Source organism: Bufo bufo, chromosome 6, assembly GCF_905171765.1.
Source record: "Bufo bufo chromosome 6, aBufBuf1.1, whole genome shotgun sequence".
Lineage (NCBI taxonomy): Eukaryota > Metazoa > Chordata > Amphibia > Anura > Bufonidae > Bufo > Bufo bufo.
This window is the reverse complement of record NC_053394.1, coordinates 394,477,965-394,550,053: the sequence shown is the minus strand read 5'-3', so window position 1 is coordinate 394,550,053 and position 72,089 is coordinate 394,477,965. Positions and strand designations below refer to the sequence as shown.

Genomic DNA, 72,089 nt, shown 5'->3' with positions numbered 1-72,089 from the left:
AGATATTTCCTTCACCCAGCATGAGTATATGTAAAAAGACACGCCAAAACACATTGCCCAACTTCTCCTGAATACGGCGATACCACATGTGTGACACTTTTTTGCAGCCTAGGTGGGCAAAGGGGCCCACATTCCAAAGAGCACCTTTCGGATTTCACAGGTCATTTACCTACTTACCACACATTAGGGCCCCTAGAATGCCAGGGCAGTATAACTACCCCACAAGTGACCCCATTTTGGAAAGAAGACACCCCAAGGTATTCGCTGATGGGCATAGTGAGTTCATGGAAGTTTTTATTTTTTGTCACAAGTTAGTGGAATATGAGACTTTGTAAGAAAAAAATAAAAATAAAAAAAATCATCATATTCCGCTAACTTGCGACAAAAAATAAAAAATTCTAGGAACTCGCCATGCCCATCAGCGAATACATTGGGGTGTCTTTTTTCCAAAATGGGGTCATTTGTGGGGTGTTTGTACTGTCTGGGCATTGTAGAACCTCAGGAAACATGACAGGTGCTCAGAAAGTCAGAGCTGCTTCAAAAAGCGGAAATTCACATTTTTGTACAATAGTTTGTAAACGCTATAACTTTTACCCAAACCATTTTTTTTTTACCCAAACATTTTTTTTTTATCAAAGACATGTAGAAAAATAAATTTAGAGAAAAATTTATATATGGATGTCGTTTTTTTTTGCAAAATTTTACAACTGAAAGTGAAAAATGTCATTTTTTTGCAAAAAAAACGTTAAATTTCGATTAATAACAAAAAAAGTAAAAATGTCAGCAGCAATGAAATACCACCAAATGGAAGCTCTATTAGTGAGAAGAAAAGGAGGTAAAATTCATTTGGGTGGTAAGTTGCATGACCGAGCAATAAACGGTGAAAATAGTGTAGGTCAGAAGTGTAAAAAGTGGCCTGGTCATTAAGGGTGTTTAAGCTATAGGGGCTGAGGTGGTTAACAACAGAGGGTATTTTGATTTCCATTCTGTACATACACTGTGGTTATAAGACATATTAACAAAAAGAGTCAAAAAACATTCTTCAACACTTTCTGGTAACACTAGGGGTACGGTACCTAGGTGTGGCTTGGCAGCACCGCATATGTAACAGTTGCTTTTATTCACAGAGGCTGCACTATACTTCATACACTCCAGCCACAAATTAGCATCAGAAAAAACCGTCTCCATGGCCAAAGTATCCTCATATGTGGGATCAGATATGGCCCTTAGGTTTTTTAGAGAAACTATATATGGGGCTAGTGGGTTTTTGGGGACACCTGTGATGGGTTAGTATTCCCTAGACATACATATCTCTAAGTCTGAACATTTGTGTTACCCGGGAAGTCGCAGCTCCCCACATTTTATGGAAGTACCATCCCAGTACATAATCTCCTTCATCATATTTACCAGGGTTTTCTATTGTCAATACAATTTTCATTTCCGCTGACCTTTTTTTGCAATAATTCAATGAGGAGGTGTCCACATAACACGTCCCTCTCTCAAGGAGTGTCATTCTAGTCAAAAGGGACTTAGAATTTTTATCCCTCCTTTTGAGGGCGCTTTCTAGTTTATATCCCCATTCTGTCCCTGTATTCCATCCCACTGATCCCCAGTATGCACAACCTTTTCCCCAGTATGAGTCTGTTACACATATATAGGCCTGTCCTTCTACATAGTTGTTGGAACAGTAGTTATAATATGAACATGTTTTCAATATATCACAAAGACAAAAGGTGTAGGTAGCTACGTGAGTGTTAGATGAATTATACCAAAGGTGATGACGCCGCCCTTGCTAGTTGCGGCTACTTCTCCCATACTGCTAATTGGTAAAATCAACAAGATTATTGAAGCAATTTTAGTCAGTACATTCAACCATTTTCCAGAAAAGAGTGAGGAGCTCATCATGTTGGAGGTCAGGGCTGTCTGCCCCCGTTAGTACCTCTGGGCCTTGTTGGAGGTCAGGGCTGTCTGCCCCTGTTAGTACCTCTCGTCCTTCTTCAAGGCCAAGGCTGTCTGCCTCCGTTCCTGCCTCCTCTCTTGCTCTTACAAGCTTCCCTCGGGTGGCGTGGATCCAAGTTGGAGATTGTTCAGTCAGCGCGGCTGTTCTAGTTACTGCGACCACGGTAGTGGGTGGGCCATATACGAAGTCACCTTGGGATTTTCCTTCAGTGTTTTGATCACTACCTCATCCCCCACCCTGTATGGGTGGGTGGGTTCCTGTGGAAGAGAGGGAGACTTACAAGCAACTTTTTCCTCAGTTTTATTAAGTACCTGTATCAATTTGGTGACATTTTCTTCCCTTATTAAATCAAGGTCTCCTTCCTGCACTATTGTTGGGCGTCTTGCCCAGGGGGTGGGGAAAGGCCTTCCCATGAGTATCTCAATGCTGTTATATCTTACCCCTCTTTGCAGACTAATCCTGTCTTAGGATTTTTCTGCAATACTGGATAACACCAGTCCTACTGTTCCTGTTCAGTGGCATACCTTTGAAGATCACTAAGCATTTGCGACATCTCAGGGGTTGGAGGTGCCGGACATGGCATCTCCCAATGGTTACACGGACCTGTGGGGTTGCATTTGGCCACTTGTTTCGCCACCTTTTCTGCCAGCGCATTGCCCTGTGAGACATGATCCTTACCATCTGCTGCCGTGAATCCTCTCCTCTGTCAAATCATACCATGGTCCCACACTACTCCATGTGCGTATCTACTATCAGTATAGATGGTGACAGGTCTGCCAGCATGTAGAATACATGCTCTAGTGAGTGCAATGTGCTCAGCTGCCTGCTGTGTTGAGTGTGGATGCACTTGTGTAGGCCTACAACATCATGTGTAGTGTGCAAAAATGGTGTAACGTCACATTGTGAAAGGAGTTGCCAACTCTACCATCATAGCACAGGCTGCAAGAGAACACAGACATGCCGGCATCCCTTGAACAGGGGTGGGCATTACCTTTGAGAAAAATACACAAGGATGCAACTTGCCTCCGTGTTCTTGTGTCAGTACACCCGCCATGGTTTTACAATTTTGTCGTTCAAACATGTGGAAGGGCAGTTTGTAGTCAGGGAGGCCCAATCCTGGACTTGACATTAATGAACATTTCAGATAATCAAATGCATTGTACATTTCTGAAGACCATCTTATTAAATCAGGTTTGTCCTGTAGTGTTGCCTGCCTCAAGATATTGTCATAGTAGGAACAGTCTGGGATCCATTGTCTGCAGTAGTTTATCATTCCAAGGAAGGATAGCATTTCCTTCTTGGAGAGCGGGGTGACCAGGCCCGCTACAGACTGAACTCTCCATGGACTGATCCTTCTTTCCCCCTTTGTGAGGACAAACCCCAAGTATTCGACTTGCTGTTTACACCATTGCATTTTCCCTAATGACACTTTGTGTCCACCTTCAATCAACCATTGTAACAGTGATCTACCATCCTCAATGTTGGCCTCCACTGACATACTGCACAACAGTAAATCATCCACGTATTGCAACAACACGGAACCTTGGGGGGGGGGGGGGTACCATGGTTCTAATGTGGCTTGGAGGACTATGCTGTACACTACAGGTGAATCAGCACATCCCTGGGGTATTCTGCCCCAGGTCAGTTGACGTCTGTCAAAGGAAAAAGCCAAAATTTGTCTGGTCTTCTTGTCAACTGGGACAGAAAAGAATGCATTTTTCAGATCTATCACACTGAACCAAACAGCGTCTGCTGGAATGGCAGATAGTAATTGAGTGATGTCAGGTACAATAGGGGCTTTAGGCACAATGATGTTGTTGATGGCCCTTAAATCCTGTACAAAGCGGGTAGTACCATCTGCCTTTGTCACTGGATTTACAGGCTTGCTGTAGGGTGAAATCACCTCTGCCAGGATTCCCTTTTTGTAGGAATTCTTTTATCATTGGCCTAAGTCCATCGAGTTTCTCTTTTGGCAGTAGGTATTGTTTCTGGAACACTGAAATGACACCTGGTTTTACAGTAGCTTTGTAAGGTGTGCAATCTATGAATCCTGTGTCTTATTCATTTGAAGACCATGATGCAGGGTTAATGTTGTTAAGTTCTGGGTGGTCCTGTATGTTTGCAAGAATCAGTGGCACTGGTGTAGAGATTGGAATGAGATCTGAGTGTACTCTTATGCCCTGATTTTTGGCTGACACTTGTAAGTCAAGCTTAATGAACAAATCTTTACTTAACACACTTGAGGTTGCACTGCTATCTACCATGAATCCTACTCTCAGTCATCTAAGTCCACCCCTTTTAGTCGGACGCTGTGGTCCTCCTTCTGTCTGTCATTAGTGTCCCAGCTACCCATGAGAACAGAGCTCTGATGTGAAGCACAACACCTAACATGTAACACATAACTTCAAACATTGAACAAACAGATCTGACAATACAGACATAAACACACAAAAGGCCCATAAAAACTTTTCATTGACTCCAATAAAAAAAAATGTAAAAGCTTGATCAATGCTGTTGGCACCAATAAAAAACAAAAACTTCCAAGAAAAATAAAATAAAATTCTCAATGCGCATATTATATGAAAACAAATATCTTACTCCATACCTTATTCACATACATTTTCATGTACTCATTTTCACAAACAGCTCATAACCACGCCCTTACACATAAAAACTGAATTGCACACACAGCTCTGCTAAAAGCATCCATTTGTCTTCACATTTTCAACTCCACTACAACTCAGAGCCACACCCATTCACATTCCACTGAATCATTTGTCTTCCAACCTAATCACACAATTGTCTTTGTTTAATCCCAAAACTTGCAGCACAGACAAACACAGCTTTCCTGGAAACAGATAGCCACACCACACCCAGAATTGCTGATAGTATATCTCGCTGTTGTGCTGTTTTCCAATGTTTTCTGATCTTCACTCTGTGATTATTCAACTCTTATAAGAAGACAATATACATGTTATAATGATACAGTCATTTTGTTAAACCCAAATCATTTTATATGTCAGGTGTTTTTAGTTAATGTTGTACATATATAATAATTCTTGTTAAAAGCTGGATTCTCACATTACACTGCTGGGAAAAGAAAATTATTGAGCAATTATTATTTTTTGTCTTCTATAATAATATTACACATATAACATCACTTACTCTGCAGGATTCCCTACCCCTTTGTATCATGTAATCCATATCCTAGGACGGGTCATGGTCAAAATGCGGCCATGCTTCTTTCTCTCCCAGACAAAGACCCTTTATCATGTCCATGTAGTACGGGCTATTATCGCCGTCCCTGGGAAAAGGGGCTAGCAGCTTGCATGGACTCAGTCCATCCAGCTAAGTTATCCACCCATGGGTTAACTAGGAAGTTATTTGTGGGACTACACCGTGCAACATAAACTTTGCATGTTTCTCCCGTCTCAGGTTTGGGATAATTTGTTTTAGACCCTTGTGACCCCATTCCGTCTGATATTTTAATGATGGTACTTTCCTAGGACTGGCTGTACTGAAGCATTAAGGATTCGACAAATTAATCCTGTCAACTAGGCAAAGGACTCAGGTCTGATCACAAAATATCAGAGAGTTTCATCAAACATATAATTTGCAGACCTCCGCAACACAGTAAAACAACAATGCAATGTCCTTAAAACTCTATGCAAATAGTGAACTTCAGTCCGTACACTTACCCCCCGGACATCAGTATCCTTATCTCAACTCTAATATTCTTATACTTTAAAACAACTTTGAAAGAGTCAAACCAAGCTCCATCCTTGTCTCCCTGAGACAATATTATCTAGTGCGCACTATATTTTCTCTGAGTGATCCTCACGGCGGACTCCCGGAGTCCCCGGGTCACTCCCCTAGACTCCCGGAGTCTGTTACCTGTATCCCTGATACAGTAATTATACTAGAAGTTGTAGGTTCTACTTACTAGATCGAGACGTGGTTCTCGGATCGGCCAGAGGACAATAACAGATGCCTTTCTTACCGAACCCGAGGATGACCTTCTCGATCCCCGGACACGAGCCCCCAAACAACTGATAGGAATCTCAACGTCCCACTTGGTACCCCTGGCACCAAACTTCTAGTATCGGCTTGGTTTGAGTCCTTTTCTGACGTCAGGAGAGCGCTTCACTCAGTAGGTAATAAAATACACAACAGTGATGTACTGAATGAACACTGTGAGGTTTATTTTTAATGCACACAGGTTATATAGAGGGGGCTTTACCCCCTTTATTAGCATATCATCGTAAGTTATGTATTCAACCTATCATATTAACACGTTCTATTCTACAGAAAGAAAATGAGAAACAAAAACTGAACTTCCATATTAGGAATATTGTCCGGGAGTAGTGCCAAAGAGATAAAATTCAGGGTTACAGAGAATAGAAACTTAGCAGCAATTAGTTTAACAGCAATCAGAGTTAGTTCCTAACAGAGAAACGAAACTTCAGCAAAAAGCAGAATTTGTTTTTGACATTAAAAAAAACATGGATTCCTTTCAATAGCCGCCAACTATGTTGGAGAGCACTATGAATCAGCCAATCTTTGCATTTGTTGGTGGTGGTATTACAGTGAGGTCAGGTGTGTTTAATCAATACAGAACTGCCCTACACTTTGTGAATAGTACAGTGACAAGCCCATAATACTTGAATAACATCATTAATCCAGTCATCGTGCCTCTGCATGAACAGCACAGGCCTAATTTCATCTTCATGGATGACAATTTACTAGCTCATCGAGATTGCATCATTAGGAAACAGCTGCTGGAGACTGGGGGACCTCAAATGGAGTGGCCTGCACTTTTTCCTGACCTGAATCCCATTGAAAACCTATGGGATCAGTTGACTCTCCGTGTAGAGGCTCGTAACTGTGTACCCCAGAACCTCAATGACCTGAGGGCCGCCCTTCAAGAAGAGTGGGATGCCATGCCTCAGCAGTAGTGTTGATTGAGCACCGAAGTGCTTGGGTGCTCTGGCTGAACACATCGGTATGCTCTGACAGGTTCACAAAAAAAGGTTAGAAATTGATGGAAACCCCATCAAAATGGTTTGGAAACAGCATTAAGAGGATAGCTGGATGCGTCTTGGACTCAATGTTCCACAATGGAAGCGCTCATCTTCCTGTGTCCCGCTGCCGCCGCCCCCCCACTTCTGGGCAGCTCGGGGGGGGGGGGGGGGGCAATTGCCCCATTGCCCCCCCTGGATCCGCCAGTACTTGGACTCCTATTATCTACGACATGCAATAGACAACCACACAAAGGCTATATGCCATATCGTTGCAAATTTTCCCCCTCATCTACAACATGCAGATCAGCGTCCAGATAGTATATTATGACAAGATATCCACAAAAATGACCAATTCAATCAATCTTGGGGCTTGAAATACATTTATCAGAAATACCACAACATAATCCCCATCTAGAGGGAGTAATATTGAAATTTATCTTATTTAGTCCTTTATACGTAAAACCGCATCAATACCGCACCGGTACCGCACGGGTCCTGATGCGTTTTTTATAATAATTGAAAGAATAGTCAAGATTGTTCAACTGTATGTCATGGTTTTGATCTACAGTATTGCTTTGTCTCTCTTTTATTGTTTTTTACAATTTTCATCATAAAGGCTAAAAAGATGTGAATGTATATTTATTCATTTATTAACCACTTGAGGACCACAGGTTTATACCCCCCTAGTGACCAGGCCCTTTTTTACAAATCGGCACTTCACAAATTTAACGGTTTATTGCTCGGTCATGCAACTTGGTACCCAAATGAATTTTACCTCCTTTTCTTCTCACAAATACAGCTTTCTTTTGGTGGTATTTGATTGCTGCTAAGATTTTTCATTTTTCCGATATTAATCAAAATAGGCCGCAATTTTCTCAAAAAAAGTGTATTTTTAACTTTCTCTGGTTAAATTGTTCAAATATAATTACATTTCTATACAAGTTTGTGTCAGAATTCATTGTGCTACATGTCTTTGATTAAAAAAAAATCCAATAAGTGTATATTTATTGGTTTGCGCAAAAGTTATAGCGTTTACAAACTATGGTACAAAAATTTGAATTTACGCATTTTGAAGCAGCTCTGACTTTCTGAGCACCTGTCATGTTTCTTGAGGTGCTAGAATGCCAGGATAGTATAAATACCCCACATGTGACCCCATTTTGGAAAGAAGACACCCCAAGGTATTCCGTGAGGGGCATGGCGAGTTCATAGAAGATTTTTTTTTTTGGCACAAGTTAGCGGAAATTTTTTATTTATTTTTTTCTCACAAAGTCTCCCTTTCCGCTAACTTGGGACAAAAAGTTCAATATTTCATGGACTCAATATGCCCCTCAGCGAATACCGGACTAAAAAACCTGACATGCAGTAATTTTAGTCCGGCGGCCTTTCGCCGTGCTGCGCCGGAGCTCCGCCCCCGTCCCCATTATAGTCAATGGTGAACAGCATGTTGGATCTGTCCTGCCGCAAGTGTGAAAGTACCCTTAGCGGAAAATGATTTTTTTTTTTTTTTTTTTTTTCTTACAAAGTCTCATATTCCACTAACTTGTGAAAAAAATATATATTTTACATGTGGTATCGCCGTACTCAGAAGAAGTAGGGCAATGTGTTTTGGGGTGTATTTTTACATATACCTATGCTGGGTGAGAGAAATATCTCTGTAAAAGACAACTTTTCCCATTTTTTATATACAAAGTTGTCATTTTACAGAGATATTTCTCTCACCCAGCATGGATATATGTAAAAAGACACCCCAAAACACATTGCCCTACTTCTCCTGAGTAGGCGATACCACATGTGTGACACTTTTTTGCAGCCTAGGTCCAGACTTCTTCTCACGCTTTAGGGCCCCTAAAATGCCAGGGCAGTATAAATACCCCACATGTGACCCCATTTTGGAAAGAAGACACCCCAAGGTATTCCGTGAGGGGCATTGCGAATTCATAGAAGATTTTTTTTTTGGGCACAAGTTAGCGGAAATTATTATTTTTTTTTTTTCTCACAAAGTCTCCATTTCCGCTAACTTGGGACAAAAAGTTAAATATTTCATGGACTCAATATGCCCCTCAGCGAATACCTTGGGGTGTCTTCTTTCCAAAATGGGGTCATTTGTGGGGTGTTTGTACTGCCCTGGCATTTGATGGTCTCCACAATCATTACATGTATGGCCAGCATACATGGAGGTTTCTGCTATTCTCCTTATATTGAGCATACGGGTAATGAGATTTTTTTTTTCTGTTCAGCCTCTGGGCTGAAAGATAAAATGAACGGCACAGATTTCTTCATTAGCATCGATCAATGTGGATGAAAAAATCTCTGCCAAAAAATGTGCAAAAATAAAAAGGGGAAAGGCGTCTGCCAGGACATAGGAGCTCCGCCCAACATCCAGACCCACTCAGCTCGTATGCCCTGGCAAACCCGATTTCTCCATTCACATCAATCGATGTGGATGAATAAATCATTGCCGGAATTTTTTATTTTTTTTATTTTTATACAAAGTGTTTGCCAAAGCATATGAACACCGCCCCTCAGCTCATAAGCCTCGGCAAACGTATCTTTTTTACTGCAGAGGAGAAATCTCGTCTTGCAGCGCCGCATACACCGACTTTTGTGTAATCTGACAGCAGCGCAATGCTTCTGTCAGAATGCACATCAGTGCTGCAGCTGCTTGGTCCACCTAGAAGGTAACATTAACTTTATATAACATTTGAACAGAAAATTAACTTTTATAAACTTTATTTAACTTTTGAAACAGAACATTAACTTTTTTGCTTACCTGTGTTTTTTTTTTTTGTTTTTTTTACCTTTAGAGGACAAACCTCTCCTTCCCCATGGGACAATGTGCAAAGCGCAAAGCGCCCAGAAATGTGGCGAAGTACAGTCGTGGCCAAAAGTTTTGAGAATGACACAAATATTAGTTTTCACAAAGTTTGCTGCTAAACTGCTTTTAGATCTTCGTTTCAGTTGTTTCTGTGATGTAGTGAAATATAATTACACGCACTTCATACATTTCAAAGGCTTTTATCGACAATTACATGACATTTATGCAAAGAGTCAGTATTTTCAGTGTTGGCCCTTCTTTTTCAGGACCTCTGCAATTCGACTGGGCATGCTCTCAATCAACTTCTGGGCCAATTCCTGACTGATAGCAACCCATTCTTTCATAATCACTTCTTGGAGTTTGTCAGAATTAGTGGGTTTTTGTTTGTCCACCCGCCTCTTGAGGATTGACCACAAGTTCTCAATGGGATTAAGATCTGGGGAGTTTCCAGGCCTTGGACCCAAAATGTCAACGTTTTGGTCCCCGAGCCACTAAGTTATCACTTTTGCCTTATGGCACGGTGCTCCATCGTTCTGGAAAATGCGTTGTTCTTTACCAAACTGTTGTTGGATTGTTGGAAGAAGTTGCTGTTGGATGGTGTTTTGGTACCATTCTTTATTCATGGCTGTGTTTTTGGGCAAAATTGTGAGTGAGCCCACTCCCTTGGATTAGAAGCAACCCCACACATGAATGGTCTCAGGATGCTTTACTGTTGGCATGACACAGGACTGATGGTAGCGCTCACCTTTTCTTCTCCGGACAAGCCTTTTTCCAGATGCCCCAAACAATCGGAAAGAGGCTTCATCGGAGAATATGACTTTGCCCCAGTCCTCAGCAGTCCATTCACCATACTTTCTGCAGAAGATAAATCAGTCCCTGATGGTTTTTTTGGAGAGAAGTGGCTTCTTTGCTGGTCTTCTTGACACCAGGCCATCTTCCAAAAGTCTTCGCCTCACTGTGTGTGCAGATGCGCTCACACCTGCCTGCTGCCACTCCTGAGCAAGCTCTGCACTGGTGGCACTCCAATCCCGCAGCTGAATCCTCTTTAGGAGACGATCCTGGCGCTTGCTGGACTTTCTTGGACGCCCTGAAGCCTTCTTAACATGAATTTAACCTCTTTCCTTTAAGTTCTTGATGATCCTATAAATTGTTGATTGAGGTGCAATCTTAGTAGCCACAATATCCTTGCCTGTGAAGCCATTTTTATGCAACGCAATGATGGCTGCATGCGTTTCTTTGCAGGTCACCATGGTTAACAATGGAAGAACAATGATTTCAAGCATCACCCTCCTTTTAACATGTCAAGTCTGCCATTTTAACCCAATCGCCTGACATAATGATCTCCAGCCTTGTGCTCGTCAACATTCTCACCTGAGTTAACAAGACGATTACTGAAATGATCTCAGCAGGTCCTTTAATGACAGCAATGAAATGCAGTGGAAAGTTTTGTTTGGGATTAAGTTAATTTTCATGGCAAAGAAGGACTATGCAATTCATCTGATCACTCTTCATAACATTCTGGAGTATATGCAAATTGCTATTATAAAAACTTAAGCAGCAACTTTTCCAATTTACAATATTTATGTAATTCTCAAAACTTTTGGCCATGACTGTACTACTACCCATAGACAGCCCTGTATGTCCCATGCTGTACCGCTCCTGCTGCTGCCACTTTATCAGTACCGTCCCCTTCCCACATCCACACCGCTGCTGCTGCTGCTCCCAATTAGAAGGGAGAATTCTGGGGGGCGTGGCCTGACCGAGCTCGATGGCGGCTGCTTGATAGCAGAGCTCTCGCCACCAGAACCCATCTTAGCCTCTATTTCAGCACTATCCAGCGCCCGGCATGAAGATTCATCCGAAGGACAGCTCGCAGACCACCTCAGGGCACAAGGAAGACCCGAGGCCCGACATGGAAAAATATCTTAGTAAGTCAGCCTCTCAACCGCCAGCGCGGCCCTCTAAGATGGCGCCGAAACATCATGGCGCGGCCTCATGCGATCTCGCCTCAGTCCCGGCGTCCCAGGCACTGAGAGGGGACGAATCGCTGGATGATGGTGACTCACAGCAGGGTGCGGAGAGGTCTGACCTCATAAGAGAATTTCTAGAGGGAGCCTTACAGAGAGCGCTAGCTCCGTTAGCCACGGACCTGGTGTCAATAAAAACAGACATCCACCACATCGGTGACCGGGTTGAAACACTGGAGCAGTCCCAAGAAGCCATGCTCACGTTCAACACAGCAGTGAAAGAATCCCTGCTCTCCCATACCAGAGCGAGGAACACGCTCCTGCTGCAAATGGAGGATCAGGAGAACAGGAATAGGAAAAGGAATATTAGGCTCAGGGGCTTACCAGAGGCTGAGGATAAGGAGGATTTATTCCAAGTTATGGACTCCCTCTTCCGCATGTTGTTAGGTCCGGAACAAGCGGTTCATATTACAGTGGAGAGAGTGCATCGGGCCCTGAAACTGAAACCAGCAACACGCGACAATCCAAGGGATGTAATATGTGGTATTCTAAGCTACAGAGATACTGAGCTAATTCTGCAAGCTGCAAGGAAAAAAAGGCGAAATAAAGTTCCAGGGAATCAGCATCCAGATTTATCAGGACTTGGCAGCATCCACCCTACAAAAAAGGAGATTAATGAAGCCTCTTACCGATCTCCTACGTTCCTCCAAGTTCCTGTACAGGTGGCTTTTTCCTTTCGGTATTTTGATTACAGCAGGGAACCGCCGCATAACTGTCCGCACACCTGAGGATCTCTCGCCGGTTTGGGAAGCGCTACAACAACCGCCAGTGGAGATTCCCTCCAGGCTGCCTATTTCATCTATGGAAGAGTTACCACCGCTGCCATCAATGTCACATTGGATGAAACCCAAATCCCAGAGATCCGGGAAGAATAAGAGGGCATGGTCCCATGGTGCACCAGAATGAGGATAGTAATATGTTAACCGCTTACTGCAGTTTAATATGCTCATAAGTTGCATCTCTTTCCTATGTCTCCCCTTGCCTAGAAAAGTTGTAGCAAGGATAGTATTAACACATCTTGTTTATGATAACTGAGGCTAGGAATAGGAGTTCTGGGCTGGTCGGGATACACTTGGTACCGACATGTGTAATTATTTACCTCCCCCCAGCGCAAAACTCCGAATATCTCAGGAATTACCTTTCAGTTTAAGTTATGGTTTTCAGATATTAACCGTTTTGTTATGTACACCTTTGCTATCTGGTCAGATATATGATCTTCATTCGTGGCGCCGCACCCTGTCCCAATGGCTCCATTAACGTTATGTTTTTCCACCTTTAATGTACATGGTTGTAACAACCCCAAAAAATGTAGTAGAATCTTCCAAGTTCTTAGGAAAATAGGGGCTGATGTAATACTTCTCCAAGAGACCCATTTTTCGCACTCACATGTGCCTAACCTAAGCAACTCCCCTTTTAACGTTTGGTACCACTCCCCTTCTAACAGCTCTGCAGCTAGAGGAGTCAGCATAGGCTTCAAGCGTGGTACCCCCTTTACACTACATTCAGAAGTCAAAGATCCGGAGAGGAGATATCTTCTCTTGAGAGGGGAGATAGGCCACCTGGCGGTCACGATTTGTAATGTGTATGCGCCCAATAAAAGATCGGTTAGCTGGTTTAAAGAGGTCTTAGACAAAATCAGTGCATTCGCTACAGGCATCCTGTTGGTAGGGGGTGACCTAAATCTCAACCTGAATCCCCTGCTTGACTCCTCTACCCAGAAATCGGCCATCTCGTTTCGTGCTCTCAAGTCAGCCCTGACTCACCTTAGAACTCTCCATCTTAGTGATATTTGGAGGTCGGCGCATGGTGACAGGCGTGATTATACGTTCTATTCTAACCCTCATAGGTCATATCAGAGGTTAGATTACCTCTTTATATCTGATAGATGCTTACCAGCGGTACAATCCTCCACAGTTCACAACATCACGGTCTCTGACCATGCGCCTGTCTCCTTTGTCATTAGTTTCCCGGACTTATGTGGCAGAGAGTGGACCTGGAGACTAAACGATACCCTTCTAGATTCACAAAACCAAGTGGAGTCCATGTTTCAAAAATTACAAGAGTATTTCACCATTAATGCAGAGCCCAGCACGTCAAGTGCTATAATTTGGGAGGCTCATAAAGCAGTAATCAGAGGGGAATTCATTGCATTAGGTTCCTACATTAAAAAAAGTAGAATGAGCAAAATGTCAGACCTATTATCCCGTATTGCCACACTTGAATCGTCACACAAGCGTTCACTGGCACTTAGAGATCTAGAAGAATTAAAAGTTTTGAGACAGGAACTTAAGGAGCTGTTAAATATTAGGGCAGCTAGGGCCTACTTGAAGGTCAAACACAAACATTATGTACATGGAAATAGAGGGGGCAAGATTATGTCAGCACTTATCAAAAAGCGGGATGATCAAGTCTTTATCAAAAGTATGAGATCACAAGAAGGGTCCATTACAACTGACACTCAAACAATATCAAAAAATTTTAGGGATTATTATCACGGTTTATACAACCTTAGACACGAAGAGCGAGTGGACGAAAAGTTGACACGTGGGGAGGAAATAAGTAATTTCCTGCAGAAACTGAACCTACCGACTCTTAGTGACTTCTCTAGATCATCCCTGCTAGCCCCTATAACCCTGGAGGAAGTGAAAAAAGTCCTCAAATCTACGCCGTCGGGTAAGAGCCCAGGCCCAGATGGACTCACTGTGGCTTATTACAAAAAGTTTCTCCCAGTCCTAGGTCCACAACTTGTAGACTTCTTTAACTCTTTGCTTAATGGGACTCCCCTGACTAAGCAGGCGTTGGAGGCACATATTATTGTGCTACCGAAGCCGGGCAAAGACATCTAGCTTCAGACCGATTTCACTGCTAAACGCAGACGTGAAATTATGGGCGAAACTCCTAGCCAATAGACTCTCCCCTCTGCTACCAGAGATCGTCTCCCCTGAACAGTCTGGCTTTGTGGGGGGCAGGGAGTGCAGAGACAGCACCTTTTGAGTCCTGCAGGCCCAACAATTCGCCTTGAAAAAGGGGAAAAAGCTTGTGTTCCTCAGCACTGATGCTGAAAAGGCATTCGATAGAGTGGATTGGGATTATATGAATGCCACGTTGCTGAAATTCGGCCTTCCCTCTCAATTCGTGGACGCAGTGCTGTCTCTGTACTCTAACCCCTCCGCAAAAGTGCAAGTCAATGGTATCCTGTCACCCTCTTTTAAGATATCTAATGGGACACGACAGGGTTGCCCACTTTCTCCCACATTGTTTATACTGTGTCTGGAGACATTCATTCAAGCCTTGAGACAAGACCCCGCAATTCAAGGGTTAACAGTAGGTAGGGAAGTTCATACTGTGGCCGCATTCGTGGACGATATGCTTCTCCTCTTAACAAATCCAGAAGAGGCGTTACCGGCCCTACTAAAACAGCTAGACATTTATGGATCCTTACCCAACTTTAAAATCAACCTATCTAAGTGTACAGCTTTGGGTATCAACATCTCCCGCCCGTCAGTGGTGAATTTTGAGAGAGATTTTCCATTTCAATGGCATGACTCTCACATTAAATACTTGGGCATCAATATAACAAAAGACCCTAACCAACTTTTTATCCAGAACTTCTCACCGTTACTAACCAGTATCAAACAACAATTGGCAGACATAAAGATCCCCTTTTTGTCTTCGCTAGTGAGGAAAAATTTACTAAAAACTTACATTCTGCCCAAATTATTGTACACTATGCAGACCTTGCCTATACCTCTTCCTCAATCCTTCCTAGCACGTATTCGTAGCCTTTTCTCCTTTCATTTGGGGTAATAGTAGACCTAGGTTGGCGTACAGAGTCTTAGCAAAACCCATATTCAGAGGTGGCTTTGGACTCCCAGATGCGGCCGCCTATTATAGAGCAATCCAGCTTAGACTACATTCCGAAATTAGCAACCCTAAGGCCTCTTTCACACGAGCGTTGCGGAAAAATGTGCGTGTGCGTTGCGGGAACACCCGCGATTTTTCCGCATGAGTGCAAAACATTGTAATGCGTTTTGCACTCGCGTGAGAAAAATTGTGCGTGTTTGGTACCCAAACCCGAACTTCTTCACAGAAGTTCGGGCTTGGGATCGGTGTTCTGTGGATTGTATTATTTTCCCTTATAACATGGTTATAAGTGAAAATAATAGCATTCTGAATACAGTAAAATAGCGCTGGAGGGGTTAAAAAAAATAAAAAAATGTTTAACTCACCTTAGTACATAGTACATAGTACATAGTACATAGTACATAAGGCCGAAAAAAGACATTTGTCCATCCAGTTCGGCCTGTCATCCTACAAGTTGATCCAGAGGAAGGCAAAAAAACCCTGTGAGGTAGAAGCCAATTTTCCTCACTTTAGGGGAATAAAAAATTCCTTCCCGACTCCAATCAGGCAATCAGAATAACTCCCTGGATCAACGACCCCTCTCTAGTAGCTATAGCCTGTAATATTATTACACTCCAGAAATACATCCAGGCCCCTCTTGAATTCCTTTATTGTACTCACCATCACCACCTCCTCAGGCAGAGAGTTCCATAGTCTCACTGCTCTTACCGTAAAGAACCCTTTTCTATGTTTGTGTACAAACCTTCTTTCCTCCAAACGCAGAGGATGTCCCCTCGTCACAGTCACAGTCCTGGGGATAAATAGATGATGGGATAGATCTCTGTACTGCCCCCTGATATATTTATACATAGTAATTAGATCTCCCCTCAGTCGTCTTTTTTCTAACGTGAATAACCCTAATTTTGATAATCTTTCAGGGTACTGTAGTTGCCCCATTCCAGTTATTACTTTAGTTGCCCTCCTCTGGACCCTCTCCAGCTCTGCTATGTCTGCCTTGTTTACAGGAGCCCAGAACTGTACACAGTACTCCATGTGTGGTCTGACCAGTGATTTGTAAAGTAGTAGGAATATGTTCTCATCACGGGCATCTATGCCCCTTTTGATGCAACCCATTATCTTATTGGCCTTGGCAGCCGCTGCCTGACACTGTTTTTTGCAGCTTAGTTTGCTGTTTATTAAAATTCCTAGATCCTTTTCCATGTCAGTGTTACCGAGTGTTTTACCATTTAGTATGTACGGGTGACTTGCATTATTCCTTCCCATGTGCATAACTTTACATTTCTCAGTGTTAAACCTCATCTGCCACTTATCTGCCCAAGCCTCCAGTCTATCCAGATCCCTCTGTAGTAGTATACTGTCCTCTTCAGTGTTAATTACTTTACACAGTTTAGTGTCATCTGCGAAAATTGATATTTTACTATGCAAGCCTTCTACAAGATCATTAATAAATATATTGAAGAGAATAGGGCCCAATACTGACCCCTGAGGTACTCCACTAGTGACAGTGACCCAATCTGAGTATGTACCGTTAATAACCACCCTCTGTTTTCTATCATTGAGCCAGTTACTTACCCACTTACAGACGTTTTCTCCGAGTCCGAGCATTCTCATTTTATATACTAACCTTTTATGAGGTACAGTGTCAAATGCTTTGGAGAAGTCCAGATACACGACATCCATTGATTTGCCGCTGTCAAGTCTAGTACTTACCTCCTCATAGAAACTGATTAAATTAGTTTGACATGACCGATCCCTCACGAAGCCATGCTGATATGGCGTTATTTGCTTATTTCCCATAAGATGCTCTAACATAGCATCTCTCAGAAAACCTTCAAACAGTTTACCCACAACAGATGTTAAACTTACCGGCCTATAGTTTCCAGGCTCTGTTTTTGGACCCTTTTTGAATATTGGCACCACATTTGCCATGCGCCAATCCTGTGGGACATTCCCTGTCAGTACAGAGTCCGCAAATATCAGAAATAAGGGTCTGGCTATGACATTACTTAATTCCCTTAGGATACGGGGGTGTATGCCATCCGGTCCTGGCGATTTGTCTATTTTGATTTTTTTAAGTCGCTGTTGTACTTCTTCCTGGGTCAGACAGGACACTTTTAATGGCGAATTTATTTCAGCATTCAGCATTTCATCTGACAGTTTATTTTCCTCAGTGAATACATTGAGGATAGCGCAGCCGGCATCTGCTTCTGTCTCCTTTCTTTAGGACCTGGGTAAAGGACCTTTGATGACGTCACTCCGGTCATCACATGGTACGTCACATGATCTTTTACCATGGTGAATCACCATGGTAAAAGATCATGTGACGTACCATGTGATGACCGGAGTGACATCATCACAGGTCCTGTAACTGTATTTAATGCTCACCACAGGTCCTTCAACAAAGGAGACACAAGGAGATGCCGGGCTACGCGTGCAAGTGGATTAAGGTGAGTTAAATGATTTTTTATTTTGTTTTAACCCCTCCAGCGCTATTTTACTTTGCATTCTGTATTCAGAATGCTATTATTTTCCCTTATAACCATGTTATAAGGGAAAATAATAATGATCGGGTCTCCATCCCGATCGTCTCCTAGCAACCGTGCGTGAAAATCGCACCCCATCCGCACTTGCTTGCGGATGCTTGCGATTTTCACGCAACCCCATTCATTTCTATGGGGCCTGCGTTACGTGAAAAACGCACAAAAAGGAGCATGCTGCGATTTTCACGCAACGCAAAAGTGATACGTGAAAATCACCGCTCGTGTGCACAGCCCCATAGAAATGAATGGGTCGGTATTCAGTGCGGGTGCAATGCGTTCACCTCCCGCATCGCATCCGCGCGGAATACTCGCTCGTGTGAAAGGGGCCTAAGATTACCAAGTTAGGCTGCAGGATAGCCAGGAGTTTATTAGGCCCTAGGGGTTTGGCGAACTTATGGGATCCCAAGATAGTAGTAAAAAATAGCAAGGGAAAAGACAGTCTCGACCCTCTTAGAGGAGTTATGAACATACAGTATGGTCTAAGATATCAACGCTTACACGCCCCTCCCCATGTCTGTCTCCGTTCACGCCTATTTGCTATGTACCATACAGGGAGTGCAGAATTATTAGGCAAGTTGTATTTTTGAGGATTAATTTTATTATTGAACAACAACCATGTTCTCAATGAACCCAAAAAACTCATTAATATCAAAGCTGAATATTTTTGGAAGTAGTTTTTAGTTTGTTTTTAGTTTTAGCTATCTTAGGGGGATATCTGTGTGTGCAGGTTACTATTACTGTGCATAATTATTAGGCAACTTAACAAAAAACAAATATATACCCATTTCAATTATTTATTTTTACCAGTGAAACCAATATAACATCTCAACATTCACAAATATACATTTCTGACATTCAAAAACAAAACAAAAACAAATCAGTGACCAATATAGCCACCTTTCTTTGCAAGGACACTCAAAAGCCTGCCATCCATGGATTCTGTCAGTGTTTTGATCTGTTCATCAACATTGCGTGCAGCAGCAACCACAGCCTCCCAGACACTGTTCAGAGAGGTGTACTGTTTTCCCTCCTTGTAAATCTCACATTTGATGATGGATCACAGGTTCTCAATGGGGTTCAGATCAGGTGAACAAGGAGGCCATGTCATTAGATTTTCTTCTTTTATACCCTTTCTTGCCAGCCACGCTGTGGAGTACTTGGACGCGTGTGATGGAGCATTGTCCTGCATGAAAATCATGTTTTTCTTGAAGCATGCAGACTTCTTCCTGTACCACTGCTTGAAGAAGGTGTCTTCCAGAAAATGGCAGTAGGACTGGGAGTTGAGCTTGACTCCATCCTCAACCCGAAAAGGCCACACAAGCTCATCTTTGATGATACCAGCCCAAACCAGTACTCCACCTCCACCTTGCTGGCGTCTGAGTCGGACTGGAGCTCTCTGCCCTTTACCAATCCAGCCACGGGCCCATCCATCTGGCCCATCAAGACTCACTCTCATTTCATCAGTCCATAAAACCTTAGAAAAATCAGTCTTGAGATATTTCTTGGCCCAGTCTTGACGTTTCAGCTTGTGTGTCTTGTTCAGTGGTGGTCGTCTTTCAGCCTTTCTTACCTTGGCCATGTCTCTGAGTATTGCACACCTTGTGCTTTTGGGCACTCCAGTGATGTTGCAGCTCTGAAATATGGCCAAACTGGTGGCAAGTGGCATCTTGGCAGCTGCACGCTTGACTTTTCTCAGTTCATGGGCAGTTATTTTGCGCCTTGGTTTTTCCACACGCTTCTTGCGACCCTGTTGACTATTTTGAATGAAACGCTTGATTGTTCGATGATCACGCTTCAGAAGCTTTGCAATTTTAAGAGTGCTGCATCCCTCTGCAAGATATCTCACTATTTTTGACTTTTCTGAGCCTGTCAAGTCCTTCTTTTGACCCATTTTGCCAAAGGAAAGGAAGTTGCCTAATAATTACGCACACCTGATATAGGGTGTTGATGTCATTAGACCACACCCCTTCTCATTACAGAGATGAACATCACCTAATATGCTTAATTGGTAGGAGGCTTTCGAGCCTATACAGCTTGGAGTAAGACAACATGCATAAAGATGATGTGGTCAAAATACTCATTTGCCTAATAATTCTGCACTCCCTGTATAAACAGAAAAATAAAAAGGTTATGGCCCTAGGAAGGCAGGGAATGAAAAATGAAAGCAGAAAGACTGAAAATGACAAGGTCCTCAAAGGGTTAAGCACGTGTCATTATAGCACAAACATGTTACAGCAACAACACCAATTTTATATCCATATTACTAAACACATAGTTCAAAGACAATTTACAACAAACGCTGCATTGTTATATTGTGTTAGTGGACATATTAGTACATCAGACTGTGTGTTTCAAAGACATTTTAGTACACAGCATTCATTGTTTTACCACTGATATTAAAAGCATAGTTTTAAGACATTTCACACCATTTTGCCCAAAGTAAATTATCAATACCAGTGTGGAGTGTGTTTGAGTGTGTTTGTAGAAGTGGAGAGACATTTAATTGTGCCACTGTCTTTAAATTACAAAAAATGCACTTGCCATTTTACTTGTACTGTTAAATAATGTGTCTGTACCAAACCCTTGACTTTTCATTTATAGGCCTCATAATAAAATGTCTGAGAAATGGTAGAGTGTAAAACAAAAGACCCAGAATGTATGTAGTACCAGCAGTATCAGTACCTGCCAGCAGTCGTAGTAGTTGGCCACAATTCTCCCTGGCTCCTAATATTATTGAGGACACAAAGGATGGAATTGTGGACTGGATGGCTCAGCGTTTAGACTACGATGAGGATGAGATTCGGGGGAGGAGGGGCACCCCATGAATAGCTGTGTTTGTGGTGGTAGGAGTAGTGGCACCTGTAGCTGCACTGGTGGTGGTAGGGGCAGTGGTAGTGTCACAGCCTCGGTGTTGTGCGCCGTGACACATTCCCGTGCATGCTGGTTGCCACGGGCAACTCCTTGTTGTCGCAGCATGTATGTGCTTTGCTCCCCTTCTCCTAGTTGCTCCCCTGTCTGGTGCTGGAGGGGTTAACTTTCTGGCTGGGTGTGGCCACTTATTTTTTATCATCTGTGGCTTCCAGGCTGGAGTCAGTTGTACTCCAGCCTTTGTTGGTGCTGGAGCTTGCTCCTGTCCCCTGGGTGTTTTATCTGCCCAGTCCTTGAGGGCCACCTAGTGGGACATCGATGTCTCCCCGATGTTTTCCTGATGTCATCCCATTGTCTTCCTTCCTCTCACTACCATTGCATATGTTTGGTGATGTTTATGTATGGGTGGTTGTTGTCTTGTCTAGTTGTTCTTGTTATATGTCTGGTCTGTTGGTGTCTGTAGCCCAGCATGTTTGCGAGACATGTCCCCTGTGTTGTGTACCTCCGGAAGGGGGTCTCAGGGTTCCCTGGAGGGGGAGCCACAAGTCAGTGTGCAGCTCTGCTGGGGGCCGCCATGCATTCTGTCTACATGGGGGTCCGGTTGCTCTTGCCTGCCGATTTAGTAGCGGTGCACGGTCTGTCCCTTCTCTGGCAGCTAGGCCAGTGAGACTCCTGTTCATCCGTGTCTGGGATGATCAGGTTGTCTCAGCCCCTTTCTCTATTTGAGGGATTATCAGGGCGACCCAGAGTCCTAGGTTTCCTGGGTATGAGCCGTCCTACCATCCAGGTCCGCTCATACGGTTAGGAGTTAGGTCGAGGATTAGGGACGCTATAGGAGGTGACCTGCTACCTGATCCTGGCATCCAGGCCTAGTTGCTATCCTGTCTGCTCCCCATTGTATGCTGGGCAGTTTCCCCCACTCCCCACCGTGACAGGTATCAGCAGTGGAACTCAAGGCAAGTATAAAGCAGGTAATCTGAAGGGGGCTAGGAAGCCTATGATGACATATCACAGATTTCATGGCAGAGAAATTGAGAACTCTGTACTAACAGGGAATGTCCCACAGGATTGGCGCATGGCAAATGTGGTGCCAATATTCAAAAAGGGTCCAAAAACAGAGCCTGGAAACTATAGGCCGGTAAGTTTAACATCTGTTGTGGGTAAACTGTTTGAAGGTTTTCTGAGAGATGCTATGTTAGAGCATCTTATGGGAAATAAGCAAATAACGCCATATCAGCATGGCTTCGTGAGGGATCGGTCATGTCAAACTAATTTAATCAGTTTCTATGAGGAGGTAAGTACTAGACTTGACAGCGGCAAATCAATGGATGTCGTGTATCTGGACTTCTCCAAAGCATTTGACACTGTACCTCATAAAAGGTTAGTATATAAAATGAGAATGCTCGGACTCGGAGAAAACGTCTGTAAGTGGGTAAGTAACTGGCTCAATGATAGAAAACAGAGGGTGGTTATTAACGGTACATACTCAGATTGGGTCACTGTCACTAGTGGAGTACCTCAGGGGTCAGTATTGGGCCCTATTCTCTTCAATATATTTATTAATGATCTTGTAGAAGGCTTGCATAGTAAAATATCAATTTTCGCAGATGACACTAAACTGTGTAAAGTAATTAACACTGAAGAGGACAGTATACTACTACAGAGGGATCTGGATAGATTGGAGGCTTGGGCAGATAAGTGGCAGATGAGGTTTAACACTGAGAAATGTAAAGTTATGCACATGGGAAGGAATAATGCAAGTCACCCGTACATACTAAATGGTAAAACACTCGGTAACACTGACATGGAAAAGGATCTAGGAATTTTAATAAACAGCAAACTAAGCTGCAAAAAACAGTGTCAGGCAGCGGCTGCCAAGGCCAATAAGATAATGGGTTGCATCAAAAGGGGCATAGATGCCCGTGATGAGAACATATTCCTACTACTTTACAAATCACTGGTCAGACCACACATGGAGTACTGTGTACAGTTCTGGGCTCCTGTAAACAAGGCAGACATAGCAGAGCTGGAGAGGGTCCAGAGGAGGGCAACTAAAGTAATAACTGGAATGGGGCAACTACAGTACCCTGAAAGATTATCAAAATTAGGGTTATTCACGTTAGAAAAAAGACGACTGAGGGGAGATCTAATTACTATGTATAAATATATCAGGGGGCAGTACAGAGATCTATCCCATCATCTATTTATCCCCAGGACTGTGACTGTGACGAGGGGACATCCTCTGCGTTTGGAGGAAAGAAGGTTTGTACACAAACATAGAAAAGGGTTCTTTACGGTAAGAGCAGTGAGACTATGGAACTCTCTGCCTGAGGAGGTGGTGATGGTGAGTACAATAAAGGAATTCAAGAGGGGCCTGGATGTATTTCTGGAGTGTAATAATATTACAGGCTATAGCTACTAGAGAGGGGTCGTTGATCCAGGGAGTTATTCTGATTGCCTGATTGGAGTCGGGAAGGAATTTTTTATTCCCCTAAAGTGAGGAAAATTGGCTTCTACCTCACAGGGTTTTTTTTTTTTTGCCTTCCTCTGGATCAACTTGTAGGATGACAGGCCGAACTGGATGGACAAATGTCTTTTTTCGGCCTTATGTACTATGTTACTATGTTACTATGTTACTAACTATTAGGCCGCTTGCACACGACCATATGGCTTTTTCAGTATTTTGCGGTCCGCAAAAAACGGATACGCAAAAAATACAGATGACGTCCGTGTGCATTCCATTTTTTGCGGAACGGAACAGCTAGCCCCTGATAGAACAGTACTATCCTTGTCCGTTATGCGGACAATAATAGGACATGTTTTATCTTTAAACGGAAGTACGGAAACGGAAGGCATACAGAGTACCTTCCCTATTTTTTGGGCGGATTCATTGAAATGAATGGTTCCGTAAACGGTTTGTAAAAAAACGGAACGTAAACTGAAAAAAGGCCTTACAATGATTGTGTGTTGGACAGGATTTGGGAGCTAGATCAGGGTGCTGAGAAGAAGGTAACATCAGAGGAAGAGGATGGTGGCAGTGGCAGCAATACAGAGTGAAGGCAACATACAGTTAGAACCTCCCAAAACCTGCCAGGGCCAGATCTGCTTCTAGTATTGTTGTAGAAAAAGGTCGGCACTGCTTGAATGATTGCGGTGCACGTGTCGATAGGCAGGCGTCCCAACTTGCGTAATGGAGAAAGAAGACCGGCACTCACGTTGAATTTTCCAATGTAATTTATTCAGTCACTTATTCAAAGCATAGTGACGCGTTTCAGCACATACTCGTGCTTTCTTCAGACTATATAATACAATCCTATCATTGCATCTTATATACATCCAACAAACAAAAAACGGAACTGACATCATCATGTTAAGCTCCTCCCACATGGGAGCTGATACAGATTGAATAATTGTAGATACCATGGAACATAGAAATCAATGTAGAGCGGTAGAAATTCAGGTCCGCTGTAAGTAAAACATGAATTCTCACTGTGGAATATCTTAACACTGCAATTGATGAATGCAAAGCGCACATCACCACAGCCAAAGAACAGCTGAGGGATTGCCTCAAGTTAGAAGACCTTACGGCATTATACGAAAAAACAGATAAACAATGCAGAGACCTCAAGACCAAAATAGAAGCCACCAAGCGCTCCAAATTCCTCAGAGATGTGGAGGATTATTCATCTCAACGGGTGTACAGATGGCAAGACAAGTCTGGAACAGCTATTCCTTTTTCATACACAAGAGACCGCAGAACAGGTTCTGCATCCTCCAGTTCTGGCAGCGATATCTCGGGAGCAGCGTCAACTCATTTTTTAGCCAAGCGCCGCGGCAAAAGAAGGGCAACACCAGGAGAGCCGGCCGCCATCATAGGAGAAGCAGACGCACCGAGGATGGCGCGATCGCAGGTACATCCGAGAACTTAGTAGTCAATTTTTCAAGTAAAACTGTGAGTCCTGCACAATTGGAATTACTGAAGAAGGGATTGTCCTTCAGCCCCACGGGGACGCTGGACACCTTCTCTCTGGACATAGATCTCCAGCGTTTTTTCCGCAATGTACGCCTTAAAGCACATTTCTGTAAAATTGATAATGCCGATGATATTGGGGGTGATTGTGTGGACCTTGAGGAACACTCTGATCAATTAACATTGAGACAATTTTCACTAAGATTAAAAAGTCATTTTACACCACCTAAAATATACCATCCAGTGGAAACTTTTGCTAATTTAGTTCAGCGGGATGTTAACTCCTTATTACAATATTGTAGACAAGGAAATCTACATATAAGAATGGTATATTGGAGGACAAATCTCTCATATTCAAGTCAGCAGACAAGGGGGGGGGGGGGGGGCCTTGTGATTCTCGATAAGGAGTACTACATTACAGAGATTTTAGGTCAATTAAATGACACTGAGATATACAAGATTTTACAGTCAGATCCAGTATATTTAATTAAAGACAAATTACAGAAAATAGTGATTGAGGCTAGAGAGGATGGCATCATTGATAATAAATTAAGTGAATTTTTAATTATTGATTTCTATGTTCCATGGTATCTACAATTATTCAATCTGTATCGGCTCCCATGTGGGAGGAGCTTAACATGATGATGTCAGTTCCGTTTTTTTTTTGTTGGATGTATATAAGATGCAATAATAGGATTGCATTATATAGTCTGAAGAAAGCACGAGTATGTGCTGAAACGCGTCACTATGCTTTGAATAAGTGACTGAATAAATTACATTGGAAAATTCAACGCGAGTGCCGGTCTTCTTTCTCCATTACTGCTTCTAGTATTGTCAGCTTGGGAACTGGTGATGCTGATGATACTGTGGTCGCAGATTGAAAACGTGCCAGACCTAAAACAAGCTCGGCTGCAGCTAGCTCTATGTGGAGTGTGCAAGTATCTCCTGTCTGGCAGTTCTTCTCCACAGTGCTGGAAAACAAAAGCAATGCCCTGTGCAAGATCTGCCAGATTACAATAAGCCATGGGGGTGACAGAGGTGTCTGCCAGCTACCACAACAAGAAGCAGGGCAGAACATCGCTCCCACTCCCCCTTCTTCCTATTATGTGAAGCGGTGCCATGCCGTTTTAGAGCTGATCTCCCTGGGTGATAGTAGCCACATAGCCAAATACTTTCTAAAGTGCATCAAGCAGCAAACAACCGCGCTGGCTGTATCCTCACCTAACTCCAACTGGGCAAGGTGGTCAGAGACAATTGCAGGAACATTGTGGCTGCTTTGTGTTTGGGAGAAATAACACATGCTCCCTGAATGATGCATGCGATAAATCTAGTCGTGCAGCGTTTGTTAAAAAACAGTACAGTGGGTTTTGGAAGGTACTAATGATGGTAATAATAATCATATAATATAATCGTAATCAGTTCTCACCTCTCCTGTCCTTTTACTATAAACAGTGATAGCAGAGTGTTCTAGTGGTGATAGATAATCAGTTCTCACCTCTCCTGTGTTCTCCATTGTCCCTTATACTAGGTACAGTATCTTCATGCCTGCAGTCATACCAAAACTTCTAGACAGAACATGAAGACAGCATTAAAGGGTTTGTTCAGGAATATGTAACTTTTTACATGTGCCCGCAGCCTCTACTATGGAAAGAGTCATACGTACCTGCTACCCTTAGCTCCGGTTATGTGTGCCAGCTCCTGTGTGCCCATCTTCCAGTAAATGTTGTTTGCTCCCTCGCCGGCACAGGCATGGTCACCTGCTTTACTGCAGCCAATGACTGGCTTTACTGGTGATGTGTTTTTTGTGGACATCTTACCCCTGAATCCAGTCATTGGCTGCAGCAGAGCAGATGATTATTCCATTCCAAGGAGGTAAATATGCTACGGACCGAAAGAACTTTGGCTTACCGGCTTCACAGCCTTGGGGCGGCCAGCAAGGGCAACAAGTGCACAAACAATGTAATGTTATATACACACAATGTAATGTTATATACACACAATGTAATGTTAGGGATGGAATATAAGGGCTTCTCTCCCTGCATTGTAAACTGGTTGGAATAATGAAGCAATCAGATTGGATTTATACAGGAGACCTGCAGATATTTGGGTCAGATAACTCCTGCTGTCTGCATTGAGATTTCCCCTACATAAAGTAAGCCGCAAGGGCATTTAAGAATGTATATGACATTTTTACTATCGCATGTGATCCAATCAGATTGGATTTATACGGGAGACCTGCAGATATTTGGGTCAGATAACTCCTGCTGTCCGGTCGTTTTTGGTCATCATTCTAATTACTGATATTTTCAGGTCATATAAAACCTTCCACACGACTTCTCCAACCGTCTGATGACTTCTACAATATTTCTTTCACAGCTTGTGAATCCGGGTAAAGATCTGAACAATATTAATCCTACAGAGACATATGTGAGGGGAGATGAGCAGAGTACAGAGGACATTCCTACAGATAACCGCCCAGGTGAGTAGTGACCACTAAGTAAAGCAGAGAGGTCTCTAAGATTCTGCTTCTACAAATAAAAAAAATTGATATATTGTGCAATGTGGGAATAATGATATTACAATTATTCTTATTATTATTGATGAGTATATATGAAAGTATAAAGGAACAAAAATAAATATCACATACGGAGAGACTTGTACACAATAACAATTACTAATAATTACTAATAATAATAAAGTTACTCCCAAGACCATTTGGTAACTAAACCACAAATTCCTATCCCTCTACAGTACAGTGTAGTTACTATACAGAGGTCTTCTCATGTCTCTCCAGTCCCGGTCTTTGCTCTGGCCCCTCCAGGTTTCCTCTTCTGTAGCACTTTTCTTTTCTCCTCTCTCTTCTGCCTCTTCACTTCTTCCTTCCTTCCTTCCTAACAGCCAGTCCTAGCATTGTCTAGGATATGGCTTGGACACATCTTTTTGGTTGTTCCTTATGGTTTTCTAGCAATTTCCAGTGAACTCTTGAAGACTGATAGAAGCAGCTGGAATGTTGGGATTTTCCAGCATTTTCCTGCCCCACTAGCCATGTACCACTTACTGGACAATTGTCAGCCATTCTTTAGATAATTGATGACTGAAGGAGAAAAAAGAGGAGCGGAGTGGCACTGCAGCTCAATAAACAGACCCCTGTTTCTTGTAGCGGTTGTACGTCAATGAGGGTAAGTCGGAAAAGTCGGCACAATCCAAGCGCTAGCTAGCGGTGCTCTGTCCCACGTGTAACAAGCTAGTTACATCAACAAAGATACATGAACAAATGTAGATAGAACGGACGACAGTCACCCTGATGCGCTGATATAAACTTCTCTTTATTGGCAGTGGACAGCAGACAACATGTACAGCAGTGTAACCAGCTGAATGGGCCCATTCAGCTGGTTACACTGCTGTACATGTTGTCTGCTGTCCACTGCCAATAAAGAGAAGTTTATATCAGTGTCACAACCAGACTGCTGAGAAGCTCTGACAGGAGCTTTCCAGATCCTCCTCCTTGAGTTTCTTTGTTTTGGTTAAGTTCCTCATCTCGTTAGTCTATCTCAGCTGTCATGCAGTTGGACTGATTGCTTCCCTTTAAGTTCCTCCCCATGATGCATTAGGTTGCGGCTTATACAACTTCCTGGAGTGTGTGTGCATGCTGTTTTCTGTTTCCCAGACCTCTGCAAGATAAGTGCTGTTCCTTTATTTGTGATTTTCTGTCTGCTGGATTTTCAGGTGACCCTGACTCCCTCCGTGTCTAGTGTAGGGAGCCGGTGGTCGTGTCCCCTCACTATTGTAGGGTCTTCAGGTATTAGATAGCCGAGGTACGTGGATATGCGCCCATCCACCTTTGGGGTGTTCACATAGGCTGAGCAATTAGGGAGAGTGGCAGGTCTCATGCAGGGGTCTCCCTTTTGTTCCTTAGTTGTGGATCCAGTAAGTCATTAATTGTATTGCATTGTCTTGTTTCCTGTACACCATCCGTGACATTATAAGCCGCCTTAAAACCGTCTCAAGCATGGATCCGGTTTCACTTTTGGCTGAGCGCTTTCAGTGTCTTTCATTGGAGGTAGCTGATCTCCGTAAGACTTTTTCTCAGTTTCAAGTGACCGGTTCAGCTTGTGTTCATGGAGTTTGTTCTGAGCCTAAGATCTCGCTCCCGGATACGTTTTCCGGGGGTAGTGAGTATTTTGTGCGTTTTAGAGAGGCTTGCAAACTCCATTTTCGCCTTCTTCCCCATTCCTCTGGTGATGAGGAACGGAGGGTGGGGATCATTATATCGCTGCTCAGGGGTAACGCTCAATCCTGGGCCTTTTCGCTGCCGGAGGGGGCACGGCCCCTCCGTTCAGTGGATGAATTCTTTTTAGCCCTGGGTCAGATATATGATGATCCGGATCGTATTGCTCTGGCTGAGTCTAGACTAAATCTGTTATGCCAGGGTAAACAATCCGCAGAGATATACTGCTCAGAATTTCGGAGATGGGCAGCTGATACTGGTTGGAATGATGCTGCACTCCGAAGTCAATTTTGCCATGGTCTTTCAGAGGGATTGAAAGATGCATTTTCCTTTCATGAGAGACCTACCTCCTTGGATTCTGCTATGTCTCAGGCCGTTCGTATTGACAGGCGTCTTAGAGAGAGAGGAGAGATCTCTCCTTCCTGTCATACTCAGTCCCGGGACAGTGCAGCGGTCTCTTTCTGTGCGCAGGGGTCTCAGTCGCTGTCAGCCCCTTCTGAGCAGGAGCCCATGCAGCTGGGGTTGATTGCCTCTGACAATAGAAGATTCAGCCCGCATGGGAGGGTCTGTTTTTGTTGTGGAGGTATAAATCATTTGGCAAATGTTTGTCCCTCTAGGAGATTCAGGCAGTCTTCTGGGAGTAATAAAGAAACAAAAAGGAAAAAATCTTTTAAAAATGTTCCGTCTGTTACTATTGGCAGGGTTGAGGCGGAAATTGAAGGTTTTCCGTTTGCTTGTAGTTCCCGTTTTGTCCTGCCTGCTAGGGTGGCGCTAGAGAGCAAGAGCATTTTTTGTGAGATTTTTGTGGATAGTGGAGCAGCTGTCAATCTCATTGATAATCAATTTGCAATAACTCATGGTTTCCAGGTATGCACTTTGGGAAAGGATATTTCTGTTTTTGCTATTGATTCCGCTCCACTTTCTCAGAAATCATTAAAGGGCATAGTTCACAATATCCGTTTAATTGTGAGTGATGCTCATGTTGAGGATGTGTCATGTTTCGTCCTTAGCGGTTTGCCTACTCCTCTAGTGTTGGGGCTACCCTGGCTCACTAAACATAACCCCACCATTGATTGGCAAGCGAGGCAAATAAATGGTTGGAGTGACTTTTGCAGAGAGAATTGCCTTATGACATCTGTTTCTGAGGTTTCTACTAAGACTGTACCACCTTTCCTCTCTGAATTTTCGGATGTCTTCTCTGAGAGTGGAGTTCAGGATTTGCCCCCGCACAGGGAGTACGATTGCCCTATTAATCTCATCCCAGGCGCCAAGCTGCCTAAATCTCGTTTATACAATCTTTCCCAACCTGAGAGGGTCGCTATGCGTGCTTATATCTCTGAGAGTCTGAGAAAAGGACACATACGACCCTCGAAGTCACCTGTTGCCGCTGGTTTTTTCTTTGTTAAGAAAAAAGATGGTTCTTTAAGACCTTGTCTGGATTTCAGGGAGCTGAACAGTATCACTATTCGTGACCCTTATCCGCTTCCTCTGATCCCGGACCTGTTTAACCAGGTTGTTGGGGCTAAAGTATTTTCCAAATTAGACCTAAGAGGGGCATACAACCTGGTCAGGGTCAGAGAAGGAGACGAATGGAAGACGGCTTTCAATACCCCTGAGGGCCATTTTGAGAATTTGGTTATGCCTTTTGGTTTGATGAATGCCCCAGCCGTTTTTCAGCATTTCGTGAACAGCATTTTTTATCATTTAATGGGAAAATTTGTATTAGTGTATTTGGATGACATTTTGATTTTTTCTCCTGATTTCAAGACTCATAAGGAACACTTACGTCAGGTCTTGCTCATCTTGCGGGAGAATAAATTATACGCGAAACTGGAAAAATGTGTGTTTGCGGTTCCAGAAATTCAATTTCTGGGGTTTCTTCTCTCCGCTTCTGGTTTTCGCATGGACCCCGAGAAGGTCCGCGCTGTGCTTGAGTGGGAGCTTCCTGAGAATCAGAAGGCGCTGATGCGTTTTTTGGGCTTTGCCAATTATTACAGGAAATTTATTTTGAATTATTCCTCTGTTGTTAAACCACTCACTGATATGACCAGAAAGGGGGTAGATTTTTCTTCCTGGTCGGTAGAGGCGCGTAAGGCCTTTTCTAATATCAAGGAGAACTTTGCTTCCGCTCCCATCCTGGTACAACCTGATATTTTGTTACCCTTCATAGTTGAGGTTGATGCTTCTGAGGTGGGTGTGGGTGCGGTCTTGTCTCAGGGTTCCTCTCCTGCCAAATGGCAACCATGTGCCTTTTTCTCGAAGAAACTCTCCTCCGCAGAGAGAAATTATGATGTCGGAGATAGGGAATTGTTGGCCATCAAGTTGGCTTTTGAGGAATGGCGCCATTGGCTAGAGGGAGCCAGACACCCTATTACCGTGTTTACTGACCATAAAAATCTGGCCTACTTGGAGTCAGCCAAGCGTCTGAACCCGAGACAGGCCAGATGGTCTTTGTTCTTTTCAAGGTTTAATTTTGTTGTCACGTTCCGCCCTGGGGTTAAGAATGTGAAGGCAGATGCCCTGTCACGTTGTTTTCCGGGAGGTGGGAATTTTGAAGACCCGGGTCCCATTTTGGCTGAAGGTGTGGTGGTCTCTGCTCTTTTTCCTGAATTGGAGGCAGAGGTGCAGGCAGCCCAGTCAGAGGCTCCTGATCTTTGTCCTCCTGGGAGGTTGTTTGTGCCTCTCGCTTTGAGACACAAGATTTTTAAGGAACACCACGATACGGTCCTTGCTGGGCACCCAAAGGCAAGAGCCACACTAGATCTCATCGCTCGGAGATTCTGGTGGCCTGCGCTTCGTAAGTCGGTTGAGGGTTTTGTGGCAGCTTGCGAGACTTGCGCTCGTGCCAAAGTCCCTCATTCACGGCCATCAGGTCCTCTCCTTCCCTTACCCATTCCTTCCCGTCCTTGGACACATCTGTCCATGGACTTCATAACGGACTTGCCTCGTTCCTCGGGGAAGACTGTGATTCTGGTGGTGGTGGACCGTTTTAGCAAAATGGTGCATTTCATCCCTTTTCCTGGTTTGCCCAATGCTAAGACGCTGGCGCAGGCATTTATTGACCACATTGTCAAATTGCATGGTATTCCTTCAGACATAGTCTCTGATAGGGGCACGCAGTTTGTTTCCAGATTCTGGAAGGCTTTCTGTTCTCGCTTGGGGGTTCGGTTGTCATTCTCCTCTGCTTTCCACCCGCAGTCGAATGGCCAGACGGAGCGCGTCAATCAGAATCTGGAGACATATCTGCGCTGTTTTGTGGCGGAGAATCAGGAGGATTGGTGTTCTTTTTTGTCCCTTGCTGAGTTTGCTTTAAATAACCGTCGTCAGGAGTCCTCTGATAAGTCACCATTTTTTGGTGCATATGGGTTTCATCCGCAGTTTGGGACTTTCTCGGGAGAGGGGTCTTCTGGTTTACCTGATGAGGACAGATTCTCCTCGTCTTTGTCATCTATTTGGCAAAAGATTCAGGATAATCTAAAGAGCATGAGTGAGAGATATAAGCGTGTGGCAGATAAGAGACGTGTGCCTGGTCCGGACCTGAATGTTGGTGATCTGGTGTGGTTGTCTACCAAGAATATCAAATTGAAGGTTCCCTCCTGGAAGTTGGGTCCTAGGTTTATTGGGCCTTACAAGATCCTGTCTGTCATCAATCCTGTTGCCTACCGTCTTGATCTTCCTCAGACTTGGAAGATCCATAATGTTTTTCATAAGTCCTTATTGAAACCTTATGTTCAACCTATTGTACCCTCGCCTTTGCCTCCTCCTCCGATTATGGTTGATGGAAATCTTGAATTTCAGGTCTTTAGGATTGTGGATTCTCGTCTTGTCCGCGGTTCCCTCCAGTACCTCGTTCATTGGGAGGGTTATGGTCCTGAGGAGAGGATGTGGGTCCCAGTGACGGACATTAAGGCCACTCGTCTCATCAGGGCTTTCCATAGGTCCCATCCTGAGAAGGTGGGCCCTGAGTGTCCGGAGTCCACTCGTAGAGGGAGGGGTACTGTCACAACCATACTGCTGAGAAGCTCTGACAGGAGCTTTCCAGATCCTCCTCCTTGAGTTTCTTTGTTTTGGTTAAGTTCCTCATCTCGTTAGTCTATCTCAGCTGTCATGCAGTTGGACTGATTGCTTCCCTTTAAGTTCCTCCCCATGATGCATTAGGTTGCGGCTTATACAACTTCCTGGAGTGTGTGTGCATGCTGTTTTCTGTTTCCCAGACCTCTGCAAGATAAGTGCTGTTCCTTTATTTGTGATTTTCTGTCTGCTGGATTTTCAGGTGACCCTGACTCCCTTCGTGTCTAGTGTAGGGAGCCGGTGGTCGTGTCCCCTCACTATTGTAGGGTCTTCAGGTATTAGATAGCCGAGGTACGTGGATATGCGCCCATCCACCTTTGGGGTGTTCGCATAGGCTGAGCAATTAGGGAGAGTGGCAGGTCTCATGCAGGGGTCTCCCTTTTGTTCCTTAGTTGTGGATCCAGTAAGTCATTAATTGTATTGCATTGTCTTGTTTCCTGTACACCATCCGTGACAATCAGCGCATCAGGATGAGTGTCGTCCGTTCTAGCTACATTTGTTCATCATTCTTTAGATAATTGACAACTACAGTACCTTTGATGCTAATGGCCGCCGGTGTTCCAGACAGACAGTACTCGCTCACACTGGCTTTGAGAGGACAAGTATAGGCACTAATTACTGGGAAGTTGCTGAGAACAGGATACCAATACAATATATGGCTTACATAATTTTTCTAAAAACTCTTAAAAATCTGTATTAATCTGTATTTCTTACACGTGCATAAATAAATTCACCTACACGCCTTGACATGCTATCAATGGGGTCATTAACCCCTTAGTGACCACCCATACGCCTTTTTACAGCGGTCACTAAGGGGCCTTAGGCTAAGCCGCCGTTTTTTTTTTTTATGGTTGCCCAGTCTAATTGCTGCACGGGTCCCCCATTTAGAGGGGAGCGGGATCTCCGCTCTCACAAGAGAGCCCTGGCACTGCTCTAACAGCCCGGATTGGCAGTAGTGCCAATCCAGGCTGTTTAACACTTTACATGCCGTGGGCCTGCCGCATGTAAAGTGCTGACAGAGGGAGCAGACTCCCTCTGTCTCTTATCGGCACCCCGTAAATGCCGATGTGTGTGAAGGCTGGCCGGGGTCTCATGTAGGCCCCAGACTAGGCTTGAGTAATTTCCAGCAGGCTGCGCCTCTCTGGCGCAGCTTGCTGGTCAATGTCAGAATAGCACTGACATTAAAATGCAATGCACTATAGGGATAATGCATTGCATTTTAAAATCAATCAAAAAGCTGTCTGTTATAGTCCCCTTGTGGGACTATTAAATGGTAAAAAAAAGTTTAAAAAAAACAACAAATTTTTTCCATTGAAAATACGCTTTTCAATGAAAAAAATTGCAAAAAAAAAAAATCTTCTCCATATGTTTGGTATTTCCGTGTCCATAACGACCCATACTACATAAATATTACATACATTATCCCCTACGGTGAACGCTGTGAAAAAAAACATTCCCTAATTGACTCTTCTGATTGATTCATCAGAATTACACCTGAAATTAATCTTAAGAAATAGTTCATCTGTAGTGATAGAATTTTCATCATCATTGGATGGTGTTTATATATGAATCCAGGGCCGGCTCTATCAAGCGGCTGCTTGAGGGCGCAGAGAAGGGGGGGGGGCAAACAATTAACTTGCTAACTTACACTTGCCCCGCTGAGCCTGTGTGCCATGCAACCCTAGCCGCCCCCTCCCCCCCAACCCTCACTGTCTCAGTCACAGAGCGAGCGGCACGCTATTGGCGCCATGATACTGGCACATGAAGGGGGGAGGAGAGAGGCACTTGATACTGGCACATTAGGGGGCAGGGGGAGAGGATGGCACTATGATATTAGCACATGGGAGGGGGGCAAGAAATGGACATGAATCATGAGGGGCAGAAATGTGAAATGATGGGGGAGGGGGCAAGAAATGGACATGAATCATGAGGGGCAGAAATGTGAAATGGGGGGGGGGGGGGCAAAATGTAGATTCGCTTGTGTTGACAAAAATCCTTGCACCAGCCCTGTATGAATCGCAGGCACTTAATATTAATCCACAAAAAAAAGGAAGATTTAATAGAGCGTGCCATCCAGTTTGTTTACTTGAGAGTGACAGGACTGTGCTTCCTACTGTCCATTCTACTCTCCTCCCTCCCTCCGAGTCTGTCTGTATCTGTCATCCATTATAGCCCAGGTCTCATTCCCCGGCCTGCACTCTCCCCAGCAGCAGGTGTGATACAGTGATGTCATTGTACCTGCTGGGCTGAGAGGGAGAGCGCACAGACCTGAGATAATGCCCCAACCTGTGCGCTCTCCTCAGCTCAGCAGGAGAGATGACGTCATCACATCACGTCTGCTGCTGGGAAGAGCATGATGTGCTCGGTATTACTTTTTAACTTTTTTCAAAGTACAGGAACCTCACTGATGTAAAGGGTACACTAAGGGACAGTACTACTGCAGGAGGTCCACAAAGGGGGCATAGCTGTTGGGCCACTAAGGAGAAGCATTATTGTAAGGGGCATAACTATTGTGTGGGGGCACTAAGGGGGCATAAGTACTGTTTGGAGACATCAAGGGGGCATTCTTCTGAGTACACTAAATGGGAATTCTACTGTGAAAGGGACTCTTAGGGTAGATAACTATGGTGTGGGGAACTAAGGGGACATTCAGCGCCTCTTGTCCAGCGCTAGGAAATGTTTTATTTATATGTATTGAAAATGACTGATTGGGTGGAGGTTGCAGGGAATTTGCTAATGGTGGGGGCCAACCTGGCCTAGTTATGCCCTCCGATCTACTATTAGATTGTGATTTTTTTGGCCACCACTGTTTTAGTCAGTTAATTCTTGTATTTTGTGCCATACCTTTATGTGGATTTTGTATACTGAAATGTAATAAAATTTCAATAGAATATTTTGGTATATTATTCATCAGTAATAAAATGTCTTTTGTTCTTGGCAGATGACTGTACCAGGAACTTAGAGAAACATCTGGTATCTTCGGATTTTGAAGTAGATGATTGTGGTATCACACGAGATACATTTGAAGAGCATGCCAATATCAAAGATATATCTTCATCCAATCACAGCAACAATGCATCATTTGATTCTTTTAAACAGGTCCGATCTTCTGATTCATCACAGACTGTAACACGGAATACAAGTCACAGAAGAGGTGCTAAACATCTTACAGCACACGTAAATGAGAAGCCATTTTCATGTTCAGAATGTGGTAAAAGTTTCAACCATAAAGTACCTCTTGTTATACATGAGAGAACTCACACAGGGGAGAAGCCATTTTCATGTTCAGAATGTGGGAAATGTTTTACCAATAATTCAGCTCTTGTTACACATCAGAGAATTCACAGAGGAGAGAAGCCATTTTCATGTTCAGAATGTAGTAAGCGTTTTACTCAGAAATCATATCTTGTTGTACATCAGAGAGTTCACACCGGGGAGAAGCCATTTTCATGTTCAGAATGTGGGAAATGTTTTAACTAGAAATCAATTCTTGATAAACATAAAAAAAACTCACAGAGAAGAGAGGCCATTTTCATGTTCAGAATGTGGAAAATGTTTTAAGCAGAAATCGGTTCTTGTTGTACATCAGAGAAATCACACCGGAGAGAAGCCATTTTCATGTTCAGAATGTGGGAAATGTTTTAACAATAATTCATATCTTGTTACACATCAGAGAATTCACACAGGAGAGAAGCCATTTTCATGTTCAGAATGTGGGAAATGTTTTAACGATAATTCATATCTTGTTGTACATCAGAGAAATCACACAGGAGATAAGCCATTTTCATGTTCAGAATGTGGTAAAAGTTTCAACCGTAAAGTATGTCTTGTTATACATGAGAGAACTCACACAGGGGAGAAGCCATTTTCATGTTCAGAATGTGGGAAATGTTTTACCAATAATTCAGCTCTTGGTAAACATCAGAGAATTCACACAGGAGAGAAGCCATTTTCATGTTCAGAATGTAGTAAGCGTTTTACTCTGAAGTCATATCTTGTTGTACATCAGAGAGTTCACACCGGGGAGAAGCCATTTTCATGTTCAGAATGTGGAAAATGTTTTAAGCAGAAATCGGTTCTTGTTGTACATCAGAGAAATCACACCGGAGAGAAGCCATTTTCATGTTCAGAATGTGGGAAATGTTTTAACAATAATTCATATCTTGTTACACATCAGAGAATTCACACAGGAGAGAAGCCATTTTCATGTTCAGAATGTAGTAAGCGTTTTACTCTGAAGTCATATCTTGTTGTACATCAGAGAGTTCACACCGGGGAGAAGCCATTTTCATGTTCAGAATGTGGGAAATGTTTTAACCAGACATCAATTCTTGATAATCATAAAAAAAACTCACAGAGAAGAGAGGCCATTTTCATGTTCAGAATGTAGTAAGCGTTTTACTCTGAAATCATATCTTGTTGTACATCAGAGAGTTCACACCGGAGAGAAGCCATTTTCATGTTCAGAATGTGGGAAATGTTTTAACAATAATTCATATCTTGTTACACATCAGAGAATTCACACAGGAGAGAAGCCATTTTCATGTTCAGAATGTGGGAAATGTTTTAAGCAGAAATCGGCTCTTGTTGTACATCAGAGAACTCACAGAGGAGAGAAGCCATTTTCATGCTCAGAATGTGGGAAATGTTTTAAGTATAAACAAGCTCTTGTTACGCATCAGAGAATTCACACAGGAGAGAAGCCATATCCATGTTCAGAATGCAGTAAATGTTTTAAGCAGCAATCGGCTCTTGTTCTCCATCAGAGAGTTCACACAGGGGAGAAGCCATTTTCATGCTCAGAATGTGGAAAATGTTTTAAGCAGAAATCAATTCTTGATAAACATCAAGAAACTCACAGAGAAGAGAGGCCATTTTCATGTTCAGAATGTGGAAAATGTTTTAAGCAGAAATCAGCTCTTGTTACACATCAATAAACTTACAGAGAGAAGCCATCTCCATGCTTAGCCCTTTAGTGACCTCCCTGAAAAAAGGGGAGGGAAATATACCAAGATTTCTGGGATTATACATAGTTTGAATTAGTCCATCTATTTCATGAAGCAACTGATAAAAATGGGTTTCCAGCAATCAGCATATTAGAAAATATAATAATAGAAAAAACATAAAAAGGGGAGGGAAAGGGAAGGTTAAGTTTGAAGAGCGCCCAAAGTACCTTTTAAAGAGGAGATAATGTACCAGGAGGTATACTGGAATGGTTTGACTGGCATGAATAAAGTTGCAATAAAGACCGCAAGCAAGATCTAAGGTCCACTTGCATACAAGCCACTGGCGTGGGAGTTCAGACGGGAACAGCTCGCAAGACCCCAGTCTGTTTCACTACAAGACCAGCGTCTACACCGACATTTGGGCACAGACTACAATATATGGTAAGATTGTTCCAAAATATATGCCGGCCAGAGAAAATAAATTTTGAAAGTACGCAGTGAACTGCACTTCAGCGGGACGCCGCTGATACTTCACCATAGCGGGACGCCGCTACTATTGGAATTTACGGTGGAGAAGCGATAAGCACAAGTATTCCAACGTACATCTGTTGGAGCGAATGTATCTATCAACTAGCCCATATTTGAATGAGCATTTATTTGAATGACTGCACTTTAAAGGACTGTGTATTGGAGCAGGAGTCATTAATCTATTTATTGGAGAAAGAGACATTGTTTGTGGTTTTATCAATTTACCCCATACACGGGGCAGAAATAGGTTTTATTTATTGGTTCTAATAAATTCATTGTTGGTTTCAATATCTGAGAGTGCCCAGTTCCTTCTGTTTTAATTGCAATCCTTTTGAGTAGACAGGGTGAGCCTACTCTACTGAGAGCACCTCTCATGGTCTCTTGTTGCTCCAGTACGCCACATTACTACTATTCCTATTTGCCATAAACTGTTGAGGAACACCTAAAGGGTTAATAAAGTTTGTAAAATCAGTTTTGCATACCTCGAGGAGTGTAGTTTCTTAGATGGGGTCACTTTTATGGAGTTTCTATTCTAGGGATGCATCAGGGGTTCTTCAAATGGGACATGTCAAAAAAAAATCTGCCTTCCAGAAACCATATGTCGTTCCTTTCCTTTTGCGCCCTGCCGTTTGGTCATACAGCAGTTTACGACCACATATGGGGCGTTTCTGTAAACTGCAGATTAATTATTAAGTTTTGTTAAGCTGTTAACCCTTGCTTTGTTACCTGAAAAACTGGATTAAAATGGAAAATGTGGCAAAAATAGCTGTTTTGGCACCGTTTTAAAAAAATGTTTGGGACCGTTTTAATCTGGGGGGTTAGGTCATGGGGTATTTTTATAGAGGAGATTCTTACGGACGCGGCAATACCCAATATGTACATTTTTTTACATTTATTTAGGTTTTACACTATATTTTCCTTTTTTAAACCAAAAAAAAATACATTTTAGTATCTCCATAGTCTGAGTCATTTTTTATTTATTTTTTAGCCGATTGTATTAGGTAGGGGCTCATTTTTTGCGGGATGAGGGGACGGTTTTATTGGCACTATTTTGGGGGCTATATGACTTTTTGATCGCTTGCTATTGTTGCGCTTTTCGTATTGTGCTTTATGTAAGGTGGTAATCTGGGGGGTTAGGTCATGGGGTATTTTTATAGAGGAGATTTTTATGGACGCGGCGATACCTAATATGTCAGTCTGAGAACCATATTTTTTTTTTCGCTATTCAGTGGATAAATTGGGGAAGGGGATTATAAATTTAGTACTCCATTAAAGTGTGGTACTCCATGAAGCAACCAATAATACAGAGGGCCGGATAATCGAGTCACGTGTCACATTGAGTGGTGGTGTCCTTTCGTATCCCGCACCTTTTTTGGGTCCGTCCCTTCTATCCAGTATGGGGGACCACACCTGAAAAGTGTTGGCCAGGGACGATCCGTGCGCCTCCAGTTCCCGAGGTACTCCCGCCTGCTCTTTCCCAGTCAGAAAAGATCAGGTCCTTGAGGACTGCCTCATAGAACTGAAGGAATTTCCCTGTGTTGCCAGCACTCTGGGACAGTACAAAAGAGTTGTACGAGTCAACCTGCACCAAGTAGACCACAACTTTTTTGTACCATGCCCGGGTTTTGCGCATGGCGTTATATGGCTTGAGAACTTGATCAGAGAGATCAACTCCTCCCATATACCAATTATAGTCGACGATACAATCGGGCTTGAGGACCGTTGCCGCGGCACCTCGTACAGGGACAGAGGTGATGCCGTTACCGTGAAGTGTGGACAGTACAAGGACATTCCTCTTGTACTTATATCTGACCAGTAGCAGGTTTTCACTGGTAAGGGCACGGGTATCACCCCTGGGGATAGGTACCTGGAGGGGGTAGGTAGGGAGGCCGCTATGATTTTTCCACACGGTCACACGAGCGGACGTGGATCTGGCGGCGAGGGACTGGAACAAGGGGATACTAGTATAAAAGTTATCCACGTACAGGTGGTAACCCTTATCTAGCAGTGGGTGCATAAGGTCCCACACAAGTTTCCCGCTAACACCCAGAGTGGGGCGACATTCTGGGGGTTGAATACGGGAATCTCGCCCCTCGTACACACAAAACTTTTAAGTGTACCCTGAGGTACTCTCACAAAGTTTGTACAGCTTCAAGCCATACCTCGCCCGCTTAGAGGGAACATACTGGCGGAAAATGAGTCTCCCCTTGAAAGCAATGAGAGACTCATCAACCGCGACCTCCCTTCCAGGTACCTAGGCCTCCACAAATTTGGGCCCAAAGTGATCGATGACCGGCCTGATTTTGTACAGGCTGTCATAGTGTCACGAGGGTGTCAAGAGCCACGTCTGACTCCGTTATACCCGGGGTCAGGAAGTCGCAGCGGGTGGCTGCGCGTTCGATGTACAAAGACAGTGCTGTTTCGTAATGGTAGCTTTTTGGGTTTGCCTTGCAATCCTTTTTGGCTCACTCAGGGATCTGTAGCTTCTCCTCCTCAGCTGTTTCTTGTCCAGCAATCCCAACCTCCTTATATTCCCATCTCCCACTTCTCTGGTTGCCAGATATAGAGCTTCCTGCCTGGACTGCTATACTGACCCACTGGAGCTGAGTAGCTGAGATCCCTGGTTGTTGTTCCAGAGTGTTACCCTCCGGATCCCTGTTGGGCCTTGGTGGTCTGCTGTTGTCGCCCACCTGGGATTATATGTTTGTCTGTATTGTCTGTCCTCTCCTTGGTGTTTTCCTCTTAGTGTCAGTGGTGCGGACTAGTGATCCCACGCCCTGTTCACTACACAGGGCTCATCTTAGGGAAAGCCAGGGTTTAGGCATGTGATCGGCGTACGGGTGAGGAACCCGTCTAGGGACGTCAGGGCAGTCAGGTGCCAGCCGCAAGGTGAGTCAGGGGTCACAACCTTTCCCTCTCCCTTGGACAGGGCCTTCCCATTTCCCTCCCTTTGTGTGACGCCGGTCATTACACATAGGCAGAATCACCTTGGGGGGGACATGCTGCATTATCTGCATAATGCAGGCATTTCCGGATGGCCTCAAACCGGGTACGTGTCATGGCCGTAGAGTGGGGTCTGGTAGAGGACGTCCCCACTCCAGTACTGCCTGACACTGTTTTTTTTGACTAGGTCCATGTGCAGCACGAGGCCCCAAAACATCCCCATCTCGGCTGCACTGACCGGAGTCAAGCCACCAGCCCTAGCCAAAAGGGAGCCCGGTTGTTGAGCAACGAACTGTTGGGCGTACAGGTTTACTAAGTGGTCACTGAAAAAAAGACTAAAGTAGTCTTATTCAGTGAAGCCTACTGTGAAATTCTGGATTCCTGGTTGGCCAACAAAATCAGGAATCGCGGGCTCAAAATTCTCTGGGGTACACCAGACAAGTTTACCGGCAGGGGGTTCAGGTGGACTGATCTGGTGGGCCGGAAAACTAGTACGAGCCCCAGAGCTGCTCGTACTAGCATACTGGCATGGAGGTCCCCTTGATCCGCCTGGCGGCGTCTCCGCCGCCTTGTGCGCTCATCATCATCACTAGATGATGAGGAGGACGCGGGTGACAACAGGAAAGTGGGGTCATCCTCGTCCTCACTGGGGCTCTCGGACTCGGAGGCAAGCAGGGCGTATGCCTCCTCGGCCGAGAACGTCCTGGGCCATAGGGGTGTGTGTGTGCGTGTAAATCTTAATTCAGTGTGCGTGTGTGTGGGGGACACGGGTGTTCGCGAACTTTGCCCTACAGCTATAAAAAAAAAAAAATTAAGAAAAACTAACAAAGAAATTCTAAAAAAGTCTGCCTATCCCTACCTGTCCCTACAGACTACAGTGCCTGATGGCACAAAAAACTCACTTTTCCAGGGCAGCACAGCTGAGCTCCTCTCTCTCCCGCTCCACGGACCTGTATGAGCGGGGAGAGGAGCTCCGGCAATTCAAATTTGCCGCTCCGCCCGCCCATCCTCCCTGCCAGCCAATCAGATGCGATCCTGAGAGGTGGCGTGACTTCCCTCTCTCAGGATCTAAGGACGGTGATTGGTGGTGTATTATCACACCATCGATCACCGTCCTTTCCGGGTTATCGGGTCATCAGAGACCAAATAACCTGGAAACGCAGCAAACTGCAGATTTGAATTGACCTGCGGTTTGCTGCGATCGATGACATGGGGGGCGGGGGGGGGGGGATTCACAGGCCCCCCTGGGCATTGTTCCATGGTGTCTGCTGAATGATTTCAGCAGGCACTGGGTTTTAAGTACCGGGTTCTTAAGTACCAGGACATCATGCCGTACCGGTACGTCATATGTCCCCAAGAGTTTATGGGCCCCAGGGTGACAACTCCGCCATTCCAATAAGCTATTAGTGACCGTCTTTTTTCTAAATAGGCGTGTGCCTATATTGCCATCAATGTTTTTAAAGACAGTGAGGTCCAAAAGTGTAACACTGGAAGGATGAATTTCCTGATACTGTGGGTGGGTTAGGCCCAAAACCTACCACAGCTAAGCACAGCTTGACAGCCTGTAGCTCTGTGCGAGTAACTACCCTTTTTCTCCACAAGGCAGGCACACAAAACTGCAGCGGTGTGCAAAATCTGCAGGAAAAAAATAATCCTGTGATGGCTAACCTCCGTTGCTCCAGCTGTGGTAACACTACAATGGAGCATGCTTGGAGTCGTAGTTTTTCCATAGCTGGAGTTCCGGAGGTTAGCCATCTGTCACAGTGTGGTTCACTGTGACACGGGTTGCTGTGTTACTCACGTTTGTTGCTCTGGCGTACTGGCTGCAGTCCTTGCTCCCCCCCCTACCTTCCCTGTTTGTCTGGTTCTTGTTGGATTCATGGTCTGGTCTGGGTATTTATGCTAGGTGTCAGATGACCTTGTTATCCTGCTCTATATTATCCAGTGAGTTGTGGGTTGGGGGTCAATCTGTCTAGCTTTGCTGGGTGCAGGAGCTATACACCTGACCTTGGGTTATACCATGTTTCCTCGCATTCATGTCTACAGTATATCTTGTTGTGCAGCTCTGTCTGCCCATGGAATAACTCCACATGGGGAACAGGCATCTGTAATGACTACTGTTTCTGATGCTAAACTTAATGTCATCTAATGGAGAGACATTGTGCATTTGGTTGCATTTCCCCTCCTGGGCTTGCATTGCCTAAAAGCCAAACAGAGTAATCTTGAAGCCAGGAAGAGGTTTCCTAGGATTACAGATCTAGACAGAGACTCAGAACAGAAGAATCAAGCAGAAAGCTAAAGGAAAAGTTCCTATTTAATATTGCTAACATAGCAGAGCTAAGAACGCTACTTGCATTCAACCTATTGGGAACCAAGACAAGTTCTATGGATTGTTTGGAAAACGTTTTATGCAAAGTAAAGCTGCTTTGAACTTCATCATAAAATCTGGACTCAACTTTATTCTTCACCATCCAAGTTAATTACCCTTTGTTATGCACTTCAGACCACAGCGTCTCAGGTCTCCAAGGTATCCAGGTAGGAGCACCGTGACACGTGCAACACAACATCTCCAGGGATATTGTGGCCTCTTCTACACCACTCTGGCATTCCTACATCTGGGTATCACCATAAATACTAAAAGGGGGACTCCATGTCCTCGTTGCTGAAATGCAACTGGCGTCACGTCAAATTACACTAACAGGGGGACATACATTGCCTGTCCAAAAAAAAAAGTCGCCACCAAAAAAAAAGATTCTCAATGGGGTTAAGGTCTCATGCTCCCTGATCCACTCTTTCACAATTTGAGCCAAAATTAATCCTGGCATTGTATTCTTGGAATATGCCAGTGCCATCAGGGAAGAACAAATCCATTGATGGAATAACCTGGTCATTCAGTATGTTCAGGTAGTCAGCTGGCCTCATTCTTGAAGCACATACTGTTGCTGAACCTAGACCTGACCAACTGCAACCCCAGATCATAGTACTGCCCCCACAGGCTTGTACAGTAGGGACTATGCATGATGGGTGCATCACTTCATCTGCTTCTCTTCTTACCTTGATGCGCCCATCATTCTGGAACAGGGTAAATCTGGACTCATCAGACCACATGACCTTCTTACATTGCCCAGAGTCCAATCTTTATGCTTCCTAGCAAATTAAAGACTTTTTTCTGGTTTGCCTCGCTGATTAGTGGTTTTCTTACGACTACACAGCTTTTTAGTCCCAATCCCTTGAGTTCCCTTCGCATTGTGCATGTGGAAATGCTCTTACTTTCACTTTTAAACATAGCCCTGAGTTCTACTGTTGTTTTTCTTCGATTTGATTTCACCAAACGTTTAAGTGATCGCCGATCACGATCATTCAGTATTTTTTTTTCCCGCCACATTTCTTCCTCGAATACGATGGGTCCCTACTATCCTTCTAGTTTTTAATAATGCGTTAGACAGTTCTTAACCCAATTTTAGTAGTTTCTGAAATCTCCTTAGATGTTTTCTCTGCTTGATGCATGCCAATGATTTGACCCTTCTCAAACATACTAACATCTTTTCCATGACCACGAGATGTGTCTTTCGACATGGTTGTTTAGGAAATGAGAAGCAACTCATTGCACCAGTTGGGGTTAAATAACTTATTGCCAGCTGAAAGATAATCGCCCATGCAGTAATTATCCAATAGGAGGCTCATAACTATTTGCTTAGTTAAATCCAGGTGGCGACTTTTTTTTTGGACAGGCAGTGTACAGTCGTGGCCAAAGGTTTTGAGAATTACATAAATATTGGAAATTGGAAAAGTTGCTGCTTAAGTTTTTATAATAGCAATTTGCATATACTCCAGAATGTTATGAAGAGTGATCAGATGAATTGCATAGTCTTTCTTTGCCATGAAAATTAACTTAATCCCAAAAAAAAACTTTCCACTGCATTTCATTGCTGTCATTAACCCCTTAATGACCACCCATACGTGTTTATACGGCGGTCACTAAGGGGCCTTAGGCTGGGCCACCGCGTTTTTACGGCGGCCCAGTCTAAGCGCTGCACGGCTCCCCCGTGCAGCGGGGAGCGCGGACCTGGCTCTCACATGAGAGCAGGGTCCCTGCTCTAACAGCCCGGACCGGCAGAAGTGCCGATCCGGTCTGTTTAACCCTTTACATGCCGGGCGCAATGGCGCCCGCTGCATGTAAAGTGGTGACAGAGGGAGCGGTCTCCCTCTGTCTCCCATCAGCACCCCAAAAATGCGATCGCGGGTGCTGATGTGTTGGGAAGCTTACCTTGCTTCCGATCAGGGCCCGAGCCTGTCTTCCGTTACCTCCAGCAGGCTGTGCCTCTCTGGCGCAGCCTGCTGGTCAATGTTTGAATAGCTGTCACGAGGGTATCGAGAACCACGCCTGACTCCGTTATACCCGGGGTCAGGAAGTCGCAGCGGTTGGCTGCACGCCCTATTTAAGATAGGGCTGTTTTCCTTATGGTAGCTTTCTGGGTTTGCTTTGCAAACCCTTTTGGCTCACTCAGGGATACGTAGCTCCTTCTCCTCAGCTGTTCCTTATCCAGCACTCCCAAACCTCCTTATAATCCTCTCTCACACTTCTCTGGTTGCCAGAGATAGAACTTCCCACCTGGACATCTATTCTGACCTTCTGGAGCTGTGTTGCTGCGTTCTCTTGTAGTTGGTCCAGAACGCTACCCTCCGGATCCCTGTTGGACCTTTGTGGTCTATTGTGATCGCCCACCTGGGTGTATGTGTTTGTCTGTTTTGTCTGTCCTCTCCCTGGTGTTTCCCTCTTAGTGATAGTGGTGCGGACTAGCGATCCCACCGGCCCGTTCACTATCTAGGGCTCATTTTAGGGAAAGCCAGGGTTTAGGCACGTGATCGCCGCACGGGTGAGGAACCCGTCTAGGGACGTCAGGGCAGTCAGGTGCCAGCCGCAAGGTGAGTTAGGGGTCACCACCTTTCCCTCTCCCTTGGGCAGGGCTTTCCCTTTTATCCTCCCTGTGCGTGACGCCGGTCATTACATTATCTCTGGCCCTTATTTTGTGTAGGTAAAGAAAAAATTTTTTTTTTACCTACTTAGAATCCAGTATGGATCAAATTGCTGCTATGTCCAAACAATTTCATGGCCTGTCTTTGGAGGTGTCAGGATTGAAGGCGTCGGTCCTCCAGCAACAGCAGCGATTGCAACTGACCGCAAGCCCAGCGGTTGCTACTGGTAACCAGGTTGTTGCGGAACCCAAGGTCCCTCTCCCTGACAGATTTTCTGGGGGAAGGGACAAGTTTTTGACATTCCGTGAGGCCTGTAAGTTATATTTTAAACTGCGCCCTTACTCCTCTGGTAATGAAGATCAGCGGGTGGGGGTTGTTATTTCTCTGCTGCAGGGGGACCCACAGTCCTGGGCGTTCTCTTTACCTACTGATTCCCAGGCTCTTCGGTCAGTGGATGAGTTTTTCGGGGCCTTGGGTCTCATATATGACGACCCTGACCGAGTCGCACTGGCTGAATCAAGATTACGGAGACTCTTACAAGGAGAGCGGCCGGTAGAGGAGTATTGCTCTGAATTCCGTAGGTGGGCTACGGATACCCAATGGAACGACCCGGCTCTCAGGAGTCAGTTCTGCTCTGGGTTATCCGAAAGGGTTAAGGATGCGCTTGCATTATATGAGACCCCCTTTTCCCTTGATGCGGTTATGTCCCTTTCTATCCGTATAGAGAGACGCCTTAGGGACAGCCGGGGGGTATACGTTTCCTCCATACGTACATCGCAATTTGTGTTGCCAGCGGTTATTATTTTTGGTGATAAGACGGAGACTATTTCTTTCTTTCTAGACAGTGGAGCAGGGGTAAATTTGATAGATGCCCATTTTGCTCGCACTTTGGGTTTATCTCTCTGTACGTTACAGAGGCCCATTCCCATATTCGCTATTGATTCTGCTCCCCTGTCTCAGAGAAACCTCACCCACATTGTTCATAATTTACACCTTCGGGTAGGGGACCACCATAACGAGATGCTTTCAGGTTATGTTCTGGAGGGGCTTCCCACTCCGGTAGTGCTGGGTCTTCCCTGGTTGGTAGCGCACAATCCAGTAGTGGATTGACAGGCCAGGGAGATATTGGAGTGGAGTGAGCAGTGCAGAGAAAATTGCTTAAATAGCAATTGCTTAGTCGCCTCCATAACTACCCTACCTACATTTATTTCGGATTTTGAGGATGTTTTTTCTGAAAAGGGTTGTCAGAAGTTACCACCTCATCGTCCTTATGATTGCCCGGTTAACCTTATTCCCGGCGCAAAATTACCCAAGACCAGATTATATAATCTTTCGGGTCCAGAGAGACAAGCCATGAAAGATTATATCTCCGAGAGCTTGGCTAAGGGACACATCAGACCCTCTTCTTCACCCGTGGCTGCAGGGTTTTTCTTCGTTAAAAAGAAAGATGGGGGCCTGCGTCCTTGCTTAGATTTTCGCGAATTAAATCAGATAACCATCCGAGACCCATACCCTCTTCCTCTCATTCCTGACCTGTTTAACCAGATTGCGGGTGCTAGGTGGTTCTCCAAACTTGATCTTAGGGGGGCCTACAATCTGATTCGTATTAAGAAGGGGGATGAGTGGAAGACAGCGTTTAACACCCCCGAGGGGCATTATGAAAATCTAGTTATGCCTTTCGGTCTGACCAATGCTCCTGCCGTCTTTCAACATTTCATTAATGACATTTTTAGTCATCTAATCGGCAGGTTTGTGGTAATATACCTAGATGATATTTTAATTTATTCGTCTGATCTGAAAACACATGAGGTGCATGTCAGACAAGTACTGCAGGTCCTACGGACGAATGAATTATATGCTAAAATTGAAAAATGTGTCTTCGCCGTTCAGGAGATACAATTCCTAGGTTATTTTTTATCTGCCTCAGGTTTCCGTATGGATCCTAGGTAGGTCCAGGCAATTTTAGATTGGGATCTTCCTGAGAACCTCAAAGCACTACAACGGTTCTTGGGCTTCGCGAATTTCTATAGGAAATTCATTAAAAATTATTCACTTATTGTAAAACCGCTTACTGACATGACTAGGAAGGGGACTGATTTTTCTAAATGGTCTGACGCCGCTAAAGTTGCTTTTTCCTCTCTAAAAGAGAGGTTTACCTCAGCACCTGTACTAGTCCAACCTGATGTCTCTCAGCCTTTTATCATGAAGTCGATGCGTCAGAGGTGGGAGTGGGGGCGGTGCTGTCTCAGGGTCCGTCTCATGGCAAATGGCGTCCTTGTGCTTTCTTTTCTAAAAAACTATCTGCAGCAGAAAAGAACTACGATATTGGCAATAGGGAACTATTAGCTATTAAACTTGCGTTTGAGGAGTGGCGTCACTTCTTAGAGGGGGCAGTCCACCCCGTCACTGTGATTACGGACCACAAAAATCTTCTGTACCTCGAATCAGCTAAGCGTCTCACCCCTAGACAGGCTAGGTGGTCGCTATTTTTTACCAGGTTTAACTTTGTGATTACCTATCGTCCTGGGGCAAAGAACACCAAGGCTGATGCACTATCTCGTTGTTTCCCTGGAGGGGGTAATGTGAGTGATCCGGTGCCCCTTCTTCAAAGAGGAGTGGTTGTTTCTGCGGTACACTCTGTTTTGGAGGGGAAGGTGTTAGAGGCCCAGGGGGACGCCCCGGTCTCTTGCCCCTCAGAGAAATTGTTTGTACCGTTGAACCTACGTTTCGAATTATTAAAGGAACATCATAGTTCGGCACTTGCTGGGCACCCGGGTAGTAAAGCAACCTTGGAGCTATTGTCTCGTTGTTTTTGGTGGCCAAGGTTGCGTCAGGATGTATTGGATTTTGTGTCTTCTTGTTCTACCTGTGCGCGCGCAAAAGTTTCACATACACGTCCTGCAGGGTCTCTATTACCACTCGTCATTCCCAATAGACCGTGGACACATCTGTCAATGGATTTTATCACTGACTTACCTTTGTCTGCGGGTAAAACAGTTATTTTGGTAGTAGTGGACAGGTTTAGCAAAATGGTACACTTCATTGCGTTACCCGCACTACCTAATGCTAAGACTCTTGCTCAAGTATTCGTCAGTGAAATCGTGAAGCTTCACGGGGTCCCCTCCGATGTTGTTTCGGATCGGGGTACCCAGTTTAATTCTAAATTTTGGAAAGCTTTTTGTTCCCGTTTGGGGGTACACTTGTCCTTTTCCTCAGCTTTCCATCCTCAGTCGAATGGACAGACTGAGCGTACCAACCAAAACCTTGAGACATATCTAAGATGTTTTGTGTCTGAAAACCAAGAGTTGTGGTCATCATATTTACCGTTAGCTGAGTTTGCCATAAATAATCGTCGTCAGGAATCCACTGGCAAGTCACCATTTCTTGGTGCATATGGCTTTCATCCCCAATTCTGTACTTTCAAAGAGGGGGGGTCTTCTGGGGTTCCCGAAGAGGAACGGTTTTCGTCATCTCTTTCATCGGTATGGCAGAAGGTGCAAGCTAACTTGAAAAATATGGGAGGTAAATACAAATGCATGGCTGATAAGAGACGGTCGCCAGGTCCGGACCTAGGAGTGAATGACTATGTGTGGTTGTCTACTAGGAATATTAAATTGAAGGTTCCCTCTTGGAAACTGGGTCCTAGGTTTATTGGCCCTTACAAAATTGTAGCCATCATCAACCCCGTGGCTTTTCGCCTGGAGTTACCTCAGACTTTTAAAATTCATAATGTTTTTCATAAGTCGTTACTCAAAAAATATGTTCCACCTCTAGAACCGTCACCGCTGCCACCCCCTCCTGTTGTCGTGGATGGTAATCTAGAATTTCAGATATCCAAAATTGTTAATTCTCGTCGGGTCCGCCGCTCTCTTCAATATCTGGTGCATTGGAGAGCTTACGGTCCCGAGGAACGAATGTGGGTTCCTGCGTCTGAGGTAAACGCCGACAAGCTAGTTCGGGTTTTTCATGCCTCTCATCCTGAGAGACCTGGTCCTGAGTGTCCGGAGGCCCCTCGTAGAGAGGGGGGTACTGTCACGAGGGTATCGAGAACCACGCCTGACTCCGTTATACCCGGGGTCAGGAAGTCGCATCAGTTGGCTGCACGCTCTATTTAAGATAGGGCTGTTTTCCTTATGGTAGCTTTCTGGGTTTGCTTTGCAAACCCTTTTGGCTCACTCAGGGATCCGTAGCTCCTTCTCCTCAGCTGTTCCTTATCCAGCACTCCCAAACCTCCTTATAATCCTCTCTCACACTTATCTGGTTGCCAGAGATAGAACTTCCTGCCTGGACATCTATTCTGACCTTCTGGAGCTGTGTTGCTGCATTCTCTGGTAGTTGGTCCAGAACGCTACCCTCCGGATCCCTGTTGGACCTTTGTGGTCTATTGTGATCGCCCACCTGGGTGTATGTGTTTGTCTGTTTTGTCTGTCCTCTCCCTGGTGTTTCCCTCTTAGTGATAGTGGTGCGGAATAGCGATCCCACCGGCCCGTTCACTATCTAGGGCTCATTTTAGGGAAAGCCAGGGTTTAGGCACGTGATCGCCGCACGGGTGAGGAACCCGTCTAGGGACGTCAGGGCAGTCAGGTGCCAGCCGCAAGGTGAGTTAGGGGTCACCACCTTTCCCTCTCCCTTGGGCAGGGCTTTCCCTTTTTTCCTCCCTGTGCGTGACGCCGGTCATTACAATAGCATTGCTATTGAAATGCAATGCATTATAGAGATAATGCATAACATTTTAAAAGCAATCAAAATACTGTATATTATCGTCCCCTTGTGGGACTATTAAGTAGTAAAAAAAAATTGAAAAAAAATACACATTTATTAAATAAAAAAAATTCCATAAAATAAAAAAATATGCTTTTTTTTCCATTGAAAATAAGCTTTTCAATTAAAAAAATTGCAAAAAGAAAATATCCCCCATATGTTTGGTATTGCCGCGTCCGTTCCAACTGGGACTACATAAATATTACATAAATTATCCCCTATGGTGAACGCCGTAAAAAAAAAAGACAGAATTTCAAATTTATTCTTAGTTTCCACCGAAAAAAACGTAATAACAAGCGATCAAAAAGCGGCATTTACTCCAAAATCATACCAATGAAAAATACAAGTCGTCTTTCAAAAATCAAGCCCTCACACAATTCCATATAAAAAAAAAAAAAAACGTTATGGGTCTTGTGAAGTGGCAATGCAAAATCATTTTTTTGGTAATAAAAGGGGTTTTATTGCAAAAAAAGTAGTAAAACGTAAACAAAATTATAAGTATTTAGTATCACTGTAATCGTACTGACCCAGAGAATAAAGATATTATGTTATTTGTACCGAAAAATGAACGGCATAAAATTTATAATGTAAAAACGCAGTGGCAGTATTGCTATTTTTCCCCATCTCCCTCCCAGAAAGAGTTAATAAAAGTTAATCAGAAAGTTATATGTACCCCAAAATGGCGCCATTAAAAACTACAACTTGTCCCGTAAAAAACAAGCCCTCATGAAGCTATATAGACGAAAAAATACAAAAGTTATAGCTCTTGGAACGAGACCATGAAAAAAGGAAGAAAAACGTTTGGTCATAAAGGCCCAAACAGGCTTGGTCACTAAGGGGTTAAAGGACCTGCTGAGATAATTTCAGTAATCGTCTTGTTAACTCAGGTGAGAATGTTGACGAGCACAAGGCTGGAGATCATTATGTCAGGCTGATTGGGTTAAAATGGCAGACTTGACATGTTAAAAGGAGGGTGATGCTTGAAATCATTGTTCTTCCATTGTTAACCATGGTGACCTGCAAAGAAACGCGAGCAGCCATCATTACGTTGCATAAAAATGGCTTCACAGGCAAGGATATTGTGGCTACTAAGATTGCACCTCAATCAACAATTTATAGGATCATCAAGAACTTCAAGGAAAGAGGTTCAATTCTTGTTAAGAAGGCTTCAGGGTGTCCAAGAAAGTCCAGCAAGCGCCAGGATCGTCTCCTAAAGAGGATTCAGCTGCGGGATCGGAGTGCCACCAGTGCAGAGCTTGCTCAGGAATGGCAGCAGGCAGGTGTGAGCGCATCTGCACGCACAGTGAGGCTAAGACTTTTGGAAGATGGCCTGGTGTCAAGAAGGGCAGCAAAGAAGCCACTTCTCTCCAAATAAAACATCAGGTACAGATTGATCTTCTGCAGAAAGTTTGGTGAATGGACTGCTGAGGACTGGGGCAAATTCATATTCTCCGATGAAGCCGCTTTCCGATTGTTTGGGGCATCTGGAAAAAGGCTTGTCCGGAGAAGAAAAGGTGAGCGCTACCATCAGTCCTGTGTCATGCCAAAAGCAAAGCATCCTGAGACAATTCATGTGTGGGGTTGCTTCTCATCCAAGGGAGTGGGCTCACTCACAATTTTGCCCAAAAACACAGCCATGAATTAAGAATGGTACCAAAACACCCTCCAACAATCCAACAACAGTTTGGTGAAGAACAATGCATTTTCCAGCACGATGGAGCACCGTGCCATAAGGCAAAAGTGATAACTAAGTGGCTCGGGGACCAAAACGTTGACATTTTGGGTCCATGGTTTGGAAACTCCCCAGATCTTAATCCCATTGAGAACTTGTGGTCAATCCTCAAGAGGCGGGTGGACAAACAAAAACCCACTAATTCTGACAAACTCCAAGAAGTGATTATGAAAGAATGGGTTGCTATCAGTCAGGAATTGGCCCGGACGTTGATTGAGAGCATGCCCAGTCGAATTGCAGAGGTCCTGAAAAAGAAGGGCCAACACTGCAAATACTGACTCTTTGCATAAATGTCATGTAATTGTCGATAAAAGCCTTTGAAACATATGAAGTGCGTGTAATTATATTTCACTACATCACAGAAACAACTCAAACAAAGATCTAAAAGCAGTTTAGCAGCAAACTTTGTAAAAACTAATATTTGTGTCATTCTCAAAACTTTTGGCCTCTGCTAGCCCGGTTCTATGTCTTGCGTGAAGCTCTGTCTGTTCGCCCATGAACCAACTCAGCATGGGGAACAAGCATCTGCTAGTCAGATTCTATGCCTTGGTGGAGAGGGCTCCTGGGTTCTCCGCAGGGAGGACATCTAGTCTATATATGCAGCTCTGCCTGTGACCGCCATGCATCCGTTCCGCATGGGGTCCAGGCATCTGCTTGTTTGCCTGTCGGTGCAGCTCTGCCTGTGACTGCCTTGCATCCTTTCCGCATGGGGTCCAGGCATCTGCTTGTCTGTGCAGCTCTGCCTGTGACCGCCATGCATCTGTTCTGCATGGGGTCCAGGCATCTGTCTTGTTTTCTGGGTCCCGTTATGTCCTGTTTGAACAGTGTCATGTGGTTATGTTTGGGTTCCTGTTTGTGTACCTGGGTTCCAGTCTGTCTCGTGTTTCTGAATCGCTGGTGCTTGCACCAGCATTAGTCTCTGCAGGTAAGTGGCAAAATGCATCAGGCATCCTGGAGGTGCGACCAGTAAGCCCTCAGCTAAGTTCATCTCCACCATCTGGGGCTCTGTGAAGAACGGGGCTCACTGAATCTCCGCCATCTGGATTTGGCCCCAAGTCAAACCGGTGCACTTGGTCCAGTGGTATTACCTGCCACTTTACCCTTACCTGCTGGTCCAGCTTCCTGTCTTGTCTGGATCTCTGTTAATAAAGTATTTGTTTTGGTTCTTGCCTTGTTGTCTGATTCCTTGCCTTGTTGTATGCCTGAAATATATTCTAGGGGGTCCGTATGACCCTCTTTAAAACATGACACCATTACTGAAATAAGCCATGGCCCTTCAAACACAATTATAGGTACCAGAAGTCTATTTCAGCACAAGAGGCGGCATCACCAGATCCTTCGGGAAAATACAACTGACCAAGCAGAACAAGTCTGTCCTCCTTCTCCTGGTCCTCTTTGTGGCAGCCAACCTGCATCTCCAAGCAATGTGGAATCTTTGTCATCTTCATCACCATTACCTTCTTGTTATCCTGTTAACACTTCTCCTCGGATTCATCGTGAGATATCTATTATGGAACTTTTGGACATGAAAAACTTTTCTCCACCAGCAATCAGCTTGTCTACAAGGTGAACCCTAACATTACCAAGTTGTAGTCACTGCAGTACTCACATGGCAGAGAATGCGGGCCACTCATTGGCATTGTTTCTGTGCCCCAAGCTGCACTCCAAAGTGGACACCTGTAGCAGCTGATATGGGCAGGGATAGAACATTTTTTTCACAGCCTACTGGGTCTATGCGTTTTGTGGCAGTGGAGAGGCAGCACCCCAGCAACATGGCCACTATATCATGGGGCTGGCTCCCACAGCAGGCAGTTATCTGCCACCTCCTCTTTCATGGACATGGTCCCGTCTCCAACAGCAGCAGGGCACTGCGTTACGCACACTACTTATCCTTCCAATCACGTGTCCGGTCAGGAGTTGCCACTCCATGTTGGAGCTGATCGGCTTGGGAGACAGAAACTACACTGGTGAGCAGTTGCTCAAGTACATCAAGCAGCAAACATCACGTTGGCTGTCACCCCGCCGACTCCAACTGGGCAAGGTGGTCAGTGACAATGGGCACAGCATCCTTGCTGCCCTGAACCTGGAGGAAAGAACACATGCTCTTTGCATGGCCTTTTAAATGAATGGACTGGCTCGTACAAGATGCTCGCAATGTCCTGGAGAGTGTCCCTCTTTTCAGCCCTTCTCACGTCGTGAAGAACGATCTCCTGGACTTGTAGCATCAGAATTGTATGCAGCTACATTGCTTCATCTGCAACGTTCCAACTCGCTGGAATTCAACATTGCACATGTTTAAGTGTCTATACTAGTATTGATCGTGAATATTCTAATCGCGAATATTGGCACTTTGAGAATTCGCAAATATGTAGAATATAGTGCTATATCTTCATAATCGTGAATATTCTAGATTTTATTTTATCAGTACCCATGATCCCTCACTGCTTCTTGCTTGTGGGCCAATGAGATGGCTGCAATATCTTTGACTTTAGGAGTAGTGTTGATCGCAAATTTTTATCGCAAATTTTCCGATTGACGATTTTCACAAGCAATAAAATAATGACTAGAGATCACAAATTTGTGAAAATATCACGAATTTGAATATTGCCCCTGCCGCTCATCACTAGTCTATACAAGCAGCGGAAAGCCGTGAATGATTTGGTGATGCACCAGACCGCCTTCACAAGGAACATGTGTATTTTCCAGGTTGGGCACTGGCAGCTCATTCCGATCATGCTGAAGATGTCCCTCACCCCCCTCATATGTATTTTTGAAGAGATGCTGATGCTCATGCAAAAGGTGGCCCTACAGCTATTGGGGTCCTACAATGAGAAACTCTCACGAGGGAGAAGGAGGAGCTGCTGCCACTTGAGGAGGAGGAAGAGGATTTGGAGTTGGAGAAGAAAGAGGATGATGATGCTGAAGGTGACACCAGCTACAACATATAATCGTTACATGGGGGGGGGGGGGGCAGAATTGGAAAAACTGGCTCTTTGGGCACGCTGGCCAGATCATGTCATCGCTGACATTGAGCAGTCTGATTACTGGATAGCCATGCTCTTAGAGCCTAGCTACCAAGGCAAAATGGGGGAATGTTTTCCTCTTGCAGAAAGTGTTTATTATTAGGAAACACTGTGTACACAACTTATGGCGATCAGACACTTGCCACCAGCATGTCTGAAAGGGGGTCCCCTCCCCATCCGCAGAGTTACCTGCCTCCCGCCACCATAAGAAGCAGAAGCCGCAGTAGCTATTTCAGTCTTCTCAACATTATGGAGCAGTTTTTCCATATGCCACACCAGGCTGAGGCCAGTCAGCAAGCTGACAACACCCGCCTCAATGCCCAGGTACACACCTACCTAAACTATGGCCAGCCTCTGTCTTGTGCCCAGTCCCCTGACCCATAGATTTCTGCTAGACAGGCAGACTGGAACAGTGGCCCGGACTGGCACAGCATGCGCTCTATCTTCTTTCTTGTCCAGCCTAAAGTGTTATCTCAGGGAGGAGTTTCAGCACTGCGGGGCGACATGAAGACACCCCCAAATGGACAAAGTTGTCCTCCGCCGGTGTACAAAACATCACCTTTGTCAAAATGGAGGAACCCTGGACATTAAGGAGGGGTACACATGGCAATACTTGCATTGCCCGCTGACCTTTAGGTGACAGTCACTGGGCTAGAAAGGTTTTCTGCCCAGTGATGGTAAGGCTATTTTTGGCCTATGATTTTGGAGGGAAAAGTTTTCCCGCTTCTGTCAGGATCACTTGGCAGAAGTTTCATTCTGCCTAGTGATTTCCCTTTATTTTGTCAGATTGATTGACCTATTGTGACCCTGGTAACAATGGTCTGATTGGTGGAAGGGTCGGTTAATAGGTGTCTGTGCTATGCGGGCCGGGTTGCCTTTCGTCTGCACCTGCCTGTGGAGCCGGATCCTTCGTGCCTCGCCCACCCGTATTTTGTTGAATGCTGGCCATGGTTCTAAGGAGGGTGGTTTTGTATATTCATCCTGTGATGGGATGGACTCTGATGTATGGTTATGGTTTGGTTGAGTCTGAGTTTATGACTAGGCTCAGGAATGGATGCAGACAGCACACAGTGTGCTGTCCGCATGCGCATTTCAGGAGCGCGGCGCAAACTTCCGGCCGCAGCTATGGAAGAATATACCGCTTTGGGTACGAGAATACTCCAGGAATTAGACTGCCAGAGAGGTTAAGTTGAAATTTTGGTTTTAATAAACAGATCATGGCCATTTTTACCTCCACTCTCTATTCGGTGTATTTATTTATCTATGTAATGTTATTTATTAATGGTTTGGGTAAATTGGTGTAAGTAATGGGCATATACCCCATGTAATGCCATGAGCCAAGCCTGGACTCAGGAGGATTTTCACATTCTTCTGGCTGATTCTGATGAATACATCTGGCCTTGCTGGTGGTGCTCCACTGTTATGGGGGTCTCACGTTCTGAATGACTGCTGCTGCCACCGACATAATGCCACTGCTGTCTGTCTATCTTCACATTCTGTCATGTCACTAATGCCACTTTTCCACCATCACATTCTGTACGGCTGCTCCTGCTGCCACCTCAGTTATGCAACTACTGTGACCTGATGACTAGAGATGAGCAAATTTCTAAAAAATTCAATTCGGCCGGTTTGCAGTATTTTCAGAACAAATTTGCTTTGGTTCGAATTATTTCGCGCTATTTCAGGCCTGCTGAGAGCCTTGATAGTGGTGTGCTGTGGTAGTGAAATAATACTGTGAATCCGTATGACATGCAGATGACAGGCGTCGTTCTTAGAATCACTGCACACTTCACTTATTTAGGCAGTCACGGGGCCAAAACTGACCAAATAACTCAAGTATGAATTCAGCCTTACAGGTCCATGTTAGCCTCAAGAACAAGCGCACTTCATTTACACGCTCGTCAGCTTATTCCACATAGATGTCTACAGAACCTGCTCTATTAAACTCTTATACAAGTAGAGCCCCCCCGACAGAGTGGAGAGGATGTCAGCAGTAAGTTTGTGTTGACGTCACTGATTATTTTGTCTTTCCTCTGATCCGTCAGAACAATAACCCACAAAAAACGGATCCTGTCTGTGGAGCATCCGCCTTCACTCGGTCAGCATTTTCTCAATAATCCATCAGTATTGTTATTGCCAAAAAAATACAGGAGTGGATGTAAAACAGAGATGACACGTGAATGGAATACTTGCATGTCTTCTGTGTTTTGTACCCACTCCTGCTTTTGGCTAGCAAATCATAAGCCAATTCTGATGGGACCATACAGGCCTTACAGCTGCTACACAGACAGGATCCGTTGTGCGTCTCATTTTTCCCTCCTTCTGACAGATCAGAAGAAAGGTCAAATAAATGATGATGTCAGCCAGGCCGAAAGCCAAAATAGTGGCCCAGTCATGAAGTGGGGAGGGTAGGAACAGCATGAGAAGACCACAAAGTGGCCCAATGACAGAGAATGGAGTTGACGATAGCATCAGGAGGCCACAGAGTGGCACAATGACAGCGTATGGAGTTGGCAGCAGTATGAGGAGGCCACAGAGTGGCACAATGACAGAGTCTAGAGGTGGCAGCAGTATGAGTAGGTCAGCTAGTGGCACAATGACAGCGTATGGAGGTGGCAGCTGTATGAGGAGGCCACCGAGTGGCACAATGACAGAGTATGTAATTCGCAGTTGTCCGTGAATTTCCCTCGAATATTGGGGTAATATATTGGCGAATTTAAGTTTACTTTCTTATAATTTTAATCAAGTTTTGGTTTAATTTAATATTCTTTATTATATTAATTTTATTATTATTATTTATTATTATTATATTATTATATTAATATTCCTTATTTTATCTGTTCACTGCATTGTTATTGTATGTATATTTTGTTTTTATCTTTTATCTGACACTTTCTTTTTGTATTGCACTGCACTATTGTGTATTAAATTTCAACATGAATAAGTCCCTTCCTTGTGGTCTTATAGAACTTGCTCTTTCGGAGGGAATAACGTTACCAGTAGTGTTTCAGAGGATTTTAGGTCCCATATATATAACCTATGATACTGTGTTAAATTTGGGTTGAGAGAATATGTGAGTATAGGCCCCTATTACCTTATAGTATAGGTGGTGGCTGCTATTGTGATAGAAAATATTGGGGTGTTAGAATCTAGGGGAGTAAGTTAGCAGAATTCCGTCATCTAGAATAGGTGGGTGGGAATTTCTGTGGTAACTTGATGAGCTCACTAGTATAATTCACCCCAGTGACGTGACCTATTGAGTAGGGATCGTGACAAAGACGTTTTTCCAATGACTATCACTAGCGCCTGCAGACATGTCTCCTGTTCCAGTTGCTTCTCAAGCTAAGTCCTTTCCCCTTTTCTTGGCCTAGTCTGTCCTGACTAGGCCTCAGTGAGACACTGGCTCCTTCAGTTTGCAAGGAGCCGGTTGCCTATTTCCCCTGTTTCCTAAGCTGAGGGTTTGGCGCAGTGTTTCTGCAGTCTCAGGTTCCAGCACATGTGCATTTCTACCTTTGAGATTTGCACATGTGGTTAGCAGCTTAGGGAGAGAGTCAGGGTTTGCTAGGAGGTGACCTCTTTATTCCATAGGCTTGGGGCCTAGTCTGTAGTTGTTTTGTTGTTGTTCCCTTTGGTTGTCTTTCCTTCCCCGTACTATCCGTGACATCATTAGCTGCTAAATACCATTACTGTTTCCTCTGCTCTGTGTTGTCATGGATCCTGTCTCTGCACTGGTGGATCGCATGCAGGGGTTGTCACTGGAGGTAGCAGACCTCCATGAAACTGTTGCAAGGTGTCAGGCGTCTGTCTCCAGTGGAGTCTAGACCTGCTCTGAACCTAAGATCGCCCTCCCGGACCGATTTTCTGGAGGAGGTGACAACTTTGTTCGGTTCAGGGAGTCATGTAAACTTTATTTTCGCTTAGGCCCTCACTCCTCTGGTAACGAGAGTCAAAAGGTGGGGATCGTTATTTATTTATTAAAAGGTGACGCTCAATCCTGGGCATTTTCTTTGCCGACCGGATCCCAATCCCTCCGGTCGGTGGATGGTTTTTTTCAGAGCCCTGGGACTTATTTATGATGACCCAGATCGAGTTTCTCTGGCTGAATCTATGTTGCGCGGCTTGCATCAGGGAAATCGGTCTGCTGAATCCTACTGCTCTGAATTCAGGAGGTGGGCAACTGATTCTGAGTGGAATGACCCTGCCCTCCGGAGTAAGTTCTGTCAGGGGCTTTCTGAGAGACTAAAAGATGCCCTAGCACTCCATGAAAATCCTGTTTCATTAGAGGCTGCCATGTCTCTTGCGGTACGAATTGATAGACGTCTGAGGGAAAGGTGCAAGACTCCGTTCTCTTGAGACGTATTACCTGAAGGGAGGTCGGTCCACTCTGACTCTCGGGGTACTGTAACACCTGAGCCCATGTATGGAGATGAATCTATGCAAGACCTCTCCAGATATTGGTGATAAGAACTTCAGGGCTAGAAACAGACTCTGTTTTTTTTGTGGTAAAGGGGGTCATTTTGTTAATGTTTGTCCCTATGTAAAATATGTAGGCGAGAATAAATTAAAAAAAGGAGTTACCAATAAGTTTTGTTCTCTAACTCTTGGCAGAGTAGGGAATCTGAGAACATGCACTTGTCTTTTACCGGTAGTACCCATTTGTGAGAGATAGAACTCCATCTTGTATATCCTATATCTATCTGAACCAGATTTCAATTAGAGGTTAATAAAATGTTAGCTGGCATGCGGGGGATGGGGAATCAGCTGACAACCTCCCCCCCACTTCCTGTTCTATTTTTTATAAATGCAAGCTTCTGCTGTTCTAAATTTAAGATCCTCTTTCTGATAAAGATGTTTCATTTCTTCTGTCTTTGTTGTTTTATGTGACGCACGGCTGTTGGGCATCTACCAATAATCATGGTATAAGATTGTCTGCTAATTTACAATAAAGTAGATTACTGATTACAACTGTTGTGTTTGTATCAGCCTTCTCTGTGCACATTACGCTATTTGAATTCGGAACCCATAATAATAGACGCAGGGGTAATTGCCCTCACAAAACTTGGCCCCCAATGTGATGGCTGGACTAATCAGCTCTCCCTAGACACCCCGATAACCATGGTCAGACGGTCAGAGGACGTACAGATCCACTTAAAGCAGCGCTGCAAGGTAAGAGACTTTATCTTGATAAAATCTGTGCCTCATCTCCTGTCTGTCCAAATCGGTGTGAAATTGGAGTCTAAAAAGCTGATTTACAGTCCAGCCTGTTTTTGGTAAAGAACTCTAAAGAGATGATATTCCTATGATTATTGGGTAAGACTTTTGACTATGACGTTTGAGATAGTAAACTGGGATTGCTGATATAGATATATCTGTTGTCCGGTATGTTTTGCAGAAAATAAGTAAAAGAGAACACCAAAAAGAGAAATCAGGAGCGCTGGAACCCCCTGAGCAGTTGAATAAGCTGAGGCTCAGTGCAGAATACACTAGGTATATACTGGGGAAGTTCTGTGGAAAACTGAGTTGGGTTCGCTGGAAAAATAATTTTAGTCTTCTAGAGTACACTGGTACAAGTGAGGAAGCTCTAGGTAAGGACTGACGTAAGGTAATTGTATTGGTGTTGAATGACAAAACTTGTGGACAACTGACATATATGGCTAATAATTTAGTGTCCCAGAGGGTTACAAGACAGCAAAGTCTCTAGTGGAAGTGTTGGAAAAGTTCAAACAAACTTATGGTGGTTGGATTAGGGATCATGGATGCAAAGGAGTTGTTGACATATGTATAAAAGTAGTTTGTGAGGTTGAAACTGGGTGTTTGAGAGAGAATGAAGCATCGGTAGCCAACATAAATGACCTCCGGGGTGTTACGAAAAGCACTTGAGGAGGGGACCGCGGCCCCATGAGAAGGTAAGCAATCTTGCCTGCATCTAGTTGCTTTGTTTTGTTACATCACGGCTGTCTGTTCGCTGGACGATGATCATACTGTGAATAGTAAGTGGTGTTGACATTTTGGGTCCTTAGAACTTCAGACTAAGAAGGAAAATTTTACTCTACTGTGGATATTCTTCTTTGTGTTTTCTGTGGTTTGTGTTGTGTGTCAGGCGCCTCCCAGGTAGCAATTAACTAGGGCAATAGAATTGCCCTGGCAGGAGGTTGCGCTTTGAGCGCAGGGACGGGACTGATGGAGACCACAAGAGATTTCTGCCTGTGAGAGTCTGAAGGAATTGCCAGACGAGGGGGCAGAGGGGGTGGGGTGGTCCAACCGTCGGCCAACCGTGGAAGCCGGGGAAAATTCCTGTCTGCCAGTGAGGTGAGCCCTGCTTGTTGTTAAAGAGGAGGTGCCGTTTGTTTTAGTCTTGTTAATGTTCAAGTGCGTAAACAAGAAGTTGAAAAGTTTATTTTTATCGTGTATACTTGTTAATTGTGTCTCCTCTCAGAAGAAGAAGAAAAAAAAAGCTTTATTTGTCTGTGTTGTTCTCTAATTCACTACTACAAAGTACAATAGGAATGAGACAATATCAGGGCATCTACCCCGGGAGCCCACTAGGGATCATATCAGTCTATAATATTAAGGCTCTCTCGGGGATGGCTGCTATTGTATCCCACGGAGGCGGACGGCTAATACTGACAGTTTAGTTGGGTTTTTGTCAGCCTCTGTATGTTCATGGACACTACAACTGGTAAATTACTTTGCACTTGTAAGAATGGATACCAATGGTAGCAGTGCGACACTGCCTTTGTTTGTATGTTTATTCTTTAAATTAGAGGTGGGACGAATCCAAATTTTTTCGAATCCAAATCCGAATCCGAAAAGGTTCTCGAATATATCGAATCTTTCGAATCTCGAATCCTACGAATCCTGTACATAATTGTGTGAACGCACGGTGTAAGAAACAAAGTCAGACCGCGTCAGTTTGTCTGAACCTCCACCTCCCAGTCACGGTCGCACCCTATATGACCGCGATGACCCCTGCTATGACCCCTGCTCCTATCACTACAAAACATACAGGGTAATACAGCCCCATACCTCTTACATCCAGTGACGTCTCTTGTAGATGTTCTCTTTCCTCATCTTCTCCTTTCAGACCTTCAGACCAGACACCAGTTTTCAGCCATTTTTCATCTCTGCAGCTTGACAAAAAAAAAAAAATCTTAGTTTACTACTTTTCCATCATCCTCCCATCTTCTGGACAAATCATCCTAACACCCCCAATACTGTGCCGCTGTGCTCCCCAATACTATACTGCAGAAACTACCCCTGATAATACTAGTACCACACAGAGCCCCCCATATAAAATACCCCTTCTTTGTGGCCTCAGTAGATGCCCCCACAGTGCCACTCAATAATGTGCCAGTAAGTGTCCCCATAGATGCCCCCCTAATCATGTGCCAGTATCAAGTGCAGAGTGCCTCTCTCCTCCCCCCATGTGCCGGTATCATAGTGCCACCTCCCCCCATAATGTGCCCGTATCATAGTGCCACCTCCCCCCATAATGTGCCCGTATCATAGTGCCATCTCCCCCCATAATGTGCCCGTATCATAGTGCCACCTCCCCCCATAATGTGCCCGTATCATAGTGCCATCTCCCCCCATAATGTGCCCGTATCATAGTGCCTCCCCCCAATGTGCCAGTAGTATCATAGTGCCTCTCACCTCTCCCCCTGGCATTCACAGACCCCCCCCACCCCATAACGGTGCCATCCACAGACCCCCCCACCCCATAACGGTGCCATCCACAGACCCCCCCCACCCCATAACAGTGCCATCCACAGACCCCCCCACCCCATAACAGTGCCATCCACAGACCCCCCCCACCCCATAAAAGTGCCATCCACAGACCCCCCCCACCCCATAACAGTGCCATCCACAGACCCCCCCCACCCCATAACAGTGCCATCCACAGACCCCCCATCCTATAACAGTGCCATCCCCACCCCATAACAGTGCCATCCACAGACCCCCCCCCACCCCATAACAGTGCCATCCACAGACCCCCCCCACCCCATTACAGTGCCATCCACAGACCCCCCCACCCCATAACAGTGCCATCCACAGACCCCCCATCCTATAACAGTGCCATCCACACCCCATAACAGTGCCATCCACAGACCCCCCCACCCCATAACAGTGCCATCCACAGACCCCCCCCACCCCATAACAGTGCCATCCACAGACCCCCCCACCCCATAACAGTGCCATCCACAGACCCACCACCCACCCCTTAACAGTGTCACCCACAGACCCCCCCCCATTGCCGCTCCAGTAGTTATATAATGTGTAATTGTGATTAATAATCATGCTGCCCCCTCTGTGTGTGGTATTACATTCAATAAATCTTACTTACAGCCGGCTACTGCTATCGTAACAGGCCGGCCGGCCGGGCAGACGAGCGGCAGCGGCACTGACTGACGTCACCTGCCTGAGCCGCCTGCTTTATGAATGAAGCGGCACAAGCAGGTGACGTCAGTCAGTGACGCTGCCGCTCGTCTGCCCGGCCGGCTACGATAGCAGTACTAGCCCTGTAAGTAAGATTTATTGAATGTAATACTACAGACAGAGGGGGCAGCATGATTATTAATCACAATTACACATTAAATAACTACTGGAGCGGAGGGGCCGGAGCACAGTGAACGCACCGGCCCCCAGCTCCGCCTCCCAGTCCCTCCCACCAGATTCGTCGGATTCGTTTCAGGCAAATTACGTCTGGATTCGAGTCCACGAATCTCACGAATCCCACGAATCCAGCAAGATTTGAGGGATTCGTGGATTCGACGAATCCCCCGTCCCATCTCTACTTTAAATATTTGAAAACTTAATAAAAACAGTTAAAAAAAGAAAAAAAAGAAAGTGCAATGTAGCAGAGGAAATTCCTGTACTGATTCTTTGAAGTTGCGACTCATGAAGTCCGGTTGTGACTGCCATCCCTCTCAGGGAGTGAGGAGTGTTTGGGCTAAATGTACATGCAAGAATTACTGCTGCAGAACCCGTAGGAACTCTGCTGAGATAGAAAACATATGGAGACGGAGAGCTGGGTACTTGTAAGAGACACCCCGTGTTGAGGTTATTATAGACCTGGTGGGTCCCCAAGGTGGTCTGTGTGTAAGTCCTGACTAGGTGAAACAGAAGGACTGTCCAAGGGAGGATGACCTAGAGTAGGTGAACCAGAAGGACTGTCTGAGGAAGGAGGACCTAGGGTACGTTTTAACTAGGTGTACCAGAAGGATTATGATCCGAGGGAGGAGGACCTAGGGGAAGCCCGGCTGGAAAATTATGTAATTCAGGATTTGGGGTGTTAAAGTGCCTTGTGAGCCAGACCCAAATCATGGGATTGGGCTGAGACAGACCATGGGGACCATACCAAATAAGTCCGGGGAGCAGAAGAGGAATAACGCCAAACAAATAGTGAGAGAGAGAGTAGGAAAGAGTTTCTTGCAGCCTTATCAGTTAACCCCTTGTTATGTACCGGCTGTGGGATTTATGGGAGAAACAGTTTTTGTCCGTGAATCTGAGCCAGTTAAACTAAAGATAAAAGACAGTACGGTTGTTACCCAATTGTTACAAAAGAAGAAACCCAGTTAAGGGCCTGCCTGTCAGTTACAGGATGGTTCATCTTCCTAGAGAAGTTAACAAGGTGACAATTTTGAAGGGTGTTTTTGGGATTGGTGTCATACTGGATTAGACATGCCTCCATGTTAATGCAGCCTCTGTGTGATTGTCTGTTATCTGACCAATTTCACCTGACAGAAGAGGCAGTGAATAATTTTCATACAATGAAGCTGTGCATAACCTCAGCCCTGAGTATTCCAAAATATGATGAGGAATTTAACTTGTTCTGTTCTAAAATTCAGGGTCACAGTCAGCCAGGTTAGACCCTGTTGCCCGCGGCGCCCCCTCCTGTGTCAGGGCAGTCGCGGCAGTGCAGGCAATGAAATTAGTGAGCAGCTGTGAAGACATGGCAGTTTCTGTGTATAGATAGCACCCACACACCCCCCCCTTCCCCACAATTTCCTCTTTAGCAATCAGTTTGAGTTTCAGGAAGTGCGGGGGGGGGGGGGAGGGAATAGGAGGAATGGAAACATACAGTACACAGGACATTCTCACACATGTGCAACCAAAACATAAAAACATATTTCTATGGCTAGACAACTCAGACTCCAATGTGCGCGCCTCATTTCTTTCAAAAGATGTACTACTCTGAATCCTGCTACTTTATACCAATTACAGATTCAGAAATGGGGGAGGGTAGCATAGGTAGCCTTTTGTCTGATTTAGCTGAAAATGCTCCTCATGATTGTATACAGTTGATGCAAAAAGAAACTTCTGGATTTTCTCATGAAAAACCTCTTGATAACCCTGATTTTGAGTGTTTTGTAGATGGAAGCAGGAATATGGGAGAGGATGGCTGATTCCACACTGGATATGCAGTGGTCACACAGCATGAGGTAGCCGTTGCTGAACCACTCCTTCCGCACTTGTCTGTGCAGGAGGCAGAGCTGAAGGCACTCAGGCACTCACTGAGGTGTGTAAATTGGCTGAGGGGGAAGAGGGTGAACATCTATAAAGATTCAAGGTATGGTTTTGGTATTGCACATGACTATGGACCCATATAGCGGGCTAGAGGCTTTCTAACCTCTGCAGGTCAGCCCATTAAAAACAAAGACTCTGTGCTTGAACTGATGAGCTCTTTAATGTTGCCAGAAGAAGTTGCTATTGTAAGGTAAAGGCTCACTCAAGGTGTACCACGGTAGAGGCGAAAGGCAATGGCAGAGCTCACAAGACGGCCAAACAAGCTTTTCGGGTGGGCCGGAAGAAAGCAAATGCCAAGAATACGGCAAAGAAACTGGTCAGTGAACTGATATGCAGGTATGGTGTTCCTGAACCAATTGAGTCAGATAGAGGTTCTAATTTCGCAGTTGAAGTGATGAGGGAAGCTATGCAAGCATTAGGGTTGCTCCAAGATTTCCGAGTTGAGCGCTTGAACGGATAAAAGGCCATGCGGGAGATCCAGAGGCCCTGGACAGAGTGCTTGCCTCTGGTTCTATATTCAGTAAGGACTACCTAAAACAAGAGGACAGGATTGTCCCTATTGAGATCCTGTTTGGAAATGCCCCCAGGTTAGGGTTGTACTTTCCCCAGCAGCTGCAGATGAATAATGATAGTTTGACCAGTTACATACAGGCCCTCACAAAAAGGCTAGAATACACGCATAAACAGGTGTTTGCTTCACTTGCAGATCCTGACTCAGTAGAAGGAACTTGCAGCCCGGAGACTGGGTGGTGATAAAAAGACATGTGAGAAAAGAGTTGCTATGTGAAAGTATATTACTGAGAGTTTGGCAAAGGGACACATCAGACCATCTCAGTCACCTATGGCGGCGGGGTTCTTTTTTTGTAAAGAAAAAAGATGGGACATTGAGACCGTGTCTAGATTTCCGAGAGTTGAATCGCATTACTATCCGTGATCCTTATCCCCTTCCCCTGATTCCAGATTTTTTCAACCAGATTATTGGAGCGAAGGTGTTTTCTAAATTAGACCTAAAAGGGGCATATAATCTGATAAGAATCAGAGAGGGGGATGAATGGAAGACGGCTTTTAATACTCCTGTGGGTCATTTTGAGAACTTGGTCATGCCTTTTGGTTTGACCAATGGCCCGGCAGTATTTCAACATTTCATCAATGACATTTTTCATCATTTGGTGGGAAGGTTTGTTGTCGTATACCTGGATGACATATTGATTTATCCGCCCGACATGGAGAGTCATCAGGATCATTTAAGACAAGTCTTGCTGATCCTCCGGGAGAATAAGTTATATGGAAGATAGAAAAATGTGTGTTTGCTGTTCAAGAGATTCCTTTTCTGGGTTACCTGCTTTCCGCTTTGGGCTTTCGCATGGATCCCGAAAAAGTCAGTGCGGTCTTTTTCTTTTAATAGTATTTATTTATAATATATTTATTTATTAAAGTACAACAATCCCCAAGGGGAAACAATTCAAGGACAGCACGCAGGCCGAACACCAGAGGTCAATCAGTTACAAACTTCACATAAATAGCATTCCTACAGGTGAGACCCATTATTACAGTCGTATATGCATATGGTTCAGTATGCATTCTCCCCTGGTCATATAATTGGTATTGACATCTAGGAACGACACCTATACACTCACTCATTCACACGTCTGGGCAATCTGTTGTTCCACCCGGATTCATCTCCAAGCCGTGCCCTGGGCTTGCACCCATACTCCCCCAAATCTTATCTAAACGATCGGGCACTCCTCTGGCCGCATACGTCAGTTTATACATCTGAAGATCCTTATTTATTAGTTGTAACCATTTTTCAATTGTCGGGCATTTAGGAGGTTTCCAATTCAACAGAATTGTTTTCCTACCATAAAACATCAACAGCCGGAGCAATTTCCTGCCGTATTTGGTGGGGATCACCTCGGATACCAATTTAAAAAAGATGGTATAAACATATGGCTGACAAGAAACATGTGTCTGGTCCGGACCTGAATGTGGGTGATTTGGTGTGGTTGTCCACTAAGAACATTAAGTTGAATGTGCCATCCTGGAATTTAGTTCTATAGAAGATCTCTGCCATTATTAAGCCTTGAACTTCCGCAGGCTTGGAAGATCTATAATGTCTTCCATAAATCTTTGTTAAAGAGTTATGTGGAACCTGCTGTACCATCTTCCTTGCCACCTCCACCTGTCATGGTTGACGGGAATCTGGAGTTTCAAATTTCCAGAATTGTTGACACTCGTGTACTTTGGGGTTCCCTTCAATACCTCGTTCATTGGAAGGGTTACGGTCCGGAGGAGAGAATGTGGGTCCCGACAACTGATGTGCATGCCATTTGGCTTCTGAAGGCCTTTCACAGAGCCCACTCTGATAAAGTCGGTCCTTGGTGCCAAGAGGTCACCCGTAGAAGGGGGGGTACTGTCACCGCCGGCTCTGGGAGAGATCTTTGAAGTTCAGATAGACGGAAGACTCAGGAGTCGATCTGACAGATCTCTATTGTTTTCATTGTTGGTGACAGGTTTCCAGGTGTTGCTCATTATCAGTCAGGTGCCTCTTTATATGTTCCGCCTCTCACTGGTTTCCCTGCGGCTAATAGTTATTCTGAGGAGTGCTCTGCTTGTGTGGTGATTCTCCTGTTCCAGTTGCTACTCAAGCTAAGTCCTTTCCCCTTCTCTTGGTGTGTTTATTTTTTTCTATTTTGTGGTCTGTCCTGACTAAGCCTCAGGGAGACACTGTATCACGACCGGCGTGCTGATCACATACGTAACGCAAAGGGAGGGAAAAGGAAGGCCCTGTCCAAGGGAGAGGGAAAGATGGTGACTTCTAACTCGCCTTGAGGCTGGCACCTGACTGCCCTGACGTCCCTAGACGGGTTTCTCACCCGTTCGCCGATCACGTGCCTAAACCCTGGCTTACCCTAAGATGAGCCCTACGTAGTGAATAGGGCGGTGGGAACACTAGTCCGCACCACTAACACTAAAGGGAAACACTAGGGAGAGGACAGACAATACTGACAAAACATATAGTCCCAGGTGGGCGACAACAAACAACCAACAGGGATCAAGAGGGTAATGCTCTGGTATGACAACCAGGGATAACAGCAACTCAGCTCCAGTGGGTCAGTATAGAAGTCCAGGCAGGAAGCTCTATATCTGGCAACCAGAGAAGTGAGAGATGGGAACATAAGGAGGTTGGGATTGCTGGACAAGAAACAGCTGAGGAGGAGAAGCTACGGATCCCTGAGTGAGCCAAAAAGGATTGCAAGGCAAACACAGAAAGCTACCATTAAGTAACAGCACTATCTTTAGACATAGAGTGCGCAGCCACCTGCTGTGACTTCCTGACCCCGGGTATAACGGAGTCAGACGTGGCTCTTGACACCCTTGTGACACACTGGCTCCTTCAGTTTGGAAGGAGCCGGTTGCCTCTTTCCCCTGTTCCCTAAGGTGAGGGTTTGGTGCAGTGTTTCTGCAGTCTCAGGTTCCAGCACATGTGCATTTCTACCTTTGAGATTTGCACATGTTGTGAGCAGCTTAGGGAGAGAGTCAGCGTTTGCTAGGAGATGACCTCTTTATTCCCTAGGCTTGGGGCCTAGTCTGTAGTTGTTTTGTTGTTGTTCCCTTTGGTTGCCTTTCCTTCCCCGTACTACCCGCGACACTTAAGAGTTCCTTGCCCCATGTCCTCACACATGTAGCTGCCATTTTAGGCGCCATTTTAGGAAAAATTGCATTTCGTTACCACGAAGCGCGAAAAAATTCGGATTTGTTGTGAATCTAATTTTTACTGAAATTCGGATCGAATTCCACTTCGTCAGCTTCGATTCGCTCATCTCTACTGCTGACCATCATCTTCCGTAAGGCTGCTGCTGCCTCAATTATGCTGCGGCCTTTCTGCCAACATGTACCGTATGGCTGCTGCTTCATCTGCCTCAGCTGCTGCTCCTCACTGTTACTCTCCTACTGTCACCACCATTAACACCAAGCATCAGCCACCACTATCACTACTACCCCCAGCACTACTACTACTACCATTAACACCAAGCATCTGCCACCACTATCACTTCTACCCCCAGCACTACTACTAACACCACCATTAACACAAAGCATCAGCCACCACTATCACTACTACCCCCACCACTACTACTACTACTACCACCATTATCACAAAGCATCTGCCGCCACTATTACCACTACTACCCCCAGCACTACTACTACTCATACCACCATTATCACAAAGCATCAGCCACCACTATCACTAATACCCCCAGCACTACTACTACCACCACCATCATCACAAAGCATCAGCCACCACTATCACTACTACCCCCAGCACTACTACTACCACCACATTAACACCAAGCATCTGCCACCACTATCACAACTACCGCCAGCACTACTACTACTACCACCACCACCATCATTATCACAAAGCATCAGCCACCACTATCACTACTACCCCCACCACTACTACCACCACCATTAACACAAAGCATCAGCCACCACTATCACTACTACCCCCAGCACTACTACTACTACCACCACCACCATTAACACCAAGCATCAGCCACCACTATCACTACTACCCCCAGCACTACTACCACCACCATTAACACCAAGCATCAGCCACCACTATCACTACTACCCCCACCACTACTACTACTACTACCATTAACACCAAGCATCAGCCACCACTATCACTACTACCCCCAGCACTACTACTACCACCATTATCACAAAGCATCTGCCACTACTATCACTACTACCCCCAGCACTACTACTACCACCATCATTATCACAAAGCATCAGCCACCACTATCACTACTACCCCCACCACTACTACTACTACTACCACCACCATTATCACAAAGCATCAGCCACTACTATCACTACTACCCCCACCACTACTACCACCACCACCATTAACACCAAGCATCAGCCACCACTATCACTACTACCCCCAGCACTACTACTACCACCATCATTATCACCAAGCATCTGTCACCACTATCACTACTACCCCCAGCACTACTACTACTACTACTACTACCATCATCATTATCACAAAGCATCAGCCACCACTATCACTACTACCCCCAGCACTACTACTACCACCACCATCATCACAAAGCATCAGCCACCACTATCACTACTACCCCCAGCACTATTACCACCACCATCATCACAAAGCATCAGCCACCACTATCACTACTACCCCAGCACTACTACGACCACCACCATTAACACCAAGCATCAGCCACCACTATCACTACTACCCCCAGCACTACTACTACCAC

At 44.8% G+C, this 72,089-nt stretch overlaps 1 protein-coding gene across 1 annotated transcript; it reads left to right on the top strand.

Moving 5' to 3' along the window:
• Positions 1–36,640: 36,640 nt before the first annotated feature.
• LOC121005753 (oocyte zinc finger protein XlCOF7.1-like) lies at positions 36,641–43,933 on the top strand (the record flags this gene model as incomplete). The annotated part of the gene is made up of 5 exons (XM_040438521.1): positions 36,641–36,807; positions 36,893–37,187; positions 37,356–37,707; positions 37,793–38,257; positions 43,848–43,933. Coding segments are annotated over 5 exons (1,365 nt in total), but the record flags the coding sequence as incomplete, so codon positions are not given.
• Between the last annotated feature and the right edge of the window lie 28,156 nt (positions 43,934–72,089).